At 54.3% G+C, this 52380-nt stretch overlaps 2 protein-coding genes across 5 annotated transcripts; one reads left to right on the forward strand and one right to left on the reverse strand.

The window, feature by feature from the left end:
• Positions 1–21715: 21715 nt before the first annotated feature.
• On the forward strand, positions 21716–25128 carry LOC307198545 (uncharacterized protein; the record flags this gene model as incomplete). The annotated part of the gene is made up of 2 exons (XM_079945520.1): positions 21716–21833; positions 23878–25128. Exon 2 carries the CDS (start codon positions 24553–24555, stop codon positions 25126–25128), a length of 576 nt encoding a protein of 191 aa, XP_079801646.1. The 5' UTR covers positions 21716–21833; positions 23878–24552.
• NPEPL1 (aminopeptidase like 1) lies at positions 25008–43664 on the reverse strand. 4 transcript variants are annotated; one of them, XM_079945518.1, is made up of 13 exons: positions 43221–43664; positions 42343–42528; positions 41618–41788; positions 38335–38424; positions 37805–37886; positions 36003–36145; positions 31275–31352; positions 29024–29124; positions 28181–28304; positions 27683–27859; positions 27106–27216; positions 26370–26491; positions 25008–25830 (listed from the first exon to the last, which is right to left on the reverse strand). In XM_079945518.1, the coding sequence occupies exons 1-12, from the start codon at positions 43368–43370 to the stop codon at positions 26372–26374; spliced, it is 1533 nt and encodes a 510-aa protein (XP_079801644.1). In that variant the 5' UTR covers positions 43371–43664; the 3' UTR covers positions 25008–25830; positions 26370–26371. The 4 variants fall into 4 exon arrangements, 3 of the variants coding, with proteins under 3 accessions (XP_079801644.1, XP_079801645.1, XP_079801643.1); XR_013831640.1 differs by having other exon boundaries at positions 25013–25830; positions 26370–26585; positions 43221–43605; XM_079945519.1 differs by lacking the exon at positions 25008–25830 and having other exon boundaries at positions 25896–26491.
• Between the last annotated feature and the right edge of the window lie 8716 nt (positions 43665–52380).

Consider the following 52380-nt stretch of genomic DNA (forward strand, 5'->3'; position numbering starts at 1 on the left):
TGCCCTGGGCCCCAAGACCCCAAGGTCTGGCCCAAGGAGGAGCCCTCATTGGTCTCAACCCAGCTGCAGAGTCTGGGAAAGTGTAGGCCATTGGGGTCCCCAAATCCCTGGGCTGGGAGAGGGTCTGCAGTCCCCTTGTCCTTGCCCAGTGCCCAGGCCTCCCCATCGGCTTCCTCAGCCTGCCAGGCCTTCCTCTCTGCAGCCTGGGGTCCAGACCAGGGCCCTTGGTATCGGGGAGGCAACAGCGGGAGCCCCTGGCCCGGGCCCAGATGCTGGCAGCAACCACGTGACACCAGGTCCCTCCCTCCCAGCCTGAGGGTGGGGGCAGGGTGGCCCCGGCCAAAACAGCTTCTGGAGGAAAAGGTCAAGGGGAAGGCCTGTGTCATTATGTCTTGCCAGGGGGTCCCCAAGACCTAGGGTGCAGGAAGAGATGGGGCCTCCTCAGGAAGCTGCCGTTCAGACAAAAGCGGCCCAGCAGAAGCTTGTCGGGGCCGCCGCTGCGGGAAGCCCAGAAGCTGGGCCTTAGAAGGTGATCCAGGAACTCCTTCTGGAGCATTGGGACTGCGAGTCCGGGGGGCTCCCATCCTTCCCCCTTCCTCACAGACAAGAACCTCACTGCCGGTAGATCTGGCATGAAAAACATGGCCTCGTGGTTACTGGGGAGCCGTCTGCTTCTGGGTGAAGACCAGGGCCCACATCTTCCTGGGCCACAGGAAAACACCATGTAGGAGCCGGATCCCAGACTTGCGTCTACTGTGACCTTTCCTTCTCGCTGGTCTGTCTGTAGGACTGTAGCGGAGCGTGTGTCCATCCTTGCTTTTGTCCAGGCATTTCTCAATTCATACTTTGGTCTCTCCTTCTGTCTTTCCAATAATCCATCCACTTAACCATCTTTGCATTTACCCATCTTTCCGTCTTTCCATCTTTCCTTCTTCCATCAATCTATTGACTCTGGATCCAAACACTCTTCCTTCCTTCTTCCCATCCATCCATCCATCCTTCCACCACCCAACCATCCACCCATCCATCCAGCCATCCATCCATCCATCCATCCATCCATCCATCCACCCACCCATCCATCCACCCATCCACCCACCCATCCACCCACCCATCCATCTACCCATCCACCCATCCATCCACCCACCCACCCACCCATCCATCCACCCATCCATCCATCCATCCATCCACCCACCCATCCACCCATCCATCCATCCACCCATCCACCCATCCACCCATCCATCCACCCACCCATCCATCCACCCACCCATCCATCCACCCACCCATCCATCCACCCACCCATCCATCCATCCACCCATCCATCCATCCACCCAGTCACCTGCCTGCCCTCCTGTTGCTCACCTGTAGGATTCCCTGTATATCACAAACAATCAAACATGGCCGCTGTACTGTCTCATCCTCAGAGCTGTTCCACATTGACTCCCACACTTTACCCTTGCAGCCGCCCCATGGTGTAGTCAGGCCAGGGCTCATCAGCCCCGTTGGGCTGGTGAGGAGCCGGAAGCTTGGCCACAGAGCTACTTGCCTCGTGTCACACAGAGAGAACCTGGCAGGGAGGAGGGTCCCCCACACCGAGCTCTTCTCCAGTCTGCATCTCACTGGCCTTTGGTTGAGACCCTCGAGAGCTTACGGTTGGGTTAGTGATTAGGTTGGACCTCAAGCAACCAGCTCTCAAGGGGGTGGAGATGAAGACGTCAAGAGACCGCAGCACGGCGGTCACTCGGGGGTCGGTCCCTGCACACCAGGGCAGCCTCCCCTGTGCCCTTTGAGAATACAGGTGTTAGGAGAATGAACCTGTGTGTGGTCCTCAGCCTCCGCATCTGTCAGCTGCGACCTCCTCCCAGAGCCTTCTGGCCGGCACTGGTTGAGATGTGGTCAACCAGGAGGGCAGCCCTCGGCATCACCCTCTGTCCCGCAGGACCCTCCGGATCTACCGCTCCATCCCCCGGTTCTTCTCCAACCTCCTCCGGCCGCCAGCCAGCTGCGTGTGCACCGTGTGCGCCCTCGCCTTCCTGGTGGAGATGCTCAGCTTGGCCGTCGTCCTCTTTGGCTACTGGGCCTTTGGGGTGAGCCCGCCACCCCGGGCCCGCACAGCCTTCCAGACTGCCCAGCTCAGCACTTGGCTTTCCTGCGAGCCTCCACCCAGACGTCTGGGCTCCTGGGGCTGCAGTGACCCTCTGGAGTCGGGGGTGGGTGTGGCCGTCAGTTCCTTAATAACCAGGCAGACGACAGGCTTTCTTGATAGCAGAGGGTGGTCTGTCTCGCTCCCCACCCCGTTTCTGTCCCTCTATTTAGAATAGCAATTCCACCAACTTCATTACTGAAACGGCTCTTGCTTTCCATGCCCCGTCCAAGTTGCTATGTCGCTGTTTTATTGCTTCTCTGAAAAGCCCATACTAATTAAGGTGAAAGCCAGATACAAGTGGGGCAGGGGCTGCAGTGCGGGCATAGGGTCTCCTCCGAGCTGGCGGCATGCTGCTCTGTCCAGAACTTCTGCCCCCGTCCCACTCCACCGCCCACCTCACGTGCTGAGAATTCATCAAGGCCCAGACCCTCACTGCAAGAACTGGGGCCGCTTGCCAGCCAGAGTGGGGCTGGAGGGAGGACAAGCCTACCCCGTAGCTCCCTCAGCTGTGGCCTGTGCTCCGTGGTCCAAGGGGAGGGGGGTGGTGACAGTGGGAGCAGACAGAGTCCCCTCCAACTTCAGATTTTGGGGGGTGAGTTCTGCTCTGTGTCTTGGGGCTCATGGAATTGTGAAGGGCAGCCCCAGCGCTCAAGGAACTGAGCTTTCTACTGAGGAAACAGGACACGTATCTGGGAGCAGCAAACCCCAGTCCAAGCTGGAGGGCATCCAGCCTCCATGAGGCCAGATGGGGTCCTGGGGCGCGTAATGAACCCGCTCTGCTCGGGGATGGGAGGGGACGGGGAGGGAAGCTCAGGAGGGTTTCTGGAGTCCAGCAGCATCAGAACAGGCCTTGAAGGGCAAGACAGGAATGAGAGAGAGAAGAGCAGGGGAGCCCAGGGTTTTCAGGGGCCGAGGGAGGGACCCAGGCGCAGGGAGGGACGTAGCAGCGCGAAGCCTCTGTAATAGAGGACTTGGGGGCCGGCACACAGAGTGAGGGGAGGAGGGGCCCCCGAGGTCCAGGCTGAGAAGGGAGATGCCTCCTACAGCGCCTGCAGCGTGAGGATGGCGGGGACAGGGGAGGGGGGCGCTCTCGGCCACACATCCCCCCGCCAGCCGCTTCCTAAGCCGCCTTTCTGGCTCCGGTAGAAACACTCAGCCGCTGACCTGGCGGAGTCGCTCTTGGAGGAGCCGGTGCCCAAGGCCTTCCTGGCGATGGGGCTCATGCAGTTTGGCACGATGCTGGGGGACCGGGCCCTCTACCCGCGGAAGGCCTTGCTGGGGAAGTGTGCCTTCCAGGTCCTCGGAGTCCTCCGCACCCACTTCTGGCCCTTCTTCATCCTGCCTGGTGTCACCAAGAGGTACCCTGACTGCCTTGCCGGCCCTCCTTTCTCCCTCCCCACCACCCCCCCCCCACGCCCCCGACCAAAAGAAAAAAGGCAGGGCTTCCCTGGTGGCGCAGTGGTTGAGAGTCCGCCTGCCGATGCAGGGGACGCGGGTTCGTGCCCCGGTCCGGGAAGATCCCACATGCCGCGGAGCAGCTGGGCCCGTGAGCCATGGCCACTGAGACTGCGCGTCCGGAGCCTGTGCTCCGCAACGGGAGAGGCCACGACAGTGAGAGGCCCGCGTACCGCAAAAAAAAACAAAAAAAAAAAGAAAGAAAAAACGCAAAGATCCACCTGCACGGGGAGCATCTTGCAATTCCGATGGAGTGAGAAGCAGAGGACTGGACCGCTGATGTATCCCCGAGCAGCTCTGTAAATAAGCTCGAGAAATATTTATCAGGCCTCGTAAACCTCCCCCAGGGACTCCCCTGGCTCAGCCCAGCTGTACTTTCGTTCCCTCCCTACGAAAAAGGCCAACGCCGGGCCTGCCAGGGAGACTAGGAGATGGCCGGGTTTCAGCTGAGAAACGGCGGGGGACGCAAGGTGGCATTGACCTGCCACCCCAGGCCTGGGCTCCAAGCCCAGATTTAGAGCAGCAGAGACATCAAACCTCCCCTGGACCCCAGGGCCTGGCTCGAAACTTGTCTCCAGAAGAGACGTTTGCAGCAAACTCGCTGGGGGCTCATTTCTCCCCGTTCTGCCAAGAAGCACGTCAAGAGCTTCCCGAGGCCCTTCTGATTAGATGATCTCCTTTCGGCCCAACGAAGAAGATTTAAGGATTATCTTAAGAATAAGTCAGCAGCCGAGCCACAGACAGCCCGAGCGGGGCGAGGTTCTGACACCTGCAGCTGCGGCCCTGGCTCCTCTGTCAGGAGTAGGTGAGTGGAGAATAAAAACTTGCCTTTTTCAGGAAAGTAAAGGGAGCCCAGGTGTCCCCAGAGGCCACCTGCAAATCAAATCATTTGAGGAAAAATAGTGTTACTTTTTTCTTCCTTTCTTCCCCAACTAACAATTATGCTTGAAATAATAACCCCAGTTTTCCTCCTGGCTTTGATGAGCTCAGTGCACTGGGTTCCTGAGCCCCCTCCTATTCCTGGGCGGGGCTGTGGAGGCCCAGGTGTGACTGAGATGCTCCCCTTCTCTGGGCGTTTGCAGGAGGTTTAATCTCAACCACGTGGCTCAGATCTGGTACCTGGTGAAATGCATCTACTTTGGCCCGTCCGCCTGCCGGATCAGGTGCGGCTGCCCAAACCAGATCCTCGGAAATTTCCTGACCAAACGCTTCAACCTCATCAACCTTATCTTGTTCAGAGGGTGAGTAGAGAACGGAGCTTCAGATGTACCTGGCAGGGGCCCACTGGGGCTTGCAGGGCCCATCCAGGACAAATTCTGGGCCCATGTCTGGAGGGACGGAGTCTCTCTGATGGGACCACGTCCGAGGGGGTCCTGGGACCCCTGTGTAGCTGAAACAGGGCAAGAGGGAACCGGCTGTGTTTGCACATCTTCCCTGCACACTCTCTCCTCACTGCAGCGCACGAGACCCCGTGGCCCGATCCTGCCCGCGTCTCCTACCTCACTTCGCATCCTTCCCTTCCGTGGGCCCCTGCGGCCACTCTGTTCCCAGACTGTGTCCAGCTCTTTCTAACCTCTGGGGGGGCTGCTGTCCCGGGAATCCTCATCCCACCCCCTTCCACAGAGCTGCCTCTGTTCATCCTTTAGGTCCCGGCATAAAGACCCTCCCCAGCTGCTCAACTGGAGTGTCTCTGCCACTCCCTTTTGCTTATTTCCTTTGTAGCACTTACCACGATCTAGAAACGTTTAGCTACTTAGTGTCGGTGTCCGCCAACTAGGATGTTCTCTCGCTCTTGTTAACCCGCGTAGCCTAGGTACTTAGCATGGGGCCTGGCAGAGTGTAACATTACTTGCTGAAAGGATGGAGGATACATGGGGTGGCTGGGATGGGGTGGGATGAGATGGGAAGAGACAGGATAGGATGCGTGAGATGGTGGATGGCACTGGACGGATGGATGGGGTGGGGGAAGGGCAAGGGCGAGATGCAGTCGCCCGGACAGGTTGGATGGATGGATGGGCTGGACCCCTGGGTGGACCAGTGCCCTCCAGCCTCACAGTGGTCCTCTCTGCTCCCAGGTTCCGCCTGGTACCTTTCCTGCTGGAGCTGAGGGTCGTCATAGACTGGGTGTGGACTGACACTGCCCTCAACCTGTCCAATTGGATATGCCTGGAGGACGTGTATGCCAACATCTTCATCATGAAGTGCTACCAGGAGTCCGAGAAGGTGGGCACGCGGCAGCTCCCGCCTCTCAGGAGGCTTGGAGGTGGCAGCTTTCCTGGTCTCAACCCCGTCCCCCCGGAGCAGTGAGGTTCCTGCCCTGCCCAGTGGGCCGGGTGCTCACCTCATGGCGTGGCCCAGGCCCTGCTTCACTCGGGGCTCAGGAGTTTGTAGGATATCCCCCATAAATGGCAGACTTTATGTTAAGTTCTCCCAGCATCATCTCACGGATGCCCAACCCCCCTGAAGAAGCAGGTACCATTTTTTCCCATTTTACAGAAAGGCAGGCAGCTCAGCATGGCTTTGGGTTCAAGGTCACACGGCTGGGAAGAACGAGGGGTCGGCACTTGGGTCCAACTCTCTCTGACCCCAGCACTTTGGACCACTAGACATTCCCTGAATTGACCACCTTCCCCCAACTTTGGGGGGGGTCACTCACCAACCTGTCCCCCACTGAGTCTGTATCTGCCTGGCCCTGACCTGCTGCCCGCCTTCTGCAGAAATACCCCCGGCCGCCTGGGAGGCAGCAGAAGAAAGCCGTGAAGTACAGGGTTGGCCGCATCGCCATGTGCGCTTTGGTCTTCCTCATGTGGTTCCCCCTGGTTTTCATGGCCCTGTTGAAGACAGTGGGTGGGGTGACCAACCAGCCCCTGGATGTGTCGGTCAAGATCGCCATCAACAGCTACAAGGTGGCTGGAGGGGAGGGGGGAGGTGCCGGCTTCCCAGACCGAAACGCTTGTTCTCCAAGCTGTGGTCCTAGGTGTGGTTTCAGAGCTTAGACCGGCCTCTGAGCCTTCGTTCCTGTTCTTTCCCCCACACGTACCCTTCCCATTTCCTCCTCCCGCTGGTTTCAAAAGAGAAGAGATCTGAGTCTCTTCCTCAAGTCTGGCCCCTTGGCATTGTAGCTCATTGCAGCTTGTGTGTTTACTTCCAACGCTCATCACCGCAGAGAGAACAGAAGTTCTTTGGGCACAGCTCGGCCAGTTTTCTGAAGCCCACCTACCCCACTGTCCTCCTTCCTCCCAGACCCTGTTCTCCATGAGCGCTCAGCAGCTCATGGAATCTGGTCGCCTTCTCGGACGCAGACTATGACCAGCTGACCCAGCAATACGCCCTCCATCCCGTGAGCGTCTCCCGAGCCCAGGGGGGCCACCGGGCACATGCATTTCCTTCTCCCATATCCCGACCAGATATCAACACTTCATAACGCTCCAATTGTTAAAATGCAATAGACCTGGTGTGGGAAAGGGGCAAATCCATGCAACGAGCGCACAGACATGAACCCAAACGACGACCAGAGGCGCACCGTGTCCTGATGCAGGTTCGCTTCTCTCCCTCTGCCCCCAGCCCGCCATACAGTTCCTAGTGGATTTCAGACCAGAGGACATCGTTCTCGCCAAGATCAGAGGTCAAGCTGTGGGGCATCAGCCCCGCTGACCAAACAGCAATGGTCCAGGAGCTCGCCAACGCCTCTGCCATCTACATCACCACCTCCTGGACCGCTCAGAGGTAATGTGGCGCCACCCAAGCCCACAGCCCCGTCTTAACTCCCCAGATCTTACAGGTCAACCGTAGGAGTCCACAAATAATAATCATACTGACTGACCTTGAATGAGGACCACGTGGGTGTCAGGCACTGTGTCCATCCTTCCTCCCTTCCTCTCTCTCTCACTTCTCTCTTTCAAAAAACAATTTCTACTTTGAATTATTCATTGTTCACCAATCTTTCACTATGGTTAACTTTTTAAGATTAATTTGGTTTTGTCTTTAATTTTATAGACGTATAATTGAGAAACATTGAGAAAAGTGGATGCATATAGACACAGGTATATATACATATGCATATACGATAAGTGCAATTTGATGAACTGTCACACCCTGAACACACATGTGTGACCAGCCCCCAGCTCAAGAAACAGAACCTCACCCCCCCTCAGAAGGCTGCCTCGTGGTTCCCTGGGTCGCTACCCCCCTCTCAAGGGAAGCCATCACCCTGACTTCTAACAATACAGATGAGGTTTGCTTGGTTAAAAAAAAAAATCAGTCAGTGTGTTTTGCTTTTATTTTGTGATACAGAATACGAGAATAAAACAAAAACCATCTGTTTAATTTTTAATTATATGCTTGGAAAGAAAATGTTTTTAAAATGGACTTTCTGAGGGACAAACAATATACTACTTGTCCCCCCAATATTTTGACATTATGTTAACGGACTTTTTATTATCTTTTTGCTTTATAGTCTATTTTGCGTTTTGTTGTAGGTTTTTTGAGGAAGGAATTTGGAACTTTATGGGGTGCAATGGTGCAGCGATGCTAGCTGAAGGCTGAACAGCAGTGTGCATTCATGGTAACTTTTTTGAGGCAAAACTTACATACAATGAATTCACGGATAAGAGTACAATTTTTGCTGAGTTTTGAGTAATGCAAATACCCATGTCATCACCATCCCAGTCAACAGATAACATCTCTGTTGTCCCAGAAAGTTCTCTCAAGGCCCTTGTAGTCCATGCCTTCTGCAACCACTGCTCCAATTTTTTTTTTTTTTTTTGCGGTACACAGGCCTCTCCCTGTTGTGGCCTCTCCCGTTGCGGAGCACAGGCTCCGGACGCGCAGGCTCAGCGGCCATGGCTCACGGGCCCAGCCGCTCCGCGGCATGTGGGATCTTCCCGGACCGGGGCACGAACCCGTGTCCCCTGCATCGGCAGGCGGACTCTCAACCACTGCACCACCAGGGAAGCCCCAGCACTGTGTTTTAAATTTTGGTTCCACACGTTCATTGCTGGTACATACAGATGTGGTCGATTTTTCTTGTTGATCTTACATCTTGAAAGATTGCTAAACTCATTTCTTACTGCTAGGCGGGGTTGTTTTACTTGAAGATGCCTTCGGATTTGATACATGGACAGTCATGTCATGTGCAAACAGAGACAGTTTTATTTCATTCTTTCTAATCTGTATGCCTTTTCTTTTTCTTGCTTTTTTTTGGTCACATGGCTTGGCTTGCGGGATCTTAGTTCCCTCACCAGAGATTGAACCCAGGTCCTTGGCAGTGAAAATGCGGAATCCTAACCACTGGACAGCTAGGGAATTCCCTTTTTCTTGCCTTATTAAAGTAGCTGGAACTTCCAGTGCTATGAGTAAGAGTGGTGAGTTGGACATCCTTGCCTTGTTCTTAATCTTAAGAAAGCATCCCGTCCTTACCCATAAATTATGATGTTAGCTGAAGATTTTTGAAGTGTTTATTAATGGGTTAATATCCCTCTATTCCTAGTTTTTTGGAGCTCTTATTGTGAATGGATATTGAATTTTGTCAAAGGCCTCTCCTGCACCTGTTGAGATGATCATATGCTTTTTTTCTGTGGTCTATAGATAGGAATTACATTCATTTATTTTCCAACGTTACACTAACCTGAGTTCCCAGGATAAATCCCACTTCATCATGAGGTATTACACATATAGATATAATTGGATTCAATTGGAAAGCATTCTGTTAAGGAAGTTTGCATCTATCTTTATGAGGGATACTGTGCTATAGCTTTCTGTTCCTGTAATGTGTTTGTCTGGTTTTGGTCTCAGAGCAATGAATTCGGAAGTGCACTCTCCTATTTTCTGGAAGTTTACGCAGAATTGGTATTATTTCTTCCTTAAGTGTTCGGTGGCATTCACCAGCAAAGCCATTTGGGCCTGAAGTTGTCTTTTATAGATTGTGTCTTTTAAGGCATTTGCCCATTTTATCTCAGTTGAATTTATTGACAAAATGTTGTTCATAACATTCACTTAGGCTCTTTAATGATGGCCTCTAATTCTGCTATTGGTAATTTATATCTTTTTTCATTTTGCCCCCTGCTAAATCTGACCAGAGGTTTATCAATTTTATTGATATTTTCAATAAGCTTTTGCCTTTACTGATTTTACTATGTTGTTTTTCAGTTTTCTCTTGTACTTTGGGCTGATTTTACCGTTTTTGTTTTGTTTTGTTTTTTATGGTAGAACTGTAGGTCATTTGCGTTTTTTCCTGCTTTTCTAATATAAGCATTTAATGCTTGAAATTTCCCTCTAAGCATTAACCGCATCCCACACATTTTAAGTTATGTTCTAAATTTTACTCAGTTCAAATATTTTCTCATTTCTATTGTGAATTCTTCTTCAACCCATGGATTATTTAAAAGCGTGTGCTTTAGTTTCAGATATTTGTAATTTTCCAGCTATTCCGATACCGATTTCTAATTTAATTCCACTGTGGTGAGAGAATATTATCTGTAGAATTTCAGTCTTTTTACATTTATTAAGAGTTGTTTTATGCCCATAATATGATCCGTCTTGATGAATGTTTCACGTGTCCGTGATAAGAATTACGTCTGCCATTGCTTTTGGTGGTATTATTGTCTTCTCTACCTTTACTGGTTTTCCATCTATCTGTTGTATCAACTGTTGAGAGAAAGTATCAAAAACTGTAATTAACTCTGGATTTCTCTATTTCTCCTTTGAAATCTGTCAGTGTTTGCTTCATGTATGTTGAAGCTCTATTACTTGGTGTATAAATATTTAGTAGGATTAGCTCTTCTTGATGAATTGTCCCCTTTATCATTATGGAATGGTCCTCTTCATCCTTGTAGCAGTCCTTGCTCTTAAATCCACTCTGACTTGTTTAACATAGCAGCTCCAGCCTTCTTCTGGTTAGTGTTAGTAACGTATCTTTTTCCGCCCTTTTATAAGTTTTGAAGTGGGTTTCTTACAGACAGCATAGATTTGGTTATTATTTTTATATCCAGTGTTACAATCTCTTCCTTTTAACTGGTGCATCTAGACTATTTGCATTTAACATGATCATCGACATGGTTGAGTCTGAATTATCTTGTTGCATGGTTTACTATGTACCGTTTGTTTTTCATTTCCTTTTTCCTCTTTGTGTGTGTGTGTGTGTGTGTGTGTGTGTGTGTGTGGCTGGAAAGAGTTTCAAGGCCACAGCACAGGGAGTGGGACTGCAAACAGAATCTAATGGGCCCCATGAGTTGAGCAGAGTTTGGGGTCTAGGAAGGCCACAGTGGTGAGAATTTGCAAGTCAGAGTAGGGAGGAGAGAGAGCTGAACACAGAGAAAACGTTGGACATCTGTAGAGGGTTCCTCTGAGTCTGTAGCTGAGTGTGGATCATTATACATGTGCAAGGAAACTATCAAGGTGGAAAGAAAAAACACACTGGAAAGCAACAGGAGGAATATTACTTGGAGCTGAAACTGGCCAGGAATAATTTGTAAGCCCATGAATGATAGTGGAAAGACCTCATAAGACATGGGGTATAGAGTATGGTGCTCAGGGACCACTGTCTTAGGTGTTGCTTATTATTGCATTGGTTTCTGCTTTTATCTTTATTATCTCCTTTATTCTCTTACTCGGGCTTAATTTGCTCTTCTTTTTCCAGCTTTTTAAAAGGTAAATTATATCATCGATTTTTAAACCTTTCTGTCTTTTCCAAAACAAATTAAAATCTATAAATATCCCTCTAAGCACTGCTTCAATTGCATCTGACAGATTTTGATTTGTTGAATTTTCCTTGTCATTCAGTTTGACATATTTAAATTTTTTCTTTGTGATCTCATCTTTGAGCCATGTGTTATTTAAACATGTGTTGCTTAATTTACGAATATCTGGGAGCTTTACTATATGTCTTTTTTGATTTCTAATTAATTCCATTGTGTTCATAGGAAAAAAAAAAACAACCTCTGTATAAGTTTTCAATCTTTTGAAATTTACCGAGACATTTTCTGACCCAGCATATGGTCTATCTTGATACATATTACATATTTACGTGAAAGAATGTATGTTCTGTAGTTGCTGGGTATGGTGTTCTATAAATGTCAATAAGGAAAGATGGTTGATAATAACGTTGGAATCTTTTACATGTTTATTAATTTGGGGGGTCCAGTTTTACTATCAGTTTCAGAGAGTAAGTTAAAATCCATCTATGATTATGGAATTTTCTATCCCTTTGATTCTATCAAGTTTTTGCGTCATGCATTTTGAAACTTCGGTATTAAGATGCATATACATTTATGGTTGTCTTGCTTTCCTGATGGATTGTGAAATGTTTTCATTATCATTATGAGATGTTTTATCATTATGAAACGTTCCTTTTTATCTCTGGCAATATTTTTCTTGTAATCTGCTTGTGTGACATTAATGTAATCATACTAACTTGTGTTTACTGTTTGCATAGCAAATTTTTCCCATCCTTTTTTTTTTTTTTTTTTTTTGCTGTACGCGGGCCTCTCCCTGTTGTGGTCTCTCCCGTTGCGGAGCACAGGCTCCGGACGCGCAGGCTCAGCGGCCATGGCTCACGGGCCCAGTCGCTCCGCGGCATGTGGGATCTTCCCGGACCGGGGCACGAACCCGCGCCCCCTGCATCGGCAGGCGGACTCTCAACCACTGAGCCACCAGGGAAGCCCCATCCTTTTACTTTTAATCCTTGTCTTTGTGTTTTAATTATTTCATGTAGATCACATGCAGTTAGATCTTGGATTTTAAAATCTAATTGGACAATATTACCTTTTAATTAGAGTGTTTGGTCCCTTTACATTTTAACATAGTGATTGATAAGGTCAAGTTTAAGCCTACCATTTTTCATGGTTTTTTTTTTTTTTGGGTCGTGCCGCATGGCATGTGGGATCTTAGTTCCCTGACCAGGGATTGAACCTGTGTCCCCGTCATTGGAAGTGCAGAGTCTTAACCACTGGAGCACCAGGGAAGTCCCTTTTGCTATTTGTTTTTAATCTCTCTCTTTTTTGTTTTGTTTTGTTTTGCTTTTCTGTTTTTTGCCTTCTCTTGGGTTAACAGAAATGTTTCTGTATTTTTAATATTCCATTTTAATTCCTTGTTATCTTTTCAAATATGCATCTTTACACATCGTTTTTAATGTCTGTTCCAGGGATTATAATATGCATTACTTTTCCCCCCAATTTTTCATTGTGGTAAAATAGACATAAAATTTACCATCTAATCATTGTAGCTATTTTCAGTGGTATTAACTTCATAATGCACTGCCGTCACCACCATACATCTCCGGAACTCTTTCCATCTTGTAAAACTGAAACTCTGTCCCCCTTAAACATTAACTCCCCATTCTTCCCTTTCCTCCGTACCTAGCAATCATCATTCTACTTTCTGTATCCATGGCTTGGAGTACTCTAAAAGCCTCATATATAAGTGGCATCATACAGTATTTTTGTGACTAGATTATTTTATTTAGCATAGTGTCCTCAAGATTCATCCACGTTGCAACATGTATCAGAATTTCCTTCCTTTTTATTTTTTAAATTTTTATTTATTTATTTATTTATGGCTGTGTTGGGTCTTCGTTGCTGTGCGCGGGCTTTCTCTAGTTGCAGCGAGCAGGGGCTACTCTTCGTTCCAGTGCGTGGGCTTCTCATTGCAGTGGCTTCTCTTGTTGAGGAGCACGGGCTCTAGGTGTGGGAGCTTCAGTAGTTGTGGTTCTCAGGCTCAGTAGTTGTGGCTCGTGGGCTCTAGAGAGCAGGCTCAGTGGTTGTGGTGCACGGGCTTAGTTGCTCCGCGGCATGTGGGATCTTCCCGGACCAGGGCTCGAACCCGTGTTCCCTGCGTTGGCAGGCGGATTCTTAATCACTGCGCCACCAGGGACATCCTCCTTCCTTTTGAAACCTGAATAACAGTCCATTGTATGTATAGACCATATTTTGCTTATCTGTTCATCCATTGATGGACACGTGGGTTATCTCCACATTTTGTGAATAATGCTGCTATGAACATGGTTATACCAATATCTCTGAGACACTGTTTTCAATTCTTTTGTGTGTAAACCTAGAAATGGAATTGCTGGTTCATATGGTGATTCTATTTAAAAATTTTTTTAGGAGCCACCATACTGTTTTGCACAGAGGCGGTACCCTTTTACATTCCCACCAACAATGCACAAAAGTTTCAACAGTATCACCTTCCGGTTTTTTGAGACTAGCCACACTAATGGGTATTAGGTACCCATTATAGTTAGTTCATTGTAGTTTTGATTGCATTTCCAAATAATTCTTGATATTGAGCATCTTTTCATGTACTTATCAGCCATTTATATATCTTCTTTGGAGAAATGTCTGTGCAAGTGCTTTGCCCATTTTTAAATCAAGTTGTTTGGGGTTTTTTGGTTGTTGTTGCCAAGTTTTAGGAATCCTCTCTGTATTCTGGATATTAATCCCTTATCAGTTATACAATTTGCAAATGTTTTCTCCCATTCTATGAGTTGCTTTTCTATTCTGTGGATAGTGTCTTCTGATGCACAAATTATTATTATTATTATTTTTTTGCGGTACGCGGGCCTCTCACTGTTGTGGCCTCTCCCGTTGTGGAGCACAGGCTCCGCACGCGCAGGCTCAGCGGCCATGGCTCACGGGCCCAGCCGCTCCGCGGCATGTGGGATCTTCCCGGACCGGGGCACGAACCCGTGTCCCCCGCATCGGCAGGCGGACTCTCAACCACTGCGCCACCAGGGAAGCCCCTGATGCACAAATTTTAAAATTTTCATGAAATTCATTTGATCTATTTTTATTTCTGTTGCATGTGTCTCTGGTGTCATATCCAAGAAATCACCACCAAATCTAATATCATGAAGCTTTTACCCAATGTTTTCCTCTAAGAACTTTATAAGTTTAGGTCTTAGATACATATTCAGTTAGTTTGTATACATGGGGTTAGATAAGGGTCCAACTTCATTCCTTTGCATGTGAGTATCCAGTTTTCCCAGCACAATTTATGGAAAGACTGTCCTTTCCCCATTGAATAGTCTTGACACCCTTGTCAAAAGTAATTTGACCATATATGCAAGAGTTTATTTCTAGCCTATTCCATTCCATTGGTCTATATGTCTGTCTTTATGCCAGTACCACATTGTTTAGATTACTATAGCTTTGTAGTAAGTGCTGAAATCAGGAAGTGTGAGTCTTCAGGCTTTTCCCCCTTTTTCAAGGCTGTTTTGGCTATTCGGGGTCCCAAGAGATTCTATATGAATTTTAGAATGGGTTATTCTATTTCTGCAAAAAATGTTATTGAGGTTTTTATAGTGATTCCATGGAACCTGTAGATTGCTTAAGGTAGTATTGACATCTTAATAATATTCAGTCTTCCAAATGAATTCATGGCATAGAGAGATCACCTTATCATCCTTTTAATATCTGTAGCATCTGTCATGATATTCCATCTTTCATTTCTGATATTTATAATTTGTGTCTTTTCTCTTTTTATTTTGCTCAGTCTGCTTAAAGCATTATCAAATGTATTGATTTTTCAAATAACTAATTTTTGGTTTCCTTTATTTTCTCTATTTTACTATTTTCAGTTATACTAATTGCTGCTTTATTTCACTCCTTCTGCTTTCTTTGGGTTTAATTTGCTCTTTTTCTGTTTCTAAAGTGGAATTCTAGATTATTTACTTGATACTTCCTCTTTGATCCATGGGTTATTTAGAGGTGTGTTGTTTAATTTCCAGATACCTGTTATCAATTTCTAGTTTAAGTCCATTATGGTCAGAGAATATACACTGTATAATTTTAATTCCTTTAAGTTTAATTTTTTAATGACTCAGAATATAAGTTATTTTAGTGAATGTTCCACTTACACTTTTTATCTTTATTTTTTTAAATTAATTTAGTTATTTATATTTTGGCTGCATTGGGTCTTCATAGCTGTGCGCTGGCTTTCTCTAGTTGTGGTGAGCAGGGGCTACTCTTCGTTGTGGTGCGTGGGCTTCTCATTGCAGTGGCTTCTCTTGTGGAGTGTGGGCTCTAGGTGCGTGGGCTTCAGTAGTTGCGGCATGTGGGCTCAGTAGCTGTGGCTTGCAGGCTCTAGAGCGCAGGCTCAGTAGTTGTGGTGCACGGGCTCAGTTGCTCCGTGGCATGTGGGATCTTCCCAGACCAGGGCTCAAATCCATGTCCCCTGCATTGGCAGGCGGATTCTTAACCCCTGGGCCACCAGGGAAGTCCAGACTTTTACACTTGAAAAGAATAAGTATTCTGTTACCATTGGCTGGAGAGGTCTGTAAATGTCAACTAGGTCAAGTTGATAGTGTTGTTCAGATCTTCCATATCCTTGCTGATTTTCTGTCTACCTATTCTGTTGATTACTGAGAAAGCAGTGATGAGGTCTCCAAACATAACTGTGGATTTGTCTATTTCTTCTTTCAGTTCACTCAGTTTTTGTCTTGTGTAGTTTGGCCCTCTGTCATTGGGGCACCCATATTTGGGATCGTTATATCTTCTTGGTAAGTTCTTCTCTCCTTATGTAATGGCCCTGTTTATACCTGGTAGTTTTTTTTTGTACTGAAGTCTTCTTTTTTTGTGTGTGTGTGATACGCGGGCCTCTCACTGCTGTGGCCTCTCCCGTTGCGGAGCACAGGCTCCGGACGTGCAGGCTCAGTGGCCATGGCTCACGGGCCCAGCCGCTCCGTGGCATGTGGGATTTTCCCGGACCGGGGCACGAACCCGTGTCCCCTGCATCGGCAGGTGGACTCTCAACCACTGCGCCACCAGGGAAGCCCTGAAGTCTTCTTTGTCCGACGTTAATATAGCCACTTCTGCTTTATTTTGATTCGTGTTAACTGTGTCTTTTTTCCATCCTTGTGCTTTTAATTTGTCATTATGAGCAGCCAGCAAACTTTTTCTGTAAAGGGCCAGTGCGTAAATCTCAGGCTTTGTGACCGTGTAAGCTCTCCATCTCCTGTTCCTCACAACCCGTAGCAATTGTAAAAACCATTCTCTAAAACAGTTCATGTGCTGGATTCGTCCTGTGAGCCAGTTTGCTGCTCCCTCTACAGTTAAATTTAAGATGCGTTTCTTAGAGACATCATCTAATTGGGTCTTTTTTTCCCCCAGTCCAATGTGGTAATATCTGTTTTTCATTGCCGTATTTAGACCATTCAGATTTAATGCAACTATTGCTATAGTTGAATTTAGGTCTACCATTTTATTATTTTTCTATCTTCCTCATTTTTCCCTCTGTTCCCCTTTCTGCGTTCTTTTGAATTATTTGAATTTTTGTTTTTTAGTATTCTATTTATTTTGTCCATTGAATTTTTGACTCTATCTCTATGTTACTTTTTAGTTGTTGCTTTAGGGATAATATATCTCTCCAACTTTTCACCATCTATTTAGTGCTAATACTTTACTGTATGTATGTGTGTACTGTATGTAAAATATAGAAACCTTATAATCATATAGTTATCTTTACCATCTCTATGCTATACCCTCACCTGCTGTTACAATTGTCGAGTATCTTACATCTGCATACATTGAATCTCCCCAACAATGTTACCCTGTTTGCTTTTTAAAGTTATACGGATTTTAAAGTGCTCAAGAGACGTGAAGCAGAGTCCATTATATTTGCCCAGATAGTTATCTTTTCTGTTGTGCGTCCTCCATTCCTGATGTTCCAAGTTTAATTCTGGTATCATTTCCCTTTTGTCTGGAGAACATTCTTTCATATTTCTTTTCAAGCAGGTCTGCTGGTGATGAATACTTTCCATTTTTTCTTTTTCTGACTAGGCCTCTATTTTGCCTTCATTCTTAAAAAATATTTTTGCTGGATTTAGCATTCTGAGTTGACAGTCCTTTTGTCGTGAATTTCCAAGCATGCCGTCTTGTTTCCCTGTCTTTTGATCACCATTGTTTCTGATGAACCGTTTCCAGGCATTGCTCACCTCCACGTAATGCATCATTTTTCTCTTTCTGCTTTCAATCTTTTCCTTTATCTTTGGCTTTCAGTCACTTGATTCTGATGTGCCTGGGTGTGGTTTTGTTTGAGTTTATCCTGTTTGGAGTTCTTGAAGCCTCTTGAACCTGTAAAATTTATGTCTTTTGACATATTTGGGAAGGTTTAGCCATTATTCTTTCAAAAAAAGTTTTTTTTGTTTGCATTCTGGTGGAAACGGTGAATGTTTGGGCCATTCAAAACAAATAAATTCTGGAGATCTGCTGTAAAACACAGGGCCTACGATGAACAATACTGTATTGTATACTTTGAAAAATACTTTAAGCTGTATACTTTGAAAAATTGCTTAGAGGGTAGATCTTATGTTAAGGGCCCTTAACCACAAAAGGAGAAGAAAAATGAAGGGGCGGGAGGAAACTTTCAGAGGTGATGGATAGGGTTAATGCATCAGTAGTGATTTGATAGTGATGATGGTGTCCCGGGCTCCAAACACAATTACTTATCATTTGTAATGTAAATCTTTTATTATAATTTATAACTATAAATCTGTAATTTACTGCATTAGCTATCTGTAAGTTTTCTGTCAGTCATATCTCCATAAAGTAGTTAAAACATTTTTTTTCTGCCCTCATCTCTCCCTCTTTTAGGAATTTCAATGACTTGTTAGATCTTACAATATTGACGAACAAATCCTGAGGCCCTCATTTTAAAACATCCTTTCAGTTCTTCAGATTAGATCATTTCCATTGATCTGTCTTCAAGCGTACTGACTCTTTCCTCTGTCATCTTCATCCTGCTGTTAGCCTATTCAGTGAAATGTTTATATCTTATACTTTGCTTCTCAGTTCTAAAATTTTTCTTTCTTTTTAAGTAAACTTTTCCTTTAATAAAAGTTTACATTTGCAGGACGTTGTAAAGATAATAGTCTTTCCAAATACCCCTCACCCTGTTTTCCCTAATGTTAACGTCTTTCATTGCCATGAACTATGGTATGTTTGTCACAACTAAGATAACATCGTGGGTACATTATTATTAGCTAAACTCCAGACTGTATTTGGATTTCACCGGTTTTTACACGTATGTCTTTTCTTTTTTTTTTGGTTCCAAAATTCAGTCCAGGAATACCACATCACATTTAGTGATTCTTTCTTTGTTATAGTTTATCTCTCTTTGCCAAAACTTGTTTTTTCCATTCATTTCAAGACCGTACGGCTTTACCTCATGGAGGATAATTAGAACAGCTGCTTCTAAGTCCTCGTCTGATAATTCCAACATCTGGGTCATCTCAGGGCTGTCATCTTTTGATTGCCTTTTCCCTAGAGATTTGGTCAGAGTTTTCCTCGTTCTTGGTGTGCTGGGTAATGCTGGATTTTTATCCTGGACATCTTGTTTGTTTGTGTTATGTGAGAAGACTGGATCCTGTTAAAAACGCCCTGGAGAATGTGGGTTTCCTTCTCCTTTTTCCATTTCCTCCTCCCCCTTCCCTCCCCCATCCTCCTGGTTCTGTTTTAGCAGCTGGGTTCACGCTGCAAGCTCCGTCTACCTTCTGTGGGCACTGGCTCCTGTCCATTCAGCTGCCAGGCTCCGGTGGTGCTGGTTTCAAATGCCCACATGCGTCCCACTCAGAGGTCAGCATGGACTTGAGTGGTGGTGTCTCAGGTCTCAGCTCTGCTGACCTCCCCAAGCCCCTGGCCCTGGGACTGAGGCCTGTGCAGCTCTGTTCCCACAGGCACCCCATCCCCCCAGCCATGGGCTCAGCAGGACTCAGCTGGAGGCTCAGGGAACCCTCTGCCCAGCTCTGGATTTCCCTCCCTCTGGGCAGCTCTCTGCTTTCCAGGTCTCCACCCTGCAACTCCAGCTGCCTGGGTCCTTCCCAAATCCTCAGCTCTGTCCCCCCTGTCGCTCAGGAGGCTCCCTGGGCTCTGATTGGGTTCCTCCGGGCTGTGATGTAGCCAAGAGGCCTCTGGGCCATCAGCTGGGGCACCTGGGCAGGCAGCTCATCGCGTTTGCTTCCTTTCTCTCTGGGATGACCCTCTCACGCTGCCTGTTTTCTAGTGTCTGAAAAGCATCGCATTCTATATGTTTGTCTGGTTTTCTCACTTGATTAAGACAGGAGGTAACTCCAGTTCCTCCCCTCCAACCTGGCTGGAAATGGAGGTCAGACCCGGCCCTCGGGAGGCGTTAAACACTGGCATTTTGCTTCGGCAGAACCCCCCCTCCCCCAACCCCGCAACTGCATCACCGTGGCCGTCGCCTGCTGGGCAGCCCAGAGCTCTTCTCTAACACACCCACCCGTAAGACTGTGGCTTTCTGGTGGAATTCCTGCACCCCAAGGCTCCAACAACTTTCTACTGTTGTCACTCTCCAGTTTCTTCAAATTGTTGTCTTTCCTATTTGTTAAGAGTTTAGACTTGCCCGCCATGGGTCTTTCATGACCACTGACACCGTTTTGACCCTCTCAAGGTGGATGTTAGACCGTGTTCTTTTTAACTGATGGAGGGGCTTAAGTGCAGCTGATTAGGACACTGGGGCCAGGTCATGTGACCAGGAAATGGCAGGGGCAGTGCGGGCAGGGCCACAAAACCTGTCCCACTCGTGCCCTGCCGGGGGACAGGAATGTGGCGTCCACGACTGCAGAGGTGGCGATCAGCTTTCAGGGCCAGACACCTGGGAACCGTAGCCCCTAGGATGCTGGCTTTCACCGGCCCTCCTTAAACCTGGCCTCCACAGCAACTCGGTTGATCCCAGCCAACACTGGGTGTCGACGTGGGTTCCGTTCTGCGCATGGGAGGCGGGGGGCAGGCTTCTGGTGACCTGCAGCCAGAGGGCGCTCTTGAAGGTGTCAATTCAACCTGCCTCACCTGCACAAAACATCTCCATGGCTCCCCTTGCTCTTCGAATAAGAGCTCCGCTCCCGCCCGTGGCCCGCGAGGCTGTGTCTGCCCATCACACGCCCCCCTACCCTCTTCCCCACACCCCTCTCTCCCTCCCAGCCTCGCTGGCCTCCTTCCCGCTCCTCCAGCGTGTCACGGCCTTTCCCACCACAGGGCCTTTGCACACGTGGTTCCCTCTGCCTGAAATGATTTCTTCCATCTTCTGCATCATTTAATACTCACTCATCCTTGCAATCTCAGCTCAGATAGCACTTCCCCAACTAGCCCTCTCCCCAGGGCCCCCTCTTAGAGCCAGGCCGTCCCCTCTGCTGTAACTGTCGTCTGTGGGCTGTTTATTTATAGCCCATTTCCTTGCCAGAGCTGGGGAGGAAGTGGGGCTGCCTTGTCTTCCATCCACAGGAGGAAACGGCGCCTTCCTCGGGGGGGCCCCAGCAGGCTGGTGGGACTGTGCTTTGCCAGGCCCTTGCAACCCTGGCTGACGACTTGCCTACACACACAAAAGAGCCCTTGACAGGAGACAGAGGCATGGAGGGCCCTCGCCCTGCACGCGGCACCTTCTCCGGGTTCCCAGCACAGCTGGCAGGAGGGAGTGCAGGGCGTTTGCCTTCCGTGCTGTCTTCTTGGCTCGGGCGCAGACGATGGCAGCTCCCACGTGTAATGGGGTCCCTCTGCCGTGACGACTCTCCTCGTGCAAGGTGGCCGGGCACCTCCTGTTGTCCTAACACCAGGAAACCCTGATTTCGGAGACCTGCTGTACCTCCACCTGGAGCACCCCTTCCCTCCCCACCTTCAGACGAGGAAACTGAGGCTCGGGGGCCGGTGAGGGGCCGGGACAGGCTGGCCGTGTCCACCGTCCTCCTGTGCTGAGCACCCGTCTTGGGCAACTTCACAGTAGCCTCTGGGTGCTGGGAGCACAAGGACCACAGGCCTGATGCCCGCTGGCCTCTTAGGCCTTAAATGATGCTCAGGTGCGCTGGGGCAAGTGGGAGACGTGTGCGCCGGCCCACGTGCAATTCCAGGGCTGAGTGAGGCCCGCGTGGAGGAAGGGCGCACAGAGGGCAGAGGGCAGAGGGGGGATGCTGCCTGGTGAAGACCCCACACTCCCCGGTGGCAGGATCCTTTGTCACCCTTTCCTCCGGCTTCGGGGACTGAGGGGCCCCAGGTGAACACAAGGGTCATTCAGCCCATCTTAGCAGGGAGCCCTGGCAGCCAGGTGGGAGGGAAGCTGCCCCATGCCCCTGGCTGGTTTGTTTCTCAGCATCGTGTCTCCTTTCCCTCCACCCTCAGGAATGTGTCTCTGGTCAGGACCGTGGAAGCATCCGGCAAACACACGGGGTGTTACACAGACGCGGAGACACGGGGCAGCTGGTCCAAAGGCTCAGCCTCGCCAGGAGCGAGCCCGTGTAAGTGTCCCCTCTGCGTGCCGGGCACGGGCGGGGGCGGCAGTGTGGGGGCCTTTCCTGTTTGGGCAGCACTTCCCCAGGCGCAGGGGGTCCCTAGGACACAGGTAACCGGCTAACGCTCCAGCTCTCAAGCCACAGAACAGGCAGGGCTGGGGTTTGAACCCAGTTCTGCCGGCCCGGAGCCCCTGAGCAGCACAGTCAGCATCCAGCCTCTCAGATCACAGGAGGCCAGAGGGTCCAGGGCCAGACAGATGGGGAAACTGAGGCCCAGAGCCCGGGGCCGCACGCAGAGCTCCGGGGGCATTTGGCCAGTGACGCGCCCTGTGAACTGGCCGCTTCTGTCTGGCCAGCCTCGGCCTTGCGCATCTGTTCACTCACCTCATTCTTCATGGACGGGTGCCTACTGCGCCCTGCACTATGGGGAGGGCTGCCAAAGGTCAGAGGGCTCTGGACGGAAGGCGGAAATCATGCAGCAAGAGCCCGGCCCCCTGGGCTTGAATCTCCCGCCTGCCTGACACACGCGCGCGCGCACACACACTGGCTTCCGTGCCCCGGGGTGGGAATAAGATAATGTGCCCTGAACGAGGCAAACTGCTTACAAGATACTATTTTATTAGTTGCTAATGACATCTCCATGGTTGGTACAAGAAAGCGAGTGTCTGAGGTGGGCCTGAGGGCCGCTTCCGGCCTGCGAGCCGCCTACAGCTCGGGCCACCTGGGTGCCGGGGGCAGCCCACCTCCAGCTTCCCACAGGCCAGCTCTGGCTCCCCAGCTAGAAGCTGGCCCCCCAGGGCTGCAGGCTGGGAAGGACCCCACGAGAGGAGTGCGTGTCTCACGGGTGCATACAGGTGGCGCTTAATAAAGATTGCTGGCCGAGGAAGCCGCCTTCAGGCCATCCCCACGCTGGACCAAGCACGCTCGCGGACGCCACAGAAACTCAGCCGACCCATTAGAAGAAAGGGACAGTCAGGCATCTCAAGGGAGGCCACGGTCACGGAGTTGGGGAGACTTTCTCAGCTGACTCGGCGAGGGGGCGGGGGGTCTGAGCCCCGCAGAGTTTCTCACGCAGCCAATAGGAACTCACGGTTTCAGACGGAGGCCCCTCGTGTTTGAACTATGCTAACTGCAGGTGACTGTGAAGCGGCCTGTGGATTCTGGTCTCTTTTGTTTTCCTGACTGAAGAATCCTCCCTGGACTCATCCCCAAAGCTCGCAGGACCACAGAGAGGCCCCCCGGCTGGAAGTTGATAAGGGCCCATCCCGCCCTCACATCCCTGCCCCCGGCCTCAGATGGCGCTGCTGGGGCAGACGGGGTCGGGCGCAGGGCTGAGCCAGCCGCTCGCGGGGGGCTGACGCTGTCTGTTGCGTGCGTGCTGCCTGGTACTTTTCCGAGGCTTTTAAACGCATTAGCTTGCGGGAGGCTCATTTGAGGCGAGGCCCCGAAGCCAACTGGAGAACAGCTAATTTACTGAATCCTGAATGGAGAGGAAGCAGAAGGCGGCGTGTGTTTTTGCTGAATCTCAAACCAAAGCAACCTTTTGTTAAGGAACAAACAAATAAACAAAACTGCTGAACATCAATTTGCCAGGGAACAGTGTGAACAGAGGTTCTGGGCAGAGTGTCCTGCAGCAGATGCCAACCCAACCAACGTGGACTGGGGGAGGGGCTGGCGGGGTCGCGGACGTGCTCCTGGGGGCCCCGCGAGCTCTTAGGGGGTGCATCCGTGTGCACCAGGGGACAAGGCTGAGCCTTCCAGGGAGACCACAACTACCGGCCCATCGGGAGGTACTGCCAGGGGCCGGCTGGGGAAGGGGCCTCCAGGTGGGGGGCCCCTGAACAAGGCAGGAAAAAGGGGTGCATTTTGGGTGCAGGGCCAGGCTGCATTGCGTATGGGGAGAGCCGGAGAGCGTTAGAGGTTTCGTTTCCCTGAACGTCCCTCCCGGGCCCATCCGAGGCAAGCTCCCTGACCCGGTCACCTTGGGGGACACTGGGTCTTCCCGAGCCTGCAGACATCCCCAGGGCCTGATGCTGTGTCTCCTGCACAGCCCACTCCCACGGGTCCTGGGACGTGGACCGCCCGGCGTTCTTCCGCAACGCCACAGTCTGGCTGCAGCAGCTGAGGCCGGCGGAGGCCCTCACGGCCAGCCCGGCGGCCGAGTGTCCAGGAGTGGCGGCCAGGCTGTGACCAGAGCCGGGGCTGCGGCCAGAACATGGAGCTGGTCATCTTTCACGACAAAGTCAGCCCCCGGAGACTGGACTTCCTGGCGGGATACAGGTAAGGCTCCCCCGGCTCTAAGAACCTGCCTCGTGCCCTGGGCTCTTCAGAACCTTCCGGTCCCGCCTCACCCCTGCACCCCAGAACTGCCCCGGGGGGGGCACAAGTCCCTGTTCCCTTGGCCTCAGAAACGTACCAAGACGGTGGTTTACTGTCGGTCACACAAGCCACTAGCAGAAAGGGACATTCCCACCGTCCTGTCCCTCCTTCCTGTGTGCAGAGTGATAACGCGTGTCGCTCCACGGGTGCCCGTCACCCCGCCCTCCAACCCCAGGCGGGGGCTGGAACCCCAGACCCACCCACAGGAGGCCTCGGGGGCCGTGGGCAGCTAGCACTTGCGCCCCTATCCAGCTGGGCTGAGTCGGGGGCTGTGACCCCTCTCCCGGGACAGCGGCTCTGACGGCCGCCCCCCACCCAGCCTCGTCGGGCTCTCGTGTCGGTGGTGATGGTCGCGGCCAAGTTCATCCACGAGCACTTCCCCGGCATCGCCCGGTCCATCATGTACGACCAGCTGCCCGACGTGGTCCGCGTGCTCGGGCTCTGCGCTGCCGTCTTCCCGGTCCGCGAGCTGGGCAAGCTGCAGCTGGAGCAGAAGCTGCTGGCCAGGCTCAGCTTCCTGTACCGCTCGCCCGAGACCACGATCAGTGGTCTGCCGTGGCCTGCCGGCCCCCAGCCACCCTGTTGCCGGGGCTCCAGAGGGGCCATGGGAGCAGCCGTCACGTCCTCAGGCCCTTTGGCCTCGAGAAGCAGGGTCTTTGCCTCAGCCCTGGGTCCCCCGATGCCAAGCCCTTGCAGCTGCTCCCCAGCTGAGTCCCCAGGCCTGAGGCCGCCTTTGTGCCCACACAAGGGAGACTCAGTTCCTCCCGGCTCCCTGACCCTGCATCCTGCAGCCTCTGTGGGGGGTGTGGGGGGGGACAGTGCCAGCTGCCTGGAGGAGGAGCTGGGCCACCTCGGTGATCTCTGGCTCCTCCAGGGCTTCTCGGGGGAAGCTGGAGCGAGCTGCCTCCTTCAAGACCATTAAGCACGCTAATGACCCGTGAAGGCTCCTGGCCCCTCCGGCCCCCGCGCCTCCCTGAGCTCACAGCGTGGCCCGCCGAGCACCCTGTGACCACTACTACTGCGACTTAACACGTGGGCCATGGTTTTCCCAGGCAGGGCTGTGCCCACGGCAGGCAGTCATTAAATACATGCTTGGGACCAAACCCAGAAAGAGTCACCTTGATTGTCAGGGCACAGCCTGGGGACGAGTGTCCTGCAGCCGCGTTCTCGCCCTCCCGTCCCCAGCAGAGGAGGCGTGGGCAGCCGCCGCCATGCCGGGTGGGGCCCGAGTCCCCGATCTCCTCCGCTGGGCCCAGGTCAGGGGTCTCCCTGAAACCTGGCCAGACTGGGCCCTTCAGCACCTAGGAACATGCCCGGGGGGGACCTTCACTTGAACCCGTACAACACTTGCCTTGTGATGTGCTCGGGGGGTCGGGACAGCCTTCCCTGCAGACTGCAGGTCGTGGGAAAGCCCTAAGAGCCCGAGGAGTCTACGCTCTGAACCCTCAGATCCAAGATGGCCCAGGCTGTGTGCAGGCCGGGACCCGAGGGCCCCGGGGTGCTCATCTGTAAAAACGAGGTTGACAAGCTGCATCTCAAAGCCAGATGCTGGTTTGGGAGAAGGTGGTGGCATCCCGGAGCCTCAGGCCCATGGGCAGGCGTCAGGGTTGCTTTCTAAAACGGGCTGGAGAGAGAGTGAGACGGAGGCAAAAATGTGATGTGGTTCAGCCGTATTTACTTCCACCCCCAGTGAATTCTAAGGAGCCGGAGTAGAGCTTCCTCTTGCTCCATAAAATTGGGTCCCCGAAGTAAGTCACCTCCATCCTCTCAAAGGGCAGGGCTGCCTGGAGGCAGCGGCAGCCCTGGCTGGAGCACGGGCCTGGGCTCTCTGTAATGTGGGTGCCACGCACAGGGCCCAGCTGGAGACTGGGCCACGGCACCCACCGTGGACACAAGGGCCGCGCAGCCCAGAGCGTCAGGGCCGCGCACGCGTCCTGGGGCCCGGGGTCGTGCGGAGGCCCCAGCAGGGAGCGCGGTCTGCAGAAGCTGGCGGCAAATCAAACAGAAACAAGCCCACTGCTGCCCGCACAGCCCTCCCCGGGGCCCCCGCCAAACCCTGAGCTGCCTCCTAAGCCTGACAAGAAGGAGCCTTTCCGTCACCACGACAACTAAAAACAGAACAAACCCAAGTTCATCTTAAGGTATAATCTTCCAATTGCTTACAATTAATCAGTGCAAAGTGAGGTAAAGAGCCCAGCGCCGCCAGGCGGGGCAGCCGCGTCACACGAGCCTGCGCTTCTTGGAGTCCCTCTCCACGTCCTCCTCCTGGGCGTCCACCTCACAGCCTAGCGGGGACACCAGGTTCAGCAGAGGGTCCTCAGAGGCCCGGCCGAAGAGCGCCAGCAGGAGAGCCACACCGAAGCCCGTGGCCCGCTCACCCTGTGGGCGAGGGCAGTGGAAACACGTGCGGCCGAGCCACAGCCGCTCGGCAAACCGCGGCCGGGGTGTGGGTGGGGACTCCTGGCTCCCGGACCAGGGCGTCTGCCCCCCAACATGCCCCACGGCCCCCTTCTCTGTTCCGCTACACTCCGGGCCGGTGGGCAACGGGCTGGTGGACACGGCCCTGGGCTCCCTGCCCCCAGCCCGTCTCCCTGGGGTGGGAAAGGGCGAGACAGAGGGCCCTGGGCCTCCTGCCGAGGATGGGTCGGCTGGGACGGACTCCACGCAGCAGCCACGCTGTTCCCAGGGATGAGGAGGCCAGAGGTCAGGGGGACCACAGCTGGCCGTGTGACCCTCACACACAATGTTTCCGATGAGCTCAGCCTGCAGCTCTGGAGCCAGAGAGGGGCTCTGGACGCAAGAGAGGGTGAGGAGGGGCCGGGGAGGGGAGCAGAGCGGCCGGCCGGCCAAGCGAGTCCTAACGGGGGGAGGCGGGGGCACCCCCGGGGCCTGGACTCACGGCGTGCACGGGCGCAGCGATGTCCAGGTGGACCCAGACCCCGGGCCAGTCGAAGCCGATGTGCGAGGCGATGAAAAGGCCGGCGCAGGAGCTGGGGCCGTTGTCCCGGTCCTGGGGGAGGAGGACGGCAGTGACCCTTCGGCACCCGGCGGCGGGGACGCTGAGGAGGGGCTCGCCCAGAGCGCCCTCGGGGCTGCGTCCAGCTGGGCCCTCGCTGGATGCCCCGCACCCACTCCACCCCACCGTCCTCAGCGACCACGCGGGGAGCGGCAGAGAGTGACCCCGAGGGCCATGCCCGTGGGCTACGGGGTCTGCCTTCACGCCAGGCGAGGGGGGCGCCAGCGAAAGAGCTGATGGGGGCGACGGAGGCAGAGCCCGGAGTGGGGAGGACACCCCGGCGCCCGCCGAGCGGACATGCCGGCAGCGAGACCAGAGAGCGGCGCGTCCCCACTTGGGACGATTTCTCCCCTCCCCCGACCGGAGCCCGAATCTGGGGCCTCGTGGGGGGTACCCTGCCCTGCCCTGCTGCTGCTTCTCGGGGTCGCTCTGACCCCACTCCGCCCTGCTCCACACCTACCGCCACTGAGTTCTTCATGTCTGCCACGGCCGAGGTGAACTCGCTGAAGTGCAGCTCCGGGCAGTAGACGAGCGGGTGCACCAGGTCCCCGCACTGCCGCCCGGCCTTCATGCAGGCCGCCTCCCACTCGGCGCTGTTGGTGAGCACTGCTGCGTGGTACTTGCCCGTGGCGATGCCCTGGGGACGTGGGGAGAGATGGAGAGCGCCGGCGGGGAGGGTATCCAGGTCGGGGTGGCAGGGAACACCCAGGACAGAAGAGGGGCCAACAGAAAGTGAGGCAGCAAGACAGCGAGAGAGGCCTGAGCGCGGCCACCTGGGGGACGGTCCCTGTCCTGCCCTGACGTTCCCGCTGTGGTCCTCGGGCCCTGCGCGCCTGCACCCCCACGGAGCCCCATGGGCCAGCTCCGGCCCCTTACGAAGATGAAGGGACAGCAGACCCCGCCCCTCTCAGAGTCAAGGTGGCCTCCGGCTCCTCGGGGCCACTGCTGAGGGCCCCACCTGAGCTCCGGTCAGCGTGGCGATGTCCAGGATGATGTCGGCGCCCAGGTCCTTGCACGCGTAGGACACGCCATCCGCCAGCACCAGCCTGCCCTCGGCGTCCGTGTTGTTGATTTCCACAGTCCTAGGGTGCGGCCAAGACCCCACTGAGAGCCCCTCCTTCCTGTCCCCGACAGAAACGCAGCGCCAGGGCCACGAGCAAGGGGGTCCGGAGCGATGCCCGCCCCCCCCGCTCCCGTGCCTCCATTTCCTCATCTGTCAGATGGGAGAACAGGGTTGCCTGGGTAAGTGAGGGGAGGCGGCGCCTCTCGGGGTCACCCTGGGGACAGGCGCCCGTGGGAGGGCTGGGCGGGCGGGCGAGCGGACTCCGCTATTCTGAACCCTGGGCCACCTGCTCCGCCAGAGGCTGCCTGCTGTGACTTTCGAGTGTCTCCTCCTGCAGCTGAGAAGAGGTAGCCCAAGGGCTGATCTCAGGGAGGAGATGCAGGGAGGGCCCCCCAGCTGGGGGTCTAGGGGTGCAGGCCTCAGACACCCGAAGGACGGTAAGCCAAAAGGTCGGCAAGGGCCTGTCCCCCTAAGGCAGGGTGGGTCCCAAGCCCCTGCGGGGCGCCCAACACCTCGCGCAGCGACACGGCCACGCTCGCGGCTACCCTGGGACCAAGCGGCTGCTGCCCAGGGGCTCCTGACACAGGGCGTCCTCCCCACTGCGTCTGGCCCTGGCCGGGGTGAGCTGGGCGTGGCCAGGGCTGCCAGCCGGGTCTTGGGAAGGGCCACGAGTTCCAACAACAGAGGCAACCTGAGGGGGGCAGGCACTGTGAGGTGGGCGGGCGGGGTCGGCCTTACTTTCCTGAGTACAGCAGGTGGATGTCGTCCGGCCTCGTGGCGCCGGGTCCCACCGAGTTCTCAGCCAGGCAGAACACGGCATGGAGGGTGTCTCTGAAACCCTGTAGGGACAAGGGCGGAGGCTCCAGGTACAGTCTGGGGGTGCCGGCAGTGGGGCAAGGATGGGCCGGAACTCCCCTCTGACCCACCAGGACAGCGACAGACAGACAGACAGGCAGACAGGAGTCCAGGGAGCGGCGAGCACAGCCTCCGGCACTCCCCGCGGTCCTGGCGGCGGGCTCTAGGCCAGGGGTCCGCCACCAAAGTCCGTGCAATGCAGCGTTGAGCCCGGAAGCAGGGCTGCGCTGCCGGGTTTGAGTCCCAGCCCGGCCGCTCCCCAGGGGCCTCACTCAGCCCTTGTCTCCCGCCCACACAGGGTGGCCAGCGGTCACGGTCCCTCACCACACACCTGCTGATCTGCGGGCTTCTGAGGTTGGCCTTTTGTCTCTGGCGTTTCCTTGTGCCTACCCTCAGGTCGTGTGTGCTGTCCCTGCCCGGTGGAGTCCACGGGGACACAGTGACCCCCGCCCCCGTGTCCCACCGCAGAAGCCCTTGCGTGGACTCACCTCCTCGCTCCCATTCTCACCACACTCACCTCTGGTTTTAGCATCTGTGGGTCATTCTCACCTGAGACAATTACTACACTGCTGTTTGCCCCATGGTGGTTTTCTATTTCTGTCACTTGTACCGTAAGCAACCGGGATTCTGCTGTGAATAGTGACTGTGGCTGCCCGTGTGACGCGGGGATACTTATGCTATTCTGTGGGTTACGATCCGTCTCCGTCGTTAAGCGTTTCGGGGCTCGTATTGAGGCCCGCTCCCTTCCTTACAAAACCAGTTACAAGCGGAGCCTCCAGGCTTCGGCCCCTGTGGGGTGGGGACCCCCAGCAGCCCACGGCAGCACGCTTGGCGGTGGAGGGTCCAGAGGAGCCCCGAGACCACGCACGGCCGCCAGCTGATGAATCGGCGTTAATTGCCAAGCAGCTCCCTGCACACAGCACGGGTCTACCTGCTGCGGCGCCTCCCGGCCGGCTTGTCTGGATGCCAGGACAGACCCTCCACGGGCAGTTACCCGGGCCCCTCAGCAAAGACTCCGGGCAGCGCGGCCACGTGAGCTCTCCAGACACTCCCCCACGAGCTGACAACAAGCAGCAGCCGCCCGCGGCTGGGCCTTTCCCCTCGCATCCCCGTCGAGCTCATCCACCGAGGGGGCGGCCCGGCTCAGCCCGCAGGGCCCCAGGTGGGCAGGTGAGCTGGGTGCGGCCCCCAGGCCGGGCCTGCGTGTGCCAAGCAGGGCGAGGGGACGAGGGCCAAGACCCCCTCCCCCCCCCACCCCTGGCTCCGCAGAGGGGGGGGCCACGTGCTGCTCCTGGGGGGTCGGTACCGTGGCCGCAGCTCTCCCTCCTAGGGAGGCCCCCCGGCACCGTCGGGACGCAGGCCGAGCCCTCCTTCCTCCCGGACTTCCTGCTCCCCTCTCGGGGATGCCTGGGCAGAAACTACTTGCCAACATCTTTTCACTGGACGCCCACCCCTGGGAGCCACGCTGCTCAGGTGGCCCCTGTCTGTGGGGAAGGAGAGCTTGTATCTGGTGACACGAAGGGCCGGGCTTCTCAGAAGCGCCCGAAGGAGCCACACTGAGAGGTAAGTGGCCCTGGACGGCCGGTGTGCGCCCACCCCCCTTTGCTGGATAAACACCCTCTACAAGGGAGCAGCCACTGCCGCTGGCCCCCCCGACGGGGCTCCTCTGGCTCAGGAATCTGGTTCCAATCGTTGGGCTCCACGAGGCCTGGCGTGCCCAGGGTGGGGAGTGAGGGGCCCTCCGGCTACCCTGGACGTCTGTGCTCAAAGTGGCCACCAGGCTACTCCAGGGCCGACCCCGGGCCCCCTCCTCCGAACAGCAGCCCGGCCCTCCCCAGACCCCGACCCTGAGCACCGGACCCCGAGTGAGGGCGGGCAGGCCGGGCGGGCAGTCTGCTCCACGGCACCCTTCCCGTTTCGGTCCGGACGGGCGAGGCTCTCAGAACTCAGCGGGTACCCGTGAAGCCAGACGCGCAGGCGAAGGTGACACGCTCGGGCTCGGGTGGAGGAGCCCGAGGGGCCCAGGGCTGGGGTGCAGAGGGAAAGGGGCCAGGGGGCTGCAGAGGCTCAGGAAGGACGCGGGGGGGGCGCTCTGGGGAGAAGGGCCGCGAGGGGAGGATGGGGCCGCACCCACCTGCTTGACGGCGGCTCTGAAGGCCCCCAGCACGGCCGCGGCGCCCCCGCAGTCCCTCTTCATCCCTGGCATGGTGGTCTGTGGGTGGCACAGGGGGACGAGAGAGAGGTGAGCGGATGCTGACCCCCCAGCGCCAGGGCCCCCGCCGCAGCCCGTACATCAGGGCCCCGGAGGTGCAGGACCTGGTGCCCACAGAACCCAGGAAACGCCACTGGTCGCCTGGGGTCCCCTAGAAGCAACGGGAAGCAAGGGCTAAAGATGCCGGGGTGCCTCCGGCTCGAGCAGAGCTTTGGGAGTTACTGAAGGGAACTCTGCGAGGGGGGAGGGGGAGGGGGAGACGTCCAGAGCTGCCGGATTCGCCGTGGCCTGGCTCCTGGCTAGGCCATGACCAAGTCCCCCTACCCTGACCGCCCCGTCCGGGTTAATGGGAGCTCTTCCCAAATGTCACCAGTCACTGTGACATCACCAATCCCACCCCCACCCTGAGGATACCTGCCACCCGCCCCAGCTGGCGTCTCTGGGGTGACGGGTCTAATGGGAGGATCACTGGAGACAAAGGCGCCCTCCGGCCCCAGAGGCAACACGATTTTCTTTAGGCTAGCTGAGAGCAGGTACGCGTTTTTACATTCCATAGGTTCCCAACACTAACCGACAGGTTCGTATTTTAAATTAACAACAGGTCATCGGATGTAAGGATTTGGGATTGAAAGGTGCCAAGAGATTTTTCTCAACCCTTATTGGATTACGTGAGCCTCGAGTTTTAATGGAAAGTATCTTTAGATATAAACGGAGCTGCTTTTCCAATTACGTTGAGTGAAAATGACTCAGCTAGCACTACTGAAAATAAGCCATCTCTTTTGACCTAATCTGCAAGAAACCACAAGCTTGTTTAAATGGAAAAACAGGGCCTCAGACCTAGAATCAAACCCCTTGCAAAATGGCCACACAGAAAATGGCTCGAGATGGTCCCTGAAACCCCGTGATCCCCTGTCACGGGCAGAACAAATGTCCCACCAAAAACGCAGCTCAATTGACTGTGTCAGCTTCTCGGACCCCACCCGTCGTTCCTGTTTTTATAAGAGAAACGATTTCCATGGTAACGCCTTGGTCACTGGTAGGCTGACACGTGCACCAATGGGGCAGGGGCAGTGATGGCTGGAGCCGTGGCCCGGGGCCCCACGGGAACTGGTAGTCACTGGATTCGTTTCCAGGCCTTCCGGGAAATAAGGCACTGCTCATTTCACTCGAGTCTTCTTGCTGAAGCAGTAAACGATTAACTTTTCAAAATCTCAGCCGTGGAGTACAGCTGTTCCCAAACTGTCTGTGATGAGATGGAAGGTGCCGGGAAGGCCCTGCTCTCTCTCCCCGACGCCCGGCAGTCGGTCACGGTGGGTCGGCTGGAGCCCGAGTGGGAGCGGGCACTGAGTCCTTCCTGAGCTCAGCAAGCCTCTCTGTTCTTGCAAACACCGTTGTACTTGGAGGAACCACTGACACGTGCTGGGGATCTAGACTCAGGTATCTGCAGCCATTTTCTCAAAAACTATCAAAGTGAGCCTCTCGCCTCCAGGAGGGCACCGGGCACTGCCTGGTGCCAGTGGTGAACTCGGAGCTGCCAAGCAAAAACCAGAATTTGGGAAACTTGTATCTGCCTCCATGAGGGCTTCCTAACACTCACCTTTCTACATGAGCTAGATGGTGATATTAACGAGTATGGTTTTAAAAGATATTATATAATGAAATGTGTCAAAATCTGGAGGTTCCGCATAACTCTGTGAACAATATTTTCCAAATGACCCACATCATGGGTGATATTGTAAAATCATACAAAGTTCGAGACAGACCCCGCAGATTTCAACGGAGCAGAACACCAAAGCGCGCAGACGTGGTTTCAGATGCCACATCGTAACTAACCTTTCAGAAGCTCCCACCTGTCGAGTTTTGGTGTAATAGCAAAGAAGAATGTCCTGAGTTACCTGAAGAGGGTCCTAAAATGCTTCTCCCTTCTCTAACTACAAAAGGACTGAGGCCAGATTTTCTTTTTCTATTTCAACCAAAACAGATCACAACAGACTAAATGCAGATCACAGCTGTCGTCTATTAAGGCACACATTAAAGAGCTGCAAAAATGTAAAACACTGCCACTCCTCTCGGTAATTTGTTTTCGTTTTGGAAAATACAGTTCTTTTCATAAAACTGTATTATTTACAATGGTATGCAATGGGGTCATATTGTTATTTTTTAATGAATTAATAAATATCTTTAAAATCTCCCAGTTTTAATTTCTAGTAGGGTAAATACCAGCAGACATCACCCTTATAAGCAAAATCTCTTTGGAATCAATACTTGTTAAGACTGGAAGGGGTCCTGAGTCTAACACACTCGAGACCTGTTAATTCATGCTGATCCTGATTTGCCTTGAAAACCGGGGTTTTTCCTGCAAAACTGGGAGAGGGTACCACCGGCAAAATGACTAATTTCCAGGAAGCCCTGCTTCTCACTCCTGCCCTCCAACAAGCCACCATCCAAATGAGCCCGAAATCCTGCCCCCAGAACTCAGGGCAAGAGCCCTCGTCAAGGGTGTGGGTGGGGAGCCAGCCCCAGGTGCAGCTAGAGGGGCTCATCATCTGCAGAGCATTTAAAACGGTAATAAACCGACTAGAAGTCAGTCTGCCTGTTGTCATCAGTGGAAAAAATATTCCTCCTGCTGTTGGCTGAAGCGAGCCCTAATCACGTGAATAAAAGCTTCAAATCCACCTATGTTCACTCCTACAACACTGACTCCAGCAACACTGTCCTACACGGATGCTCATCGCTGCCGGTGGCGCAGACTCCGCAAGGTGCCCTGGTTCTGAGTCGGGCGGGCTCCGGAGGCGGCCGGGCGGTCAGCGTCCACGGCGCCTGGGATGGCGAGTTCCTGCCCTCGGATGGTGCGCTCGGAGCGAACCCCAGGGAGCAGCGAGCCTCTTCGCTGCCCTCAGTCTCGGGGAACCACTGGAGTCGTGGTGTTTAAAATGTTTTTACTCCACAGACGTCTGAAAGCTGCTGGACTTGATCTCAAAGGACCGGAGACATGGCTGCTACACCAATTTGGGGAGTTTCTTGGGAAATGGGATTCTTAGCAGTCTCTGCTGAGGGACCCTACTGTTGGAGACTTTCCCTGAGTATTTGTGTATCAGCTGCTTCATGGAATAGAAACTCTTCAAAATTAAAATGAATTGTGTTGTTTTGGGTCAACCATGAGTGAACACAGACTGACCAACCCGGCACCTCTGTCTAGTGAACACAAAGATGCGAAGATGACCGATTTGGATAAAGTCATTGACAAGTCCCCAGAAGCTAAGGCCTGGCAGCAGAGCCTGATGCTGGCACGCATCACCACGCGAGAACAGCGTGGAGGCGTCAGTTTTTTCCTATCAAAAATGACATTAATGCTATTTTCTTTTTTTTTTTGGCCGCACCTCACGACATGCGGACTTCCCTGAATAGGGATCAAACCCACGTCCCCTGAAGTGGAAGGTGGAGTCTTAACCACGGGACCACCAGGTAAGCCCACATTAATGCTGTTTAGAAGTATTAATGGATGACTGTTTTATTTGTACTATAACATTCATTTTTAATTTTTTATTGGCATGATAAGATGTATGGAATTCAATAAAAGGGAATTCACTATCGGGGAATTCACGACTGGTGTTTGGTTTTTTTGAACATTTATTATTTGTTTCATTTCCCGATTAGTCCTGAAAGTAATTTTGTTGTTTAGAAGAGGAGGGATGTTAAAAAAAAAGATCCTCCACTCTGGGTACCAAATACAGAAGTGCAAAGAGGAGCAGCACAAGCCCTACCCTAACCAGCAGCTGACCCTGGGGTGTGACGTCAGAGGAGCGACAGGGAGTGGCGGGACCGGCCACCAGCCGGAGGAAGGAGGCGCACCCACAGGGGCAGCTGCCGCTTAGCTCCAGCAGGGCGCCCCAGGTGCCAACGCACGACCAGCGCTGCCAGGTCCCCTGAGGTTACAAAAGGTACGAGACCCAGTCCCGTGAGAATTCTTCCTGTTTTTAAATGCTGGTAACGAATTCGGATTTTAAAACACCATCTGGGCCAAGAGGACGCGTCTGAGAGCCACGAGGGCTGCCAGTCGCCAGTGTCTTCCCTGCGCGAGCTTGGCTCGCGCTCGGCCGTCTACAAGCTCCCTCTCCGGGATGGCTGACTCTCCTCTTCCAGTTTCCCCCTAGAGCCCAGCCTGGGCCTGGAGCACCTGCATGTGGGACGAGCAGATGAAGACACCTCTCCCCCTGCTCCTGGTGCAGGGCAGGCCCCTGGGCGTGAGAAGGGGCCGCCCCTTAAGAGAGACTCTGGGACTTGCAGCCTCCCAGCAACGCTCCCAGGCGCCTGGCTCCTGGGCCCAAACTCCCCTCCCTTTAACCAGGGTGTCTGCTTTCCGAAGGTCTCGTGAGAACCACCACTAAGCATCCTCTTGGGGGACCTCAGACGGTCATGGAGACGGTGGGCGTCTCCCCAGGCCCCTTCCTTCTTCTCCTCCAGATTTTCTGTTTCCTGCCTCCTGTCTGAAGTGCGGGCGTGAAATCGTCTGCCTCTCGGGGGACTGGGCCCCACGGTCTCCCCCCTGGACACCCCGACTCCGAGGCCCAGGAACCTTGCTCCTTCCTCCGACGCCTGAGAAGGGGCCCTCCCACCCGGCCCCGCCCGAGCCCCAGCCCCGCACCTCACCTTCCCCTTCATGCTGAGACCCCCGGTGTCGTAGACGATGCCCTTGCCCACCCACGCGATGGTCTGGGTGGCTCCGTCCGGGGTGTGGCTGAGGACGGCTAGGGCTGGGGGGTGGAGGGCGGCCTTGCCCACACCGTAGATCCCTAGGGAAAGCACAGGACACGTCAGTGAGGTGCGGGCTGGACCCAGCAGAGGACTCCCGGAAGCCCCCCAGCAACACTGCTCTCCCCCCGAAGTAGCCACTGGCCTGTGGACGTTCCTCCCGGAGAGCTCCCTGCCCCCTCCCGCCCCCTCCCGCCCTCTCCCGCCCCCTGGCCGGTGTGGGATCGGGGAAGGCAAATGAGTTCACTGCCCTGGGACTGCAAATGAATTCTGCACGAAGTACTGTGAGGCAAGAAAACCCGCTGAGAAAAAAAATACTGTATCATTCCCAGAAAGACGTGAACAGGATTGCAGAATGAAGTGGTTTCTGGATAATTCTGCAAGGCCGCTCCAGCCCCTGCCTGCCCTCCCTTCCCTGACCTCTCTGTGCACTCAGGAGGTACCTCCCTTCCCGACCTCGCCCCCACCACTGCCTCACTGTTGGTTCCTGGGCCCCATCTTCTCAAGAAAACTGTGGCTTGCTGTGGGCACAGCCCATGCCTCACGGTCCCCCAGTAATCAGACCAGTAACCGTAGCAACCAGGATAAGAGGCAGTAATAGCTGCCTGGCAAACTGCTACTCATCCTGCGAGACCCGCTGCCAACGTCACCTCCTCCGTGAAGCTTTCTGACTACGGCCTCTGCCTCCACTAACGTGTGCCTCAGATTCTGCCTCTGGGCATTCACGAGCGTGTGGATCCCCTCCCCGAAGCATGGGCAGGACGGCAGGTCTCTGTGCCTCTGGGTGTGGCAGAGATGACAAGACCACTCCCAAGATTAGGTGACAGAAGAAGACCTTGCCTCTATCTTGCTCTTTCTTGGCTCTTGTTCGGAGCCCTTGCTCTGAGAGAAGTAGTTGCCACGTTGTAAGTTGCTTAAGGACAGGCCCACAAGACAAGGAACAGCCAGTGGGGCCCGGAGGCCTGCTGGCGGGGCCGTGAGTGAGCCCTGCTGGGAGCACGCGGCCAGCCCCAGTGGGGCCTTCAGATGACCGCAGCCTCGAGAGAGACGCTGGGCCGGACCCAGCTAAGCCACGCCCGATTCCCCCCCCACAGGACTGCAAGACAAGGGATACGGGTTGCTTTCGGCTGCTACCTTCTGGGGTAATTGGCTTTGCAGCCTCAGATAACAACGACAGTGACCTTCCCAGCTCCTGTCCTAGTCGTCACCGCACCTCAGCGCCTGGGAGTTGGGGGAGGACGGGCCTGGCAAGGAGGAAAGGCTCTCTGAGGAGGTGGCCAAGACGCGCAGGGTAAGACGGCCCCGTCGTGAGACTATCTCGGGGGAAAGCATCCCAGACAGAAAGGGCCGCAAGTGCAGGCCTTGATGTAGACGTGAACTTGTGTATTCGAGGAACAGAAAGGCCCTGCTGGGTGAGCCGGGCAGCCAGGACGGCAGCACGTGGGAGGCTGCAGAGGGAGTGGGTGGGGAGGCCTTGGCTCCCGAGGCTTCCAGGATCTGAATCAGAATCTGAATCGCTGCCTCCGCTCTCCCCCACAGATGGTCTGCTTCCCAGGGTCTCGCCTCGGGGCTGGACACGGGCTGGGTTCCTTCAGAGCGAAGCTTGGGACGACACACCATGCAGCCTGGTGCCCCCCTGCCACCCAGGTACCCCGGGCCGCTCCTGAGGCCAGGATCTGCGAGGACCAGCCCCCACCCACCTCCAAATCCTCTTGTCTTCAGCTCCTCATCCCGGATAACGGTTGGGACGATCCCCAGTTCTTTTCCAACTTTCTTAATCTCCTGGATGTGTTCATGGAAAAAACAACAACACACAAACACGTGAAGACGGCTTAAATCAGGGCGAGGCCAGGGCCTGGGCCAGGGTGAGCAGATGCCTTACGGTGGGAGAGGGATGGGCTGTGATGCCGTGGCTTTGACTCTTGGCTCTGAGCATGATTAAACCCAGGAGAGGCGGCTCCCCCTCCAAATCTGCGATTTCCTGCAGCCCATGGCTGGAGGCCTGCCGAGGGGCCTTGGGGAGGAAGCTCTGCCCTCCCTCCACCCTCAGCTGAGGCCTGGGGGCCCCTCGGCTCCGGGTGGACGGCAGGACTCTGCCCGCAGCAGCCCGCGGCTTCCCCAGACGAGGTGCAGAGACTGTGGACCATCCCCCTGCAGCCCTGGGTTTCCTGACTCTCCTTGGGGTCTACCGACACCATCCCAGTCCTGGCAGGACCCCAGGGCTACGAACCTCGAGGAAGGTGTCTGTGTTCATCTCATTGCAGGGCGTGTCCACGATGCGGGCTGCCAGCCGCACGCCTTCTGTGGCGCTTGTTAAACACTAGGAGAAACAAAAGGCCGTCACTGGGGCCCCGGGACCAGGTGGAAGGCATCTCTCCTCATCCAATGGCCAGGGGCCCAGAGTTGTCAGAGGCACACGTCACCCGGGACAGGTTGCAGGGCTGCCGCCAGGGGAGCGAGGGCAGGTAGAAGGGAAGCAAAAGTTTGCCCGTGACCCTCCAGCCGTCTACATAACGTCCAACGCAGCTCCAGAATCACAGAGGAACCCTTCAAGTGTGGCTGCCCGGCCTACGAGGGGCCCACCTTGCTTTCTAAACCTCATCTCCTGCTACGTACGCCCCTCATCCAGGTGGCAGGTGGCCCTCCTGCCTGCCTCTGAACACACATTATGTCTGGCCTCTGCCAACCCCCTACCCCCTTCTCAGGAGGAGGTGTTGCCCTCTGTTATGGACTGAATGTCCTGAAGCCCTGACCCTCAATGGGGTGGTATTAGGGGGCTTTAGGAGATGTCAGGGTTCAACGAGGTCAGGAGGGTGGGGCCCCATGATGGGATGACTGCCCCTAAGAAGAGGACATAGCGGGCTTCCCTGGTGGTGCAGTGGTTAAGAATCCGCCTGCCAATGCAGTGGACATGGGTTCAAGCCCTGGTCCGGGAAGATCCCACGTGCCGCGGAGCAACCAAGCCCATGAGGCACAACTACTGAGCCTGTGCTCTAGAGCCCGCGAGCCACAGCTGCTGAAGCATGCGGGCCTAGAGCCCGTGCTCCGCAACAAGAGAAGCCACCGCAACGAGAAGCCCACGCACCGCAACGAAGAGCGGCCCCCGCTCACCGCAACTAGAGAAAGCCCGCGCGCAGCAACGAAGACCCAACGCGGCCATAAATAAATAAATAAAATAAATAAATTTAAAAAAAAAAAAAAGAAGAGGACACAGCAAGAAGGTGGTGGTCTGAAAGCCAGGAAGAGAGCCCTCACAGGACCCACCGTGATCCTGGACGTCCTAAACATGCGCTGTTCAAGCCCCCCGTCTGTGGGCTGTTGTCATGGTGGCCTGAGCAGACCGAACGACTCCCCTTCTGTTGCCAAGATCCCAGCTACGCTTTGAGGCACTTCTCAAAGGCCATATCCTCCAGGAGCTTCTCTGGATCCTCCCAATGGAGAAAAGGTCCCTGGGCCCGCTGGGGAGGTGTTTTTCTCACGTGGGCCCCATGTGAGTGTCATAGCCCCCCACCCTTTTTCCTGGTCGTCTGATGTGACACTGTTCTGGCCACAGGGCCAGAGGGAAGGACACAGACAGACCGGCCTTGCGCACCGACCCAGCGCCCAAAGGGCAGCAGGAGCCTGCCACCGGCCACCACGGGAGGCACTGCAGACAGGGCACGTGCACACGCAGAGGTCATGTTCATCCCCTCTCCCCTCGGCTGACGGACGGTGGCCGCGGGTCAAGCCTGGCTCCACCCCTGCTGGCGTGGCCCCGGTAAGTCGCTTAATACCTCTGAGGCTCAGTCTGCTCAACTCTAAGTGGGGAGAGTTAGCAGAACCCATTTCACTGGGCAGTTGTGAGAATTAAGTGTGTGCGCACACGCGTGCTCGGAGCAGCGCCTGACACCTGACAGGCACTCGCAAAGCGCTGGCCCCTGCTTGGTTGTGAGGCAGTGGGAAGCGGAACCGGAGGGGGGAGTCTGGAGGCAGCGAGGCCAGTTAGGAGGCTGCCGCCATGGTCCCAGAGAACAGTGGGGTGCAGGTGGGCAAAGTAGGACGGGTGGGACGTAGGGGCCAGGGAGACCCTTCATCACATACAAAGCCGGTGCCGGGATTCTTAAGCACGGGACCAGGACCCGGCCCTCCGGGGGCTGGGGGACTCTGACTCCAGCGCAGGGAACAGAGGCTAAACTCAGATGCGTCATGTCCGGCGCGGATGGCTCTCGGCTGGCAGAGGGTCTGGCAGTGTGGGAGAGGCCGGGCTAGCCAGGATGGCCAGGCCTCCCCGAGGAAGGGATGTGGGCAGAAGCCGGACTGAGACCAGGCAGAACCAGAGCCGGAGGGGCCCTGGAGAGGGACGCTGGGCAGGACTGGGCTTGGTGAGGCCAAGGGACAGCAGGAAGCCAGTCCCTGTGGCTGCGGGCAGGAGGAGAGGGGCTTGGAGGGGCTAGAGGAGGCTCAGGCCTCCAGCCCCAGCCCAGAACGCAGAAGGAACTCCCTGGAGCTGGAGGGAAGGAGTGATCATTGGTGTCCAACTGCAGGCTGGAACCCAGGGGCACTGAAACCACCCAGAGAGGAGGGAGTGAGGCCAGAATGCCCCCACGGTTGGGGGGGGGTGGCGACCACAAAGGGAATGCGGAGAGGGCGGGGCAGGCGGGAAAGGTATGGGGAGGAGAGAAGGCTCAGGCTCCTGGCTGGGCGGGTGCCCTTCAAGGAGGGATGACCAGTGCTCAAGTCAGACAGATGTGGCCCTTGGAAAACAATGTCAGGAAGGGGGTGGGCGAACTCCATGCTGGTGGGCTGAGGGGGGAAAGGGAGTTAAGACAGGCAAAGCAATCGGACCATGGGAGGTGAAGGGAAGAGAAAAGAGGAGCTGTCTCAGGAGGGCAGAGATGAGGCACATGGTCTCCTCCTAGGGGAAAGAATCCCGGTGGAGGGGGAGCAGTTACAGACCTGGGGGCACAGGGCGGATGAGGGGCTGCTCAAGGGGCTGGAGACAGAGCGCCGGGTGAGGGAGGGGAGGGGAAAGGACCACCTGAGTCTGGCGGTTGGAGCGGGGGCTGCAGGTGGGGAGGGTGAGACCGCAGCACCACTGGGCTGGGAGGGTCACCACGGGAGGGAAAGCTGGCATTCGGCCCACACGAGGACTTCTAGGTTGGAAATCACTTCCAGCCTCGCCGTGCCTCAAAAGGATCAAACGAAGGAGGATCAAATGAAATAACATACGTAAAAGTGCACCATGAAGGGTAACGCGATACACACACGGGCAGGAGCATCAGCATCAAAACGTGAAAGCGCCTGGCGCGGGGTGGGTGCTCGATCAACACTGGCTGAACAGAACCGAACCCTGAGAACGAGACCACCCCGGGGAGAGGGAGCCCGCTGCCCGGCTTTGGACGGGCCCCGGGGGCCTTCTCGGGAATGCCAGCAGCCCTGTCCACTCCCAGGGAGTGGGAAAGAGAGCTCTGCCCAAGCTGGGGGGTGACGGGGAGTGCGGCATGGGGCCCCGGTCTGAACTTCCAGACACCCACTTGCAAAGTGGACACTTCCACTGGCCCGTTGTCTTGTCCCACCAGGAAAAACTCCACTGTGACGGTCTTCTTCTCCGGGCGCCGTGATGCCCCCGAGCGTTGGGTGAAGAGTGGGAAAGCGCGGGCCAGGGCACAGGCCGAGGCGAAGGCGTCCGACCGCTCACAGACCATCTGCAGCACAGAGAGTGGAGCTGTGGTGAAGGGGAGCGAAGCGGGGTTGGGGCGGGGGGATGGGACCCAGGGCCCAACCCATGGGAGCCGCCACCAGGAAGTGCTAGGGCCCCAGAGCTGGGTCAGAGGCCACTGTGGAAACAATCTGGACGGAGACGCCCCAGCAAAGCCATCATCCCAGGGGCCTTCCCCGGAATCACTGTCCCACGATGTGAGAAGAAAATGTCAGCCACCAGATGGGGTCAACTGCCTCTCGAGACAGGAAGGCAGGACGTGCAGCGCTGCACAGCGGACACAGGCTCAGGAAGCCTGGGTCTGAGTCTCAGATCTGATCTGCGGTAGACCGTTCCGTCTCGGGACCCTCGGTATCCCCGGCAGCGGTAAGGCCGGGGTTGCACGGTGCGGTCGCGGCAGCATCATCCGCACCGGGGATACCGTGGGCCGGAGTGCTCTGCGGTCCGGAGGGCTGAGCCACAGGCCCCGGCCAACAGGCCAGCACGCAGCGACCCGAAGCTCGGGGGCCCGTGCGGGGCCAGCCCCTCAGAAGAACTCACCAGAATGCACCGATGGGTTCCCGGCGGCAGGCAGGTCCGCACGAGCCGGGTGACGAAATGCGCGGCCGAGGGGCTATTGTGCCGGCTCACCCTGGAGGGCAGGGCGGCCACGGTGGCATAGTTCAGGTAGAGGGGACAGCTGTCCGTGGGGCTGGGGTTGAGCGTGCTTAGGGCAGCCTGCCAGAGCTGCATCAGAAGGGGAGACACAAGACAGACACCAGCCTTTACAGGGCCGCCGGCCAGAGCCCTGCGCGCAGACGCCTGCCTCACTTGCTAAAAGGGCACTTTGCAGCCTCCCCGCGGCACCCAGGATCCCTAATTAAGAAGTGTCACATCTCACTAGATAAGCGCTGTGTGCGTACGCTGGCACGCGTCCACCCTCGTGGGATTAAACAGTGGGGACTTAAACGGCCAGGCTGGAGGCTGCTATGCTAAAAACGCTGGAAACCTGCACTGGGGTGGGACGCAGCCAGGTGCCCCTGGAGGGGGGCGGGCGGCACCGCCACAAGGGTTCTGGAAGGTGGTGTCAGGGCCGCGCAGGCTGCCGGGGCCCGGTCCCTCGAGGGCAGTTCCTTCGTGCCTGGTCGAAGGACAGGCCAGCTCTGCCCACGAGCCTGCGGCCCGGGTGGGTGCGGGGCACGCGCGGCCTCCGGGCGGGGCTGCTGGACGGGAGCCCGCTCCTCTGCTTCCTGGGAGGCGGGCGGCCCCGGGCCTCGCCGGCCGGCCTGGCCTGCTGGGCGCGCCCGGGCCGGCGGGCGGGCGGGCTGGGGGCGCCGGGCGGTCGAGGCGGGGCCTCCGCGGCCTCCCGGCCGGCCCGGCCCCGCCCGACCTCCGCTCGCCGGCAGGGCGGCGCATGGCGGCCGGCGCGGCCCGCTCACCTCCTCGGTGACCCGGGGCAGCAGCTTCCCGCGGACGTGGCTCCAGGGCACGCGGTGCAGGTGGTGCAGCTGCCCGAGCAGCAGCAGCGGCCGGCTCTGCGGGTCCGCGTCCCCGGCGCTCGCCTGGAACTGCAGCCCCACGCTCGCCATCTTCGCCGGCCTAAGCCCCCCGCCCCGGCCACCGCGCCCGCCGCGCTTGGGCTCCCGCTCCGGCCGGGCCTCGGCGCCGCCCCGGCCCTGCCCGGCCGCCGGCCCCGCCTCCCCCGCCGCTCCGGGCCGCTCGCGAGACGTGCAGGGCCCGCCCGGGGCGCGAGGGGGCGCCGGGCCGGCGGGGCGGGGGGCAGGCCCGGGCTGGGCGGCCCGGGGCCGCCCGGACCTGCAGGCCCCGGCCCGTGGCGGGCCCCGAACTCCGCCAGGCCCCGCACCGCAGGCAGTAGGCCCAGGCCCGGCCCCACCAGGCCCCATTCCCGGCAGGCCTCAAGCCCCGGCAGGCCTCAGACCGTGGCAGGCCCTGACCCTGGGGCAGGTCCCGAGGTGGGTCCTTCCGTGCTAGTGAGGAAACACAGTTCTCCAGACGGTACTTCCGGGAAGGGGCCCCCCAGCCCCGGCAGGCTGCCAGCGGACCCTAGTGGACCTGAGCTCCAGCAGGTCCTGAGCAGACGCAGGCCCGACCTCAAGGCCACCCCAGCCCGTCCACCAGACCACAGTCTAGGTGGGCCCTGAGCCAGCCCAGCCCCGAGGAGAGGCAGGCCTCCCGGGGTCTCTGAGCGGCAGTGGTGGTCCAGCTGGACCCCTCCCGGAGCCCTCGCCACACCCTGTCGCGTTTGGGCTGGCTGGGTGATTCTTGGATTCGGGCCAGCTCCCAGTCGCACGAGGCCCCCCCTGGCATGCTAGGCAGTGTACATAGTCCCCTTCTCCTTAGTGGGTTCCTGAACCTTTGTCAGACCCCAGTATTTGCCAGGCCCGTCCTGGATGTAACGAGGGCACCGGGGACTGGGTGTCCATTCAGGTTGCTGCTTCTGGGATGGCCAGTTATGAACCCAGGCATCACCTCGCCAGACCACCCCTTTGCAAGAAGCTGTCCCTGCAGCCTCCCACCGCGCTTAGGGAGAGAGGAGGGACAGCCAGTGGTTTACAAGACCCCTGAGCCCACCCCTCGCTGAGGAGGGAAGGCTAGTGGAGGGGCCCCTAGAGGGTGGGGGGCACCTGGTGGATGGTGAATGTGCCCGGCTCCCACTGCGGCTCAGGTACGAGGGTCCAGGGGCTGGGGACCCAGTTGAGGAAGCTCTACCAGGAGTCATTTAAAGATAAACACCTGTCACTCCATCCCGTCCACATCCTGATTGCTCAAGGGCCTTTGGCTGGCACCCCTCTCTGCTACCTCAGCTAGTTCCATGCACCAGTCCTCTTATATTTAGAGTTTTCTCTTCATAACCAACCTTAAAAAGCAGCAGAGCCAACTCTCTAGTGTGGCAGCCAAGCGCCACGGCCGCTGACCTCCCAGCGTGTCCCTGACTCCCTGACTTGTGACTTGCGCCACCCACGCACGAGCCACACTCCCATCTTCCCTGTCTGCTCCCTCCACGTCTGTCCCTGGCACAGGGCAGACGGCCCCAAGCATCCCACGGACTAGAGCCTCTTTCTTCAGGGCCTGGCACAGAGCAGCCCTCAGTTTCTGACTGAGTGAAAGGAATTCCTTCGAAACCCTCAGCTTTCCCGACACAAAAGTCGGCGCTAATTGGAGCTTATTTTCCTCAAAAGATTTTAAAGCAGCTGAATGTTTTCACACATTTGTAAAGGGTACGAAGAGCATGCATGAAGATCTGTCACTCTTCTGTTTGCAAATATGCTGCAGACAGGCGTGTGGGGCACTTGGGGGCGGTGGGGAGGGCTTCCTGGAAGGTGAGGGACATTAAGCCCTGCCCTGATGGATGAAATAGGACTTACGCAGGCTAACGGGATGGGACGGGACGGGACGGGACGGGACGGGACGGGGATGGGGGGAGGCACGGACCCCCGTGTCCACGGGGCTCTGAAACCAGAGTGTAAGAGCAGCGGGTTGCCAGAGACTAGGGAAGGAGCAGGGTCAGGGGGACCAGGGAGTCTTTGATTCAATCCATAGACTTTTGCAAAGTGAGGGAGGACCTAAGGCGCATTTCAGAAAGCCAGATCTGGCAGTGTTTGTGTACAGGGAGTTGGGGGGCGGGAGGGGGGCAGAGAAACTGCTGGTAGACCATCTTTCCCTTTAGAATTCTTCCGTATTTAATAATAGACTGAATAACCCCGATGGCCCCAAGAAAGGGTGAACAAGATGATTAAATGTAACCAACATTTATTGAACACTTACGTACACAAAGCAAGAGAAAATGGTAGATGCTTGTTAGAAGCAGATATTCCTGATTCTGGTTTTAAGCCATCCCTGAATCGAAGAAATCCAAACTAAACAGAACACTAAGGAATTATTCCACTTCAAACGCCTGCCAATTTCCTCAAGATGCCGCTTGTGACAGATATAACTATATTCCAGGAAAGTACTTTCCCCTTTTCTCTGCAGACTCTGCAGACTTCAACATAAATAAGACAGGCCCCACTTTGTTTAGATAAATTTTTATGAAGGTATTAATCCTGAGCTTAGTATATATTTCACTGTCAATGAAAAATTCACCTCAATTTAATTTTCTTAAAAAATGAAAATTTAAAACAACTTACCAGGCTCTTTAATGCAACCCAAGAAGTAACTCATGTTTTTGATGACTTGAAACTCATTCCAAACTCAACTGGGTCTTCAGACTTTTAATTTAGGAGTTGAGGAAAAGACTAAAATCTTCTGGAAGAAATCAGAATAAAGTTCCCAGGACATATTAGGAAGTTTTTTGGTACAGGTTACACACTAGAACATAATACTTAAGTCATATCATGTAAGATGGCTCTCTGTGTATGAAATGTGCATTTTTGTGTTAATTTCATGCCAGAGTTTACCTATATAAAATGAAAACATATGAGTACCAGTTCTGAAGAGCTTCAGGCCAGGTCAGGCTTTGGGGATGTGCAGCAGTGTGTGTGTGTGTGTGTGTGTGTGTGTGTGTACGCACATGCGTGTGTGCGTGTGTGCACGTGCGCACAGGGGTGAAGGAACAAACACAGCAGTAAAACCAAGAAATTCAGTCACTGGGAGAAGACTGAGTTTGGATGAGATATTTGAGCTGGGTCTTGAGGGCAGGTGTGCCGGCCAGTCTGATCCCTGACAAGGGAATCGCTCACGTGAAGACCCAAAGTACTACTAACGGGCAGGGCCCATTCTGGAACCACCGTGGCTCCCGTGGCTGCACATAAAGTGTGCGTGAGATGTATGCTGAGCCCTGGCCTTTGGACTTGACCTTGCGGGCCACTGAAAGCCAGTGGACGTGCCTCAGTCAGGACCAACGTGAAATCAAGGGAGGGCTTGTCCCTGGTGGAGAATGACCTGCTGCTTCTTGTTCGCAGAGGATGCAGAGGAAGGCTCGGCTCCAGCCACCTCCCTCCATGGAGCAGCTGGCCTGCAAGGGAGCTCCCATCCAAGAAGGGTGGTGGGTGACCCATGCATGACCTCCCTGGAGGCTGCCTGTGTCCAGCGTGTGCCCTCCATCACCACGCCTGGACCTCAGGGAGCCTCCCAGTTACATTTTGTAAATACTGCGTCAGACGTGGCAACTAGAAGATTTGCATGTTCCCTCAAGGATTGAAAATTAACTGATTGCCATAAAAATCACATTTCCCTAAACACTTTTTTGAAAAATGCATGAACTTATGGAAAAGTTGAAAAACCAGTACAATGAATATGCGCTTCACCTAGGTTCACATATATGTGTATGGATATGTATGGGTGTAGATATAGGTATTTTTCTCTGCATCATGTAAAGTTAGCTGCACACACTTAACCCTACATGCCTCTGTGCATCTCTCTTAGGAACAGGGACACCAGCCCCCATGATGACAACAGCCATGGAAATTCAACACAGAAGCCATTCTATCACCTAACATGCAGTTCCCATTGAAACTTCTTTAATTTGTCCCCACAATGTCCTTCATGGCCTTTTCCTTTTAAATCCAGAATCCAAGTAAGGATCAGGCGTTCTGCTGGGTTGTCAAGCCTCTTTGGTCTCCTTTAATCCAGAACAATCCCTGCCTTTGTCTCTTCTGACATTGACGCGTCTCACAGAAGGTCCCCACAGTCTGGACTCCTCTGATGGTTTCCTTATGATTAGATTCGGGTTAGATGTTTTTGGCAACAGTGCACATTGTGTTTCCCACTGGGCCCCATCAGGAACCACATAACCTAGGTTGTCTCGCCTTATTGGCCAAGGCTGGTAACTTGGTCTAAGCGGGCTCGGCCAGATCTCTTCATGGTGAAGGCACACTTCCCCCTTTACACCGAATAGAATGGAAATCAGCTTCCTCTTTATAATGCGTGGAGTGGCACTCTGAGACGATGAGGATGTTCTGTTTCCTGACAACCTTTCCCCCATGGCTTTCAAATCCAATAATGATCTCTGCCTGCATCAAGGACTGGTTGCAGCATGGTTATGTTTCCAGCTATCTCATCCCTTCTACACTTGCTGCCTGGTATTTTTTTTTTTTTTTTTTTTGCGGTACGCGGGCCTCTCACTGTTGTGGCCTCTCCCGTTGCGGAGCACAGGCTCTGGACGCGCAGGCCCAGCGGCCATGGCTCACGGGCCCAGCCGCTCCGCGGCATGTGGGTTCTTCCCGGACCGGGCCACGAACCCGCGCCCCCTGCATCGGCAGGCGGACTCCCAACCACTGCGCCACCAGGGAAGCCCTGCCTGGTATTCTTGAGTAAAGAAGCCCATCACCTGTGGAGGTCTAGGGCCAAAATGAAAATGCGGAGCCTCTTTTTCAAGATGGTGACAGAAGAGCATTGAACCCAAGACAGGGCCTGGGCGACTGCAGTGGCTGCAAGCCCAGGATGCCGGCCTTTCCCCCACTGAGGACATACGTAAGTGGGTATCTTTCAGCGTCTCTGCTCCAAGCGTCCCCACTTAGGCCGTTGAGAGCCCAGCAGGCAGGCTCCTGTGTCTTTTTCCCATGTCCCTATCGGTTTTTGTGTACTTCTGTCCTTTCTGGAACAATAAGATGACCCCCGGGCTCACAGTGTCCCTTCCTTGCCCCACATCTACAGCCAGCCACTTCCAAGGAACCCTGTTTCCTTTTGGTTGGGGGAATGGCTGGTAAGAAAGTAAGAGCTTCCTATGGAGAAACCCAGAACTGCATTCTAGGTGTGCTCACAGCTCCTTGGGTGTCACTGCTCCCAATCCTTCTAGAGGACAGCAGTAGAATTTGTTTTATAGGGACACTCAGTTGTTCTTTCCTACAACTCTCACCAAATAGCGTCCACTCCTGACAACAAACCTACCGCATCAAGCTTCCTTCCTCCCCTCCTTCCTTCCTTCTTTCCTCCCTCCCTCCCTCCCTCCTTCCTTTCTTCCTTCATGTTCTTAGAATGTATCCCACTGAGATCTTCAAAGTTTACTTCGTGTCTGTGTGGTCTGTCTATCTGACGTCCATCTAGATTCCTGTTTCTGTTTGTATTCAACATAAGGGTTTGCTGGGTCAACTGAAGTAAAAACGCACAACGTGAGAGCCGTGAGTTCAGTTCTATTTGGGGACTCACTGAGGACTCTAGCCCAGGAGCTCTGAGGAACTGCTCCAAAGAGGTGGGGCGGGGGGAGGTGTCAGTATATATGTGATATTGGAGAAGGGGTAGGTGCAATTAAGCACACGTCTTGGTAGAAGGTTACTATTAGTCACGAGGAACAGATACCTCAGTTCAAGATTTCAGCACTTTTCTAAGTATGGGAAGATACAAGAATCTAGGTTCATGAAATTTTCTCCTGAGAAGATCTAACTATCTGAGGGCCTGTTCTCCTTGTTTTCCCAGAGCACAGAGGGCCTCATTCCTGATCTCCACCCTGAATTCCTTTCAGGGTATATGGTAGGTAGAACTGGATGACGGGCAACATTCTTTGTTTTACAGCTGTTTTGTAGTTTTTTTTACATTTTCAGTTTTTGAACACGTAAAACATTTGTACGGTTCAAGAGATGAAGCTGTAAAAAGGAACGCTCAGAGAAATCTCCTGTCCCACCCCTTTCCGCATTCTCCCACAGTAACCATTTTTATTACTTTTTAGTTTATCTTTCTTGTTTCCTTTTGAAAAAAAAAAAAGATGATATATATTCACGGATCTTACACAAAAGACAGCATACTGCACGTCATCTTCTGCGCTTTGCTTTAAAAGCACATTCTGTAGTCTCATCTCAAGTCCTGTGTTTGTTTTTAACCTTCCAGGATCAGTGGGACGACAGAATGTGTTAATAAAAACGTTACTAGTGGAATCATTAATGAACAACAAAAAGCATGCCTTCTTAGCATCAGTTTTCGGGGCTTCTCGATAAAATGAGGGCTGAATGAGTTGCTCTCGGAGCCCCCTGGCCGTGCTAGCAGCCTAAATGATTCTCCCAGGAAGGGGAGAGTGTCAGATAGTAATGACCCTCATGTCTCGGGAACTAAATTTCTATTTACTTCTCAACACCTGCAAAATTATTTTTGTGGTTGTACAAGTTTTCAAGGGCATATTGAAGACCTGGAGCCTGGGGATGGGGTGGCTGAAGGAAGTAAGAGAGAAATCATTAACAGACCAAACGTGGTTCCACATTCCTTGAAGCAAACTCAGCCTATAAAACGGAGATGTATAGGAAAGCGAAACGAGGGGTCCGTGTTTATTTTGATCAAGAAATCGTTTCTTTAGGAAAAGCTTCCCTTATAGGATCCTCTGAAGTAGTAGGCTTCTCGAGTACCTTGAAAATGACTCAGTCTTCAAAAACCTGAGTCACATTTTTTTTGCAGAAACACTCTTGTGTAAAGGAACACGTCTATCTTAGTATCTAAATGTGGATCTCTTCAAAAGTAAAGACGAATCCGAATCTGTTGCTGATGATTTTGGTAGAGCTGAGCAGTGTGGAGGTGAGGCTGGGGGAGGGAAAAATTCACCAGAAATCGTTGGGTTTGTTTTTTTTTTAAGGCCCATGGGAAGGAAATTCAGTATTTTTTTCTCACTGATTCTGGAAGGCTCCATATTTGGGGCCGGTTCCTAGTCATGGATGGGAAGCACAAAGATGCAGCAACCTTGCACGTATTTACCATGCAGGTTAAAATGCTAGGTTTGAAATCAGATCACTTATCCCTTCTCGGTGATTTACGAAACTTGAGTGACATTATAACCCAAACAGAGTAAAACGCATTCCAATCAGGTCTGTGGTTCTCCTAACATCTTCATAAATTCAGTAACACTTAAACATCACCTATGAGAACCATAAAAAGACATTCTGAAGGCTTTTTCTTAAAACGTTGGGAACATGTAGTAAGTACGCACTATAAAGTACTGTTTTTAAAACATGATTGATTTGTGACATTATAAATTCAGCAGCACATGAAACCAAGAGTTCCCCTCTTTTTTTCCCTATCCTTTAAATGAGAGGCTACTCTCCATCCTCCAGTACTCCTGGGGCCATAGAACAGGGAGAGGAGAGGTGGGCGGGGTACAGTGTCAGGCGCAGGGGGCTGCGGCAGTCCGAGGGGAAGGAGTGACAGGGCTGCATGGCAGCCGGCTCTGGCACTTAGCAAGTCAGGGTGCACGATCTGCTGTGTGTCTGCACCTTCGCCGGGGACTTTCGCCTGCCGCTGTTGTGCAAAAACACACGACGGGTGCCTCCACAAGGCAGGACGTTAAGTGTTGAAGTCCTGTGTAAATTTAATTATTAGCATGAACTGAAGGTACTGTCATCGTTTAACTCAGCCGACCTTTTAAATGGATAACCAACCTTGAGGCTTAATTGGATTTAAAAAAATCAATTTCTAGCCACTGCCTATCGTGGAAATGAAGCGCTACATTCTCAGGCAACTGTAAAATCAGTTCTGCTCGAGACTGTTTTTTATTATTTACAACGTCAACATGACACGATCCATCTTGGTCAGCGTTTTATGCAGACGTACACCTTTTATGCGGACAACCGCAGATGGACACGTACGCACACCGAGGCATATCACAAAAGCAGCGTTACTGTCTGCTGGGCGGCAGCCTTAGTCATCGGCAGCCAGCTCTTCACACCAATTACACGAAAAACTGAGCTCGGGGTAATGACATACCGCTGTTGGCAAATCTCTCTTAGCCTCAGTCTGCTCTAATCTTTGTAATAAGAAAAAAAAAAATCCTTGAGGAAGCTTTTACCAAATCACATCTTGACCATTAAATCTTTCTGGAAGAAGGTCATTTAATTTTATGGAAAGAAATGAACAATGAAAAGGGCATAAGCAGGAACAGTACTGGTCTGGAAATTGGGAAGTCGAAGATTCTAGTTCCCGCCGTGCGTTCCACTAGTCTCGTGACCCTGGCAAACCCTCTGTCGGCTCTCAGTTTCCCCATCTGGAAAAGGGGGAGGTTTGGCGGGGAGAAGAGGGGCTGCTCTATTTCCCTAACAGCTGATGAAAATGGAGGTCTATTATGGTGCCGAATCAGACACCAAGTTAAAAAAAAACAAACAAAAACAACCATTTGATTCCCTCAGCACTTCCTCTGAGCAAAAGAGATCAAATGATGCAAACCAGAGCCCTTCTGCTTCCATTACAACAATTACAAAATGAGAGAAATAGTGATTCCTAACGGCGGAATTTGGACAATTAGCTAAAAAGCAATTTTAGCATAACAGTTGACAAACAGAGATCACTAAACCCAGTGGTCTAGCTTAACTAAGCCCGATTTACATGTGCACCGCACTGAGTGGAGTCTCACTTAAATGGTCCATTTTAGCCAGATTGCAGAGCTGAAACGGGGGCCCACACAATTATCTTAAACATTCACGGCAGGCCAGAGAGCTCATTTGGACAATTGGACAAACGGTTATTTTCTTTTGCCTCAACTGACCAGATAATTGTACACAAATCCCTGCCATTTGACGCTGTGGAATGTCCCTTTGTGTTGGAAGAAGACCCAGCCACGGACCAGCAGACCGCCGTGGGGGTGGCGCGGAGTCGGGGGACGGGATGCGCACGGCACACAGCTGATGCCCACCGTCCGACTCCAAGTCCTGAATCGGAGACACCTTCGGA

The sequence above is a fragment of the Stenella coeruleoalba genome (assembly GCF_951394435.1).
Source record: "Stenella coeruleoalba genome assembly, chromosome: 15".
Lineage (NCBI taxonomy): Eukaryota > Metazoa > Chordata > Mammalia > Artiodactyla > Delphinidae > Stenella > Stenella coeruleoalba.

What these genes read in the sequence shown, in the direction of transcription:
- NPEPL1 (XM_079945517.1), bottom strand. Translation starts at nt 43,370, where the DNA reads ATGGCGAGCGTGGGGCTGCAGTTCCAGGCGAGCGCCGGGGACGCGGAC. An exon ending in TGCCCCGGGTCACCGAGGAG is followed by an intron (nt 42,529 to 43,220) that starts GTGAGCGGGCCG and finishes CTTCTGATGCAG; the next exon opens with CTCTGGCAGGCTGCCCTAAG. An exon ending in CACCTGCTGTACTCAGGAAA is followed by an intron (nt 28,305 to 29,023) that starts GTAAGGCCGACC and finishes GCCGCACCCTAG; the next exon opens with GACTGTGGAAATCAACAACA.